Source organism: Thunnus maccoyii, chromosome 7, assembly GCF_910596095.1.
Source record: "Thunnus maccoyii chromosome 7, fThuMac1.1, whole genome shotgun sequence".
In the NCBI taxonomy this organism is placed as follows: Eukaryota; Metazoa; Chordata; class Actinopteri; order Scombriformes; family Scombridae; genus Thunnus; species Thunnus maccoyii.
The window spans coordinates 28,911,338-28,983,426 of record NC_056539.1 but is presented as its reverse complement, the minus strand read 5'-3'; the positions used below and the strand labels follow the sequence as shown (position 1 = coordinate 28,983,426).

At 38.2% G+C, this 72,089-nt stretch overlaps 2 protein-coding genes across 3 annotated transcripts; both read left to right on the top strand.

The window, feature by feature from the left end:
* Positions 1 to 32,729: 32,729 nt before the first annotated feature.
* LOC121900867 (regulator of G-protein signaling 21-like) lies at positions 32,730 to 57,714 on the top strand. Its single transcript, XM_042417442.1, has 6 exons — positions 32,730 to 32,809; positions 33,146 to 33,312; positions 53,939 to 54,034; positions 54,429 to 54,484; positions 54,678 to 54,844; positions 57,179 to 57,714. The coding sequence occupies exons 2-6, from the start codon at positions 33,299 to 33,301 to the stop codon at positions 57,362 to 57,364; spliced, it is 519 nt and encodes a 172-aa protein (XP_042273376.1). The 5' UTR covers positions 32,730 to 32,809; positions 33,146 to 33,298; the 3' UTR covers positions 57,365 to 57,714.
* Positions 57,715 to 64,097: 6,383 nt separating this feature from the next.
* LOC121900242 (regulator of G-protein signaling 13-like) lies at positions 64,098 to 66,461 on the top strand. Of its 2 annotated transcripts, none has more exons than XM_042416381.1 (5): positions 64,098 to 64,329; positions 64,701 to 64,760; positions 65,073 to 65,134; positions 65,311 to 65,477; positions 65,761 to 66,461. In XM_042416381.1, exons 1-5 carry the CDS (start codon positions 64,250 to 64,252, stop codon positions 65,947 to 65,949), a joined length of 558 nt encoding a protein of 185 aa, XP_042272315.1. In that variant the 5' UTR covers positions 64,098 to 64,249; the 3' UTR covers positions 65,950 to 66,461. The 2 variants fall into 2 exon arrangements, with proteins under 2 accessions (XP_042272315.1, XP_042272314.1); XM_042416380.1 differs by having other exon boundaries at positions 64,100 to 64,329; positions 65,070 to 65,134.
* The last annotated feature ends 5,628 nt before the right edge of the window (positions 66,462 to 72,089 follow it).

Genomic DNA, 72,089 nt, shown 5'->3' with positions numbered 1-72,089 from the left:
CCCCAAGTATCCATTTTTGACAGAAGCCGCGTCAAGCTGTACAGAACAGATCAAGCTGGGCAGGAAGACAGACACAGAAAGACAGATAGAGCATAGAGCATCCTGTCAATATAAAACACCCTGTGCAGACTACATCACCATTATGTTATAACCAGAAGTCATCTGGTCAGAGGATATTTGTTACCATGGATGACGAGAGGTTCATCTTGGAAGTGGGAAATCAGAAGATTTTATATGACACAACTGTTGCCATGACTGCCCCGGTCCCTGGGTTCCTAACCAGGTAGAGGAATTGGAGATGAGGAGGTAGAGCCAATTGTGAGGAACGTTGCAAAAATAATTTTTGGCCTAGCCTGCACCAACTGGATGTCCATTATTTTGTCGGCCTTGAGGTCCATCATAGTGTAACTGCCCATCTTAGCACAATATCCTGAATTTTAAAGACTGAAATGCGTGTAACATTTCTTTGCTACTGTTTTCTGTAAATGAGTTTGATAATAATTTCCCATAACACCATCACATTAATACTTACCTGGTGTGTCTGCTCTCATATTACAAAGAACCACATCCCTGCTGCCAATAGTGTCTTGGATCAGGCCAGTTGATGGTAGGGAGAAGCAGGTTTCTCTGAGGCTTATGATAAGTACACTGACCGATTCCTTGAAAAATGAATGTCTTCATGAACTGAAGAGAAGATGAATTATGCAGTGGACACAACACTAACTTTTCACACATTTAAAATATCATGGATATTCATAAATCCTGATTACCGTATTCATTCATTCTCTAGGTGCTGTAACAAGGAATCAATCATTTTGTTAACTTTTATTAGTCAGTATGATGAATGTTATAAGATGTGAGCAAGGTACCATGCTGTATTGTTTAGAGGGATTACAGTACTCTTTCCAGTGAAAGTGCATTTTTTTGGTTAGTAGCCTGATCAGTTTGCAGTTTCAGTCATGGAGCATGGACCTGTCTCCTTTCATTCCCGAGACACCTCTGCTTTCGCTAAACAAACATTTCGAAGTCTGATGGGCTGAGCAGAATTTAATTTCTGAAGTAAATAACGAGGCTGTCAATAAAATAATTTTTTGTAATCATACCCATTACTCACCTGTGAGACATACAGAAAAGAGTGAACATCATAGCTGCAGCAAGCTGAAGGTTTCCAGCTGGGATCCTATTCACAGAAGGCTGGCTAACCCACTGGAAAGAATATTCACAATGGGGACAGCTCTGGTCAACATGCAGCAGGGACCTTGTGCCGACAATGCAACTTCTGGTGCATACAGGACAATGCTGAAACAGCTGCTTTAGGTTGTTTAATACCTTTCACCATCAATGGTAGTTACAGTAACCTCAGGACAAACCCTTGAGTCATCTTCACACACTTCATGCCTGGGCCTTTTCACTGGGGTTGATGATACCTTCGCTTGGAATGGAGCAGCATCCAGAGAACTGGTGTCACATGCAACACTTTTGTTTCAGCTTCTGGCCTGAGTGGCTGTTACATAAGCAACACAGAAATGATAACAACACAATATATGTGTCAAATACATCAATTGCTGAGGAATTTCTATAGGCAACACAGGTGCACACAGCAACTCAATTACAGATGTTTCTTATTTTGTTTATCTGCTTTACCGCTGTGTTAACACGGTGCTGCCACGGTGGTAAAAGAGGGGGCTGCACTAGATAACTTTAGACAATAACACTAGGTGGCAGCAAAGTGCTTGAATCCTGCTGACAGGATTTTAGGATAATAGCCCCTCCAACCACAATGTAGTTGCAATGACAGAGTGGCGCTGTCCGTATTTCTGCTTGATAATTCCAACGTAAGTGAAGCTGCTGCAGAAGAAACTGAATGCATTGAGCTTTCTTTCTTGTAGCTTAGCACCGCACATGCTGTAGTTGTGTATGGCACTTTATGTTCGTCATGTCTTAATTCAAGGCTCTCATATCATGTTGTTTGTTTGGAAATGCTCCTGTTACATCTTAAAAGTTATTACGGACCATTTTGTGTACACATCTAGTAATTGTTTTAAGTAAAATAGTGTAATGCTTACTCTGCTAGCTTTGCCATTTTTCAGTGGGATTTCCCATTGTATTAATATGTTGTTAGCATCATGCTAAGCAAGGATTAGTGTCCTGTCAGCTAGTTCAGTCTGTGACTTTAAGTGTCATGCTGTGAAACAACTTCATTAAAGTAAAAGGCCTGCAGTCTTCAACTGTTTCCTACTCAGAGAAAAAAAAAACAAACATATTGTTAAATTTAAAAGAGCCAAGCTTACCAGCAAACATGTACTCCTTCTTAAAGATCAATTATGATTTCTCATAACAGACACTAACTCATTCAGGTAACATTTAACATGATTCAGTATTAATTTTAGCCCCATCTAAAGTGAATAAACATATTTCCCAGGTATTGTTTGTCTGCCTTAACGATGCACTGTACACATTTATATAACTGCTGATTTAGTAAATCAGAGTTCTACTGAGTGAAACATGACGCTGAATTTAGCAGAAGACCTGCACTAATATATAAAAAGCCTGTTTTGTCAGATAATAAAATATTATCAGTGTCTGATATCCATTAATGACCCACCGCCATTATTTATTGTTAGGCTACCTCTGTCGTCTTTTGCCCTTAATATTGTGTATTTTGCTTGTTAAAAAATAATGATGTTTTAAGGTGAGACAACGCTGTGTTTAAGGTCTGGTTAGGTTTAAGCACAAAAACCATTTGGAGAGGTTTAGGGAAAGATCATGTTCTGAGTTAAAATGATCACAAGATATCACAGGCAAAAAACTCCAGGGAGAGTGTGTATTTTCAGAGCAACAGACCTTCGGAGCAGCAGCAGCCCCCAGGACCTACAGGATGGACACAAAGCTTTGGCACTGCGTTCACAGCTGTTGCGTTCACTGTTGCTGTTGACATGAACACAAATGACATGCAGGAGGTTTTCTGTGAATGATGAAAGACACTTCATCAATGGTATTTACCCTCAATTTGGTCCGTTATAGCCCTTTAAAATGCAATGACCTTTTAAAGTATAAAAAAGAAAGAAAAAAAAAAAAACAGGAACCAAATTAAATTAAGAAACCTGAATTTTGGTTTTCCACATTTGAAATATTTGGAGCTCTTAAATGTAGAACAGGAATCACAGTTCCCATACTACTTGTGGCTGGTTTGCATTTGTATAGCTTACAGCATCATCATTCCCATGTGAAAGCCGACTTCTCTAGCTGTGATAGAGAGGGGTCATGGAGGGCTGTGGTAGTAACCCCTAAAATAGACCGGTTGGTTATTGTAAAGAGAACATGAGACTTTCATGAGACAAATCTGAGAAGTATGATTCAATTCAATTCAATACTTTATTGCCATTTCATCAAGTTGATTGGAATTTGGTGCAGTGCAGTTCAAAATACAATACGGTCCATGCATACACATATAAATTCTTCCATACTGAACAATGATAAAAAGTACACAAGTAAAAAGTAAAAGGTAAAAAGCGTAAAACATTCCCACTCCCCATCCCGACTTCAGTCATTACATGCCAACCTAATCACAGACATAGATTAAAAAGGACAGCTGTATAGTGCAAATATAAAGTGCACAGCGCATGGCAGCCTAACCATAGTCATAGACATAAAGACATGAAGTGCACAGCACATAGCAGCCTGATCACAGACATTGGATTTTACGGAATGCAGAAAAGTGCAAGTGCAAAATAAAGTGCATATTACAATTAAAGTTGCAGTGCAAAGTGCAAATATAAAGTGCACATTACACTTTAAATGGAGGACCTTGAATGGAGGGGGGCACAGGATCATTAAGAGTTTAATCCTTAAGAGATCTTATCATTGTCTCCCCCTTGTCTGATTTATTTCTCTTAAATGTCCAACTGAAGCTATATATGAGAAGGTAGCATGAGCATGAGCCATATTTGAGAAATATGAGAAACAATTAAGAATTTAATTAATTAACTGTAGTAATTAATCAAGAATCAAGAAATACTGTATTGATCCTAAGGGGAAATGGAGTTATGTTACAGTTTCTTACATTCTAGAAGATAAATATATATAAGCATAGAGAAATTATAAGAAAAATACACAGCAGAGAATGCACAAACAATGAAAACCCATCTTCCACAAGCAGCCAAAACCTGTCTGTTAAGCCATTAGCTGAGTAGTTTTGTTGGATGGCTCAGATTCAGTCGTCCCTGTGTTGAGAGCTGAGATCTTTCAGCATTTATTTAACCTGTTTATCGTCTCAAATCTTTCTATCACTGCTCTGACGCTCACTTTTTTTCTGACTGCTGAGATCCTGCAAACCTCCCAAGCCGGAAAGTGTTCTGTTACTATGACAACATGCAACCGTGAGTTGTGATGTCAGCTGTGACTACCTGCATATTAAACAGAGTTTATATGCAGATTTTGATATTTATCGTGTATTTATTCTGTTATGCTATGTTTGAAAACGTAACGTCGTAAATCGTCGGTTAGTTAATGTAAATGTTGCCCATTTTTTTGTGTGTGGTGAAAATTTATAAAAAAAACACACAATCAAAGGTGAAATCTTGATTGTCCAAACTAATCATTGATTATATTTCTGAGATGTAACTGCTGACGATGGTTTACAAGTCCATGTAATGAATTAATGATATGGACAGTATAAAGAGTCGCAAAGCTGTGCATGATGGTCTCGCGTAATAACAGTTGTTCTGCTGTTGGTGAACCTCATCAGCGCAACACAATTAGTGAAACAACACTTTTTATTTCCAGTTTGTTTCATTGACAGGTGTACAAACTGGTGGAGCAGGCATCATTTTGATATGAAAACAACTGGCTCAGGGTGTGTCTTCATCCATTTATGGCTCAGTGTGGGAGTGGAAATGAGGCTTGTGCACATGTGCCCAGTTTCACAGTGACTGAGATGTATAAAACAGAACCAGGCATATGCACAGCTTTATTAATCTGACAAAAATAATGTGTATGCATATTTCTAGCTTTTGTGCGTACACACAGTTTTAGCCATGAATCTACACAGAGTTTTATGCATCTGGTCACTGGTGTTGATAAAGTTCCCCGCTGATGTGCCACATCACTGCGCACATCACTCTCATTATCAAGACGTACTTATCATTATAAACACTTGAAACAGCTGCAGAAACTGCCCCACTCACTGTGAAAATAACTTTACTGATTTTATCATATAATAAATCCACGGTTTGTATGTGTCTTGTTACGTGCAGCACCATATTTCTCCCCCTCCCTCCGATGCTCCACAGTAAGTTCTGCTCTGTTACATTAAAATACCAGTTTTGAGGAGCAGAAATGTGTGGGCTTATGCTCAAAACATTTGGGGCTAAAGCAGTAGCAGCCAGGACCTACGGGACGGAGTCAAAGCTTTGGCACTTTGCCCACAGCTGCTTTTCACTGTTGCTGAACATGAACACAAATGAGACACGGCAGGTTATCTGTGAATAATACACATCCAGTGTGTTTTGGAGTCAGTTTAACTCTGAATATTGAGGAGAACAAATCAGCTTTCTTTCAGCTTCTGATGTCTTCTCAATTACAAATATCTGTTCCCCCGTTGGGTCTGGTGTGTCTAAAGCTATGCATATCCCTTCTTTCACACAAATGTTCAGCAGTATCAGGGAAATTTATAGACATGACCAGTACATTGACACATATACCACTTAGCCTATTAATTTGCAAAGGAGAAAATCACACCCCTAAATATAATCAAAACAGCAAGGTAGACACTCACCCTTACTTCTCCTGGATGGCTTCACATTAGCTTGTACAGTGGCATGTTGCAGACCCACTGGACAAGTTTGACATGCAGTTTCTTTCACTCCAGGGTCGCTCTTACAAGGAGTCTCACATGCAACCTCTCTTAAAACACGGGTCTAGAGACTGTTAATGAAATGGGCACAGTACTGGCATTTTGCATGTGGTAATGTTTAATGACAGTATAATAGCTAACGTCAAATCAGTGTTCCCTTATATATCATTAATTGGAGAATAAAATTATCACATTAACATTGTATGATTAAAAGAATTATGAACAAATATTGTTGTCGGCAGAGACCGCTATAAATGATCACAGTATGTGCGTTTTTCGGCACACAAATTTTGGATAGTTAGCAAGACAATAATGTTAGCTGACATTAGACTAACACCAGCATTGATGTGTCTCGACATAGTGCAGTCAGATAATTTGGTTTACAGCTCAAAAAAACATGTATAAGTATGCAGTACCTCTGAATCATTGTTGGTGGACAAAGAAGTAAGCTACTTTCATTTGTCTTTGAGAAAGTCATTTGTATTTAACTAATAGATTAGAGGACAACACACTGTATTCCCATTTATCTCAAACAGGAAATGGAATGTCAGGGACTGGAACCACAGGGACAGAGTGACCCAGTCTCACAGCAGTTTGTGAAATAGTCACCAAATTGAATCTATATTTGAAATGGAATGAAGCCCACTGACAGCGGACAACCCAAAACAGTAGTCGAAAGTTACTTCTCAGAATCAAAAGAGAAATAATTAAAATTGAACATTAACTTCAACAGTTGCATAATTAATGGTGATATCCAGATAAATGTTAATAACCCCAGATAAATGTTAATAATCACCCCATCTTTGAGCATGCTTTCCACTGTGTTTGTGTGTTGCTTGGAAACCATTATGCTAAATTATTTCCAAATTTAACACTTTTTAATTGTTTTTATGTCTTTCTACTTGTGTTGCTTTTATATTCTGTTTTGATGCCTTTTTATGCTCTATGTAAAGCACTTTGAATTGCCTTGTTGTTGAAATATGCTATACAAATAAACTTGCCTTGCCTTGCCTAAAGGTCACTGAATAACTACATTGCTTAGGAAGAAGGATTATTTGTTATCAATAAATTATTGCATTCTTTAATGCTGTGTGTTTATTTTATGAAACCTTGCCAGGTATAGGTAATCACCATTTTATAAAAGCAATAAGCCCTGAAAGGCCATAGTTTACAGTGATTTTAGAACAGCTAAGAGGAGATGTTAGGCATGATGTGGAGCCTAATTCAGTGCTTGAGTGCCTCCTGGGGCCCCTTAGCTTTTCACAGCAGACATAAGGAGCAGATGGCAGTGGAGGATTTCCTCACTGATGAGGATATCCATGGTGGACGGCAAAAAAATTACCATAAAATTGGTATATATCGACTCCAAATGGCCTGAAACAAAATGGGCTGCAGACATGGGACCAACTGTTATGGAGAGCTCTTGACCTCAGCAATCATGTTAGTATAGTCAACAACAACTACAATTCCCTGGAGCCACGCCATGCAGCTTGAAACAAATCCACACCACAGTTGTAGTTCTTCCGGTTTAGGAATGTAAATAAGGTTGTAAAAAGATATATCTACTGAATATATCAAATATTTAGCACAGCCAAACTAGTGGTTATACTGCATCTAGATGATATGTGTTAAGAAAAAGTAATGATGTTGGTTTTATTTCAGATATTTTTGCCAAAACAAGCATCGAACGTGCCAACCGGCCACAATACAGTAGATCCACACAGTGACCATTTTCCTCTGATGTCACGCTCAGGGGAACCATACAGCTCCTCCACTCCGTACATACCGTCCAGACTGCTGCTAATGCAACACCACTAATACACTGTTAGCTTAGCCTGTTAGCACTCCTATGCCAATGTTAGTGAGTTTATTAAATCTGAATCTACAGAGCTGTGTGAAAGTTAAGCTAGCTAGCCTGATTCACTCAACACTCTTCATAAACTTAATAAAAACTCAGATTCGAATCCTGCTGCTTTGGTTGTTAAACTGTCTCATTCAGTGGGTCTGTCAGGTTTTATCATGTTTTATGTGAGCAACCTGCTTTCAGAAAAGGACAGCAATATTAAATCCCAACATTTTTGAATGGAGTTCTGCAAACAACAAGTCCAGTATGCCCACCGGACTGACGCAGACCATTGACTGTACTGATAAAATAAAGAAATAAAAACACGGATAAAATCTTGTTATTAAATGTTGAGTTTTGTAGCAGTTATAGTTAAAAAAAAACAAAAATAAATGAGAAAAAACTTCTGTGGTCCTGAGTCCCCACTGACAGAAAAAAATGTGGTGCAGGAATGAAACATACTTCCAACTGAAATACATTTGTTTGAAAGTTGTGTCTTGAAAAAAAATGAAAAATTGGTGTCCATGTACACGAATCTATAGATTAAATTTCATGACTATTTCTATTTCTATTCAAACTGCCATGAGACTGGGTTGAACAGAGACAGTTAAATGCTTAGTGTAACTTTTCTGCATTAAAATATCTAAAACCTAAACTGATCTTTATTATTCTTGTACATTTTTTTTCTTGACTACTACTACTGCATACTTTCAGCTACAAAACCATTCAAATACCAAAAAGTTCAGCTCTTTAAAGCCCCGGGAAAGGCAAATTCATCATTATCACTTAATGTAATTTGGGGTCTAACCTAGTTTGCTAATAAGCTTTCTAACCAAGTAGGGTCCATTTGATAGATTTAGTAGTTAATTCCATAGCAGCAAAACATTTTAGTGATTGAATGGAAAATAAAATGGTACTTGAGATTAAAGGGAGCTGTCAATCAAGCGTGATCTGATCACGCCCCCAAAATCCTGAGAAATGGTTTGAGCAGCCAGATGAGCTGTTTTTGAACTAGGTTTTCTAATAATATGAAAGTTTATTTTCACTCAGATTTTTGTGGATGCTTAATGTGTGTCATGACCCTTGTGGTGTCATCTGCTGTGTACTGTGTTTGCTGTGCAGTTTACCTGGTTGTCTGCTTTGTTTTTGCAGGTGATTCTTAGTACAACATTTAATTCAGGGCTGCAGCACAGCTCAGTCTCTGGCTGACTCTCAGGCACTTGGCTGCTGCTCCAGCTATCCCCTCTTCCCCACAGACTCCTTTTTCAATTTGGTTATGTTCCTTTAGTTCTTTGTCTTTGCTTTTATACACCATAAAACACCCCCACACACATCCTCCACTCATGCACATTACACCACTGATTATACTGAGATCCACATCCCATATTGTAAATATTTATATTTTAAATTTGTTTAATTTGATTTAATTATCTTTTGTTACTCCTGTATCATAAAAAACTTTATTTCTATAGCAACTTTTTTAACAATGTTACAAAGTGCTGCAAATAAAACTAGACAAGTAAAAACAAACAAATAAAAAGAAAGCAGAGACAATAAAATGAAAAGGATCAAATAAATAAAAGCAAATATCAAACATTTCCAAAAGCTTTTACAAAGAGAAAAGTTTTAAGAGGTGATTTAGAAAAAGTGTGCGTCTGAGTTCAGCAGAGTGAGAGTTCCATAGTGTGGGAGCCCTAACAGCAAATGCCTGATCACCCTTAGTCACCAACCATGACTTGGGATTAACCAGCAGGGTGCCATCCGTGGATCGTAATGGCCGAGAAGGCACATACCAGGTCAATAAGTCAGAGATGTATTTAGGCAAAAAGCAGTTGAAGGCTTTAAAAATGAGCAATAACATTTTAAAATCAATGTGACATTTAACAGGGAGCCAGTGTAGGGAGGCAAGCACAGGGGTAATGTGATCATACCTCTTTGTTCCAGTAATAAGTGAAGCAGCAGCATTTTGTACCAATTGGAGACAGTGGAGGGAGCCCTGGCTGATATCCGAGTGAAGTGTGTTGCAGTAATCAAGCTGAGAATAGATAAAAGCATGTACAACTTTTTGTAAATCAGCAAATGATAAAGATGACCTAATTTTAGAGAGTGTCTTGAGCTGGAAGAAATATGACAACATTTTGAAACAAAAAAAAAAGAATGAAGTATCTTACATTGAAATATGTCTTGCTTTGTGACATGCAGTAACATATTCTCCTGCCAGTTCTACTGTAGTGCTGTCTTTTCCCAGAAGGGTTTGAATTAGTCTGTCTTTTGGGAGGGTAAGAAAGTCTGGGATTTTCTGGTTGAATTTGAGCAAGAAATCTTCTCTAATTTCTTTTATTTTGAACAACGAATGTGTGTTTGTCTCAAATGCTCTGTGTTCTTTCTAGCCATTCTCTCTTATGGAGACCAATTTCAATAGCAAGTTGATGGTCACTAAGTCTATGTCGCTATTCTCCCACAACAGGATGTCCTCCCAGATTTACAAGCCAGTAAGATTTACAAGCAGAGTTTATTGGCATAACAACAGCACTGAGCTGCCTGTGAGAGAGTAAGACAGTGTAAACAAACTTGTGTTGGTAACTGTAGTTTGCAAGTTAAGGACAGAAAGTTTAGTTGAAGAGCAGTCTTGATCATTTGAAACGGTGAATAAAAACATTTTAATAACGTAGATTAAGTTAGTAATGGAGTTGGTCATTTCGTTTTTGCTATAGGCTGTCCTCAACCTTGGCATTGATTCTACACATCTCTGGAACCCTTCTGGAGGGATGAACACCATTCTTTAAAAAGATATTCCCTCATTTGGTGTCTTGATGATGGTGGTGGAGAGCGCTGTCTAACGCGTCAGTCCAAAATCTCAAAGTCTCCAAAATCTGCCAGGTTATTCCTTGAACCTGCCATTGTTTGGAAATAGAAGAGGACCCAGCAGGTTGAGCCTCAGAGTTTGAGCTAGCAGAGCAATGTTATCATTGGAGGTGACATGCGTGCAGACTCTCCAGGTCAGTAGCAATACATACGAACGCAAAACGCTACCATTTTGAGCTGAAAATTGCTCTGAAGGATGCACAACAACACACATTTGTTTTGGTTTAACTTTCACCGCTCTTTCCAGTCAGCTGGTTTCCAAAATGGCGGAACTATTTTCTGCCCTACGGTTAATATGGGACCAGAGCACCACTGCGTGGTGACACAGTAGTACTGCTACAGCAGGAAATAGTTACACCATTTTGGAAACCACCTTGAGCATCAGCTGTCCTTGATTTTGTGTACTCCATTGTTTTAGTTGCATAAACAATGTTGCTGCGTTGTTTATGCAGGCCATTCTGCCAAATATGGAAGCTATTCTGTGATGAATCTGGAAACCAGCACTTTCATTGATATCCAGCTTGTGCAGCTGTGTGTAACTCTATTACCATAAAAAACTACTGCTAAGTAGTGCAATTGCATAGCACCCTAACATGGCATACTTGACATTACCTTGTATGACTGCACATTGGACTTAGTTTTTGCTCCAGCTATTTTATATTGTGTCCCCCCTCCCCCAAACTGTCTTCCCTGTTATTTATCAACAGAGCAATGAGGTTTGGGGCGGGGATGGCAAAATTCCCATCTCAAATTATTGTTAACATTTACAGAGGAGCAATAGAAAGCATGCTGACTGGAAACATCACAAATTGGCATGGGATGTGCACGGCCCAAGACAAGAAGGCTCTGCAGCGGGTGATTAAAACCACCCAGTGCATCATCAGCACCCATCTACTGAGCATCAGTGATATCAGTGGTGAGGAGCCTGCATAGAGCCAAAAGAATACGAAAAGACAATACCCACCCCAGCCACATCCTGTTCACCCTGCTGCCATCTGGCAAGAAATACAGAAGTATCCGCTGTCATACCACCAGACTACAGAGCAGCTTCTTTCCTCAGGCTGTGTGTGAGACTCTTCAATTCATCCTCTGCACTACAATATAAAAAATAGTTTTGTTTGTGTGGCTTGTTGTTTGTTGGTCCATTTGTTTGGTTTCTGTTTTTGTGAGTGGCATTGGGGGGCTACAGACTACATTTCATTGTGCAATCTTGTGTTGTAAAATGATAATAAAAAAGATCTTGAACAGTCACAGACTGCCACCCCCAGATTCAAAAATACCTGAGAGAAAAGGGCATCACACATTATTTTGACGTCTGGCATATTGAAAAGGCTATGACATCATATTAATCTCTCCTTATCCTTTGACCTGTCCTGTCTGAATTTCTAATTTACAGTTAGCTTTGACGTGGAATTTAAATGTTACTCACTAGAATCATTCGCAATGAAAATTGTTTTTGTACTCCAAGGGTTGTCTAAGAACATTGAAAAAAATCACCAAGGAAAAGGAGTGTGAGGTGGTAAAAAGGTGGCAACAGAGCATCAGGAACCATCTCTACTGGACTGCATCATCATCCAAGACAGGCCCCGAGAAGGTGGTGAAGTGGACTTCTGTCATTAATCACATCCACAACATTGACGCATGAATACCCCCTCTTTCTAAAGTGTAAGCACAGTGATGTCATCAGCAGAGATGAGGAGAGGAAGTGGTTGAAGCCAGGTATACATTTATTTTCATTTTATTTATTGGAAGTATAAGAATCGTGTTATTAAGGCATATTTCTCTGATGTCAAGTTGGCCATATGACACCATTACATTTTCCATCCAAAGGCATTTTCTAAATTGTTACATAATAATTTCCTAGCTCTTAGGATCAAAGGCTTCCTACAAGCTGGAGAGGGGCCTGGCAAACAAGAGGTTCATCAAGGGTGTGGGAAAACTAAGCCCTCACCACCAAACAACCTCTCTTGAGGCCTTCCACAGCGTTGTCATCTGCTTTGCACCAAAGAGTGTGGTATACCCATTCACTGGGATGCTTTGCAGGTAATGCAGATGCTATTAAGTAAGTGATAATGTACAGCCAGCCATCATTACCACAGAAAGGTTAAGTTAATAAACTGGGTCTGTTGATTACCCTGTTGGGGTCATTTTGCTAGCTTACTGCATGTCTGCCAGATTCTACAAAGTACAAAGAAATAAAGTCTACACACTGTGCTAAGCTCCCATAGCCATTAATTTTATTCTTTTTCTTGGGAAAAGTTTTGATTTGTGAGATCTTCCCCAGGCCTGAGGATGATCTCACAGATTGAAACAGAAAAAAATGGCTGGTTATTGGGAGCTTGGAGCAGTTTTCAGACTTTATTTCTTTGGACCAAATATTGCACTAATAAAAGACACACCTGTTACATTGTTTCTAAGTATGCATTGTTGTTGCAGACTCTGTCAGCATTCTACTTTGATGAGAATGCCAACCGCCTAAAGTCAACAAGTGCCTGGGGAGATCCTGCCTTTAAAGTGGCCTTCCCTAAAGCAAAGAAGGGGAGAAACAGCCTCAAGCGATGGAAGATTGAGCCAACATTCAGTATGTAAATTATCACCATTTATTACACACACAGTACAACATTATATACTTACTGTTGTGTAACTTAACAAAAATTCATATTTTTTGCAAAACTTATTCTTAAAAACAAAACTAAAATATTCCACAGACTATGTAAATGAACTCATCACCCTCATATTTGAGAGTGTTGTCCCTGACCCAGCGCCCTTCACTGAAGAGCTAAAGAAGATCCCCATTCCCTAGAATCTTTGCTCTGACTTCACCGTGCCATCCAAGGAAGAGGCCATTGTGGGATAAGTGTCATGATTCAATCCAGCACAAGTCAAAAACCAGTGCAGGTACAGTCTGGATACTCAGTCCTTATTCGAAGGACGACACATGAAGGGATAACCACCCTGACCATTCAGCCAAGAAACCCCCAGCACCAGCTGACAAGACTTCTGTATGCCAAATACCTGTAACGACTGAAAAAGAAGAAATAGAAATGGTTATTACACAGTTATGCAGGTTACATGTTTGTATTCATGTATATATAATTAAAACTGCTGTATGTAAAAATTTCATGTAAACTCTTTGTTATCTTCAGAGAGAGGAGCCAGTCAGAACTCAGCTAGATAGACAACCTCAGGCGTTCAGAGCCTTTCCCAACACCACATGCTTTGAGCTGCTGCCAGAGTTCTACAACCTGATGCAGAGGAGCTCAAAAAGGAGTAGCAGCAGAAGTACAGACTCCGTATTAATAGAAAGTCCAGTCTAAGTGTCAGAAATGTGTAATATTGTGTATATTATGTGTATAATACCTTTCAGAAACCAAGACATTTTCCAGCCATGTTGTCCAGGTAAATAAATATCTCTGATTCGCAGAGGCCCATAATCAGCCCTGTAAGTATTCAATGCATTCTGCAGTGAATATGGGTTGAGGCAGAAATGTTCCAGGCCTGGGTGGTCCACCATGCACTGTGGTGGGTCAGGTAGCTGCTCACATCTTCGTCTGACCTATATAATAATCTGCTTAGCCAATCAGAGCGTTTAGCAGCAAAATCTGACCGTGTTGGGCAGGGACAGAAAGAGGACCCCAGAAAAGCAAGGGAAAATCAAAACAGCACTTTTTTTGTTAACACCATTACATAAGTCTTTAATAGACACACATAAATGACACAAATATAACTATAAGTGTTAAAATGTGGGACCTTTAATAATGGGCCCCAAACTTCACTTCCATATAAAAAGAATGACTCAATAACTTTGGAAAATTTTAAGCCATATCTTTATTGGGGGTTTAATTTGAATACGAATTGTCTTATACCGCAATTAAGCTCTACAAGCTTTACCTGCCAGTGCACTTACAGCCTTGACAAAATGTCCTGAAGCAGTGATAGTTAAGCCTAGGTATGTATACTCCATTGTATGACTGAGTGTTGTTTCTCCCAAAATAAATTGATCTGTCTTAGTTTGTGATCTTGCTTTTTTTTTTTTTTTTTTTAAATGTAATTTTAGTATTATCTAGATTTACCCTGATTGCCCAATTTTCACAGTGATCAAGGAATATGTACAAATGGTCTTGCATTGCTCGTTCTGTTTGTGATAGCAGTAATAGGTCATCTGCATAAAAAAGACACTTCCTTTCCCTCTAAGTCAGGTCCTGGGGCTGGAAAGTTTTACAGTAGTTTTGATAATTGGTCAATGTATATGTTGAAAAATGTTGGGGACATATTGCAACCTCGACAGCACACTCATGTTCTGAGCAGTTACATTTAATTAAGTCTTATACCTTGCCTCCAGTACAATTTGAGAGTAACTGACAGAAAAGACCGTTGTGCCAAATCAAATCAAAAGCTTTCCTGAAATCAACAAAGCAAGCATACATGTTTCCTTTATTTTCGGGTGTACATGTTTTTGTATTAGAGTAAATATGTGATCTGTTGTTCTGTTTGGGTAAAAAGCCAATTTTGGATTTACTTATTATGTTGCTTTTAATCGGATAGGACAGTATTCTTGAATATACTACAAAATAGTTTCCTCACTCTAGAATTTACACAGATACCCCTGTAATTATGGGGATTTAGATTGTCTCTGTTTTTAAAAATAGGAGTAATCAGTCCCTTATTCCAAATCACAGGATATAAGCCACTTTGTAATACCAAATTTAATAATTTTAGTTACAGCATTTTTGCTGTAACTATCTTTTAACATTTCGGTCCCAATAACTTCAGTGCGGTAAGCCTTTCCATTTTTAAAATCGGCCAGTTTTTCTTGTAGCTCTTCCGTTGTGATTGGACTGTCCAAAGCATTTTAGTTGTCTTTTATAATATTTTCTAATGATTTCATTTTGTCAGCTGTGGACATCTGATGTGTGTTTAAACCACAGTGTTCTGGATTTTGATATAAATTTGAGATATCGTTTTCCCAAATATTGCCATTCTGTATTGCAATGCTATCTTTATATAGACCTGGCCAAAATTATTGGTACCCTTGCATTTTATTAAAAATAATGCACCATTCACCCTGAGCAGTGTTGAAATTAAAAGATATTTTATTATCAATGCATGTCTATGTTTGGTTTGCAGCAAAACAAAATAAAAAAAGTTGTGAAAACAACTGAATTCATGCTTATTCTACAAAGACATTCCAAAGTAGCCTGGACAAAATTATCTGTACCCTTTAGAAGTTGTAAGAAATAATTGATTTGTAGTGATACTTTAAGCAGACTCTTGTGTTTTAATTAGTATGACAGGTGTTTCCAATCTTATAATCACTCATGCAGCCAGTTTAAAAGGAGAAAATTACTCACTCTGCTGTTTTGTGTCACTGTGTGCATCACATTGAACAGAAGGAAAACTAGAGAGTGGTCTGAAGACATTAAAAAAAAGGTAATAGCCAAGCATGGTCAATGTAAATGTTACAAGACCATGCCCCAAAAGCTTGATGTTCCTGTGACCACTGCTGTCATTGTTATTATGAAGTTTAAAACCAGAAGGATTGCTCGAATGGTCGACAAAGAACCAAAGAAAACTTCAATACAGATCCAAGCTGATCAAGGCACAATAGTTTCAAGTCGTACCATCCGTCACTGTCTGAATGAAAATGGGCTCCATGGTAGAAGACCTAGGAAAACCCCACTTCTAAGAGGAAGACACAAAAAAGCCAGACTGGACATTGCCAAAAGGCATGTTGACAAGCCAAAGTCCTTCTGGGAGAATGTGCTTTGGACAGATGAAACAAAATTAGAGCTTTTTGATAAATAACACCGACCCTATGTTTGCAGAAGAAAAAATTAAGCCTTCAAAGAAAAGAACACCATGCCTACTGTAAAACATGGAAGAGGCTCAGTGATGTTTTGGGGTTACTTTTCTGCCTCAGGCACTGGGTGCCTTGAATCTGTGCAGGGCAAAATTAAATCAGAAGACTCTCAAGGCATTTTGGAGCGAAACATACAACCCAGTGTCAGAAAGCTGTGTCTTAGTCACAGGTCATGGGTCTTCCAGCAGGATAATGACCGCAAACATGCATCAAAAAGCACCCAAGAGTGGATGAGAAGAAAACGTTGGACCGTTCTGAAGTGGCCTACTATGAGTCCTGATGTGAATCCCATTCAACATCTGTGGGAAGGAGCTGAAACTTGCAGTTGGGAGACGGCAGCCATCAAACCTGAGAGAACTGGAACAGTTTGCTCAAGAAGAGTGGGCTGAACTACCAGTTGAGAAGTGTAGAAACTTTATTCAGAGCTACAAAAAGTGCTTGACTGCAGTTATTGCCTCCAAAGGCTGTGCTACAAAATATTAAGTTAAGGGTACCAATGTTTTTGGCCATGCCATTTTCATTTGTTTTATTGCATTAATATGTTAAATCAAAACCAAAGTTTCAGTTAAGAATGATGGATACTATATATTTCTGTCACTTTCAAATGAATACAAGAAAATTTAGTTTTTTAAAAAAAGGTGGAAGGGTACCAATATTTTCGGCCACATCTGTATTTGGTTGAATTAAATTTTTTCCACAGGTTCTGAAAAGTTTTGGTCTATTGCCTTTTCGATTTTGACTAAATTGTGATCATCATTTCACACTTTTTTTTAAAATATCAAGTTTTCTTTCAACAATTACAATAGAAGTGAAAAACTTTGACAATATTACAGTTTAGCTTCCAGCTTTTTTTTTTCAAGAAATGCATTTCAGTTCATACAGAACATTACTGGAAAAGCTGGAAGCTAAACTTTAATACTGTCAAAGCTGGGAGTTGAAATGAATTGCCTGAAAAGGCTGAAAAAATGCTTTGTATAAATATCACACAGATGAACTGAATTGCTCAACACTTTGGAACAGAAAAGGCATTGGCCTAAAGAGCTGAGAGATTCAAAGCATTGCTGAAAATGCAGAAATGTGAAATTAATTGCTAGAATTGAAAGCTGACTGCATTATCTAAGGAAGTTTGTGTCAATATGAAGATTCTACATGGCTCCTGCTTTGAAATAGTGACCTTTGAACCTTGACCTTGGTGCATGTTTGAAGACTTATAAGTAAGAAACAAAAGGGGATACAGACAAGAGACCAACTGTTGTATAGAACTCTTGACCTCAGCTATCAGTCAGCAACTAGGGGTGCTGTCAAATATGGATAAAATATGGTTAAAATTTAATTTTCACCCATACAACAATTAGATTTAAAATCTGATTACACAACCTTTAAACTCCTCATTGTCCTCCCAATTCAGTATTTACAACTTCCAATTCCAGAAAAAAACACTCATATTTTTTAAAAACTACAATTCCCAGGAGCCATGCTATGGAGCTTGATACAAATCTGCACCACAGTTGTAGTACTTCCAGTTTGCAAAGGGTTGTAAATAGGATTGTAAAAAGATATATCTACTAAATATATCAAATATCTAGTACACTACAAACTAGTAATTACAGTGCATCTAGATGACCTATGTAAAAAAAAAAAGTGAAGTTGTGGGTTTATTTCAGACATTTTAGCCAAAACAGGAGTCAATCTTCATAATATCTGTCAAACTAAACATCATATACATTCACTGGATGAAGATTATGATAATAAAATGCACATTTCTTCCTAAAAATGTTATCAAAATGCATTTTAATGCCGAAACTATCTTAAAATATTGCACTGGACTGCTTGCTCTCACAAACTGTGTCAGTGCAGTGGAGGCACGATTATTTTTGTGTTGCAATTCAAGTAGGTAATCAGATGAGAGTTTCCATTAATCACCCTGTGATAAAAATAAAGTAGAAAGGTACAACTGACCAGATTGATGCAGTTGCATTTGAACATTAATATGTCTCAGATTGTTTTTTTACACCTCTAGATTACTTAAATTGTAACTACTCAGTAAATGTATGTCTGCAATCTTACAATCATACAACATACAGGAAAATTACCTTATGAGGTGCATGTTTCCATCTATATGCCATAAACTGTTGAGATGAGGAACATGGCACACCATTCTGCTCCACCTGCGTGCAGCTGCAGCAGGATTTATCTGGGTCAACACATCCTGCACCCTACGCTGTGGAACCAACAGTCCCTCAGCACACAGAAATCCTCTCATCATCTAAAAAAGATGAAACCAACCAGCAAACTAACCAAAAATATTTTCAGATAATTGTATTGGTGACACAAATTAAAATTACATTTTTTTATAGTTCATGGGGAACATAAAGACTACTGCACCTCACTTCCCGTATTAGAATAAAGACCATGAAGTCTTGTAATTTGTTGGATGAGCTCTTCTTTCTGGTCTGTCACTAGCAGATGTCCTCTCTGAACAAACACTCCAAGTAGCTTTGTTTTCTTGTACTGAAACAATGAGGAGCAACCAAACATGCCAGCCATTTGCTTGCAGACTCTTGTCTTGTCTTATTCATTTATTGGGACCATGTACAGTGTACATAAATGTTACTATTTGATGTACTGTACCAGAGTTAGCTTATAGCTAATTTTCATCTGCAGTCCCTTTGGCAGGTCACAATTAAAACATATATAACGAATAATACAAAGCAAAAAACACACAGGATACATAATACAGAATACAAAGCTACACACAATATAGCACATCACATACACCCACAATATCAACTAGAAATGACTAATGTATGCTTGTCAAATTAAAAGCAAGATTATTTGCATTCATGAAAACATCATGAGATAAAATGTAGAGTCAGTGGTTACAGAGCTGAGTAGCTTTTAGCAGACTATTTAATTTGGTTTTAAATGTACTGACAGAACTGCAGGTCTTCATATTGTCAGGTAGGGCATTCCACTGATTTGTGGCTTTCACAAGAATGCTGACTTCCCAAATGCAGTGCAACAAAATGGACTCTACAGACTGGGCTCCCACGGTTCATCTTGGTTATCAGCAAGGTAAATAAATGTACAGGGCATTGTATCTACGAGATGAAAGGTTGCAGTCCAGAGAAGCAAATGAGACCTGCACCGATGCAGCAGTGCCACTACTGGACCTCAGTGAGGGCTCAGAGAGCCCAGATTCTGAATACTTCAAAGATGAATGAAATATAATGCACCTTCCATATAGCCAATATTAGATTAAGTATTTTGACAAATATGTATGTCACTCAGAAGTTGTATTTAATTTAACCTAAATAATTATCATCACCTTGATAAAAAATACCACTTGTAAATTATCGAACTAACCTATCTCTCTCCCTCTTATCCCTTTGCCAAATATAGTCTATGTAGAGGGATGCCAGACAGACCTGACTATGGACGATCTTGAGAAGATGGATGTTCTCAACAGCAGAGCTGAGTGACCTCAGGACTAAAGCATTGGACACACAATTTAGCCAAGAGGCTTTTTAGAACAACGAAGACAAGACTTCATTTTACACAGGATTGCCCATTTTCATAGTATTGATGCAAGTGTTTCACCTATGTGAGCCACAAATCACCTCTAGCACTTTGTCTACACTTTCAAAATTTGAACGATTAATTTTGGTTTTACTTCAATTGAGACTAAATCTTCCACTTCAAGATTTGGCTTTCAGGTTCAATGTTTATTGTTTCATTGTTTCTCGAATTTGGCACGAGTTAATTGGCATACTTCATGAAAGACTGGAGTTTATGATATAGTGGTCAGAGCGAGAGGTGCTGCAAGGTACAAGATTGTTGTGATAGTGGACTGTTTTTAAGTTTTCATTGAAAGGACTTCCAATTTGCTTGCTAGAGCACAAACCTGGTCCAAATATAAATACCATGACACAGGTAAATGTCTCATTGGCAACACAAGTAAATGTTGCTCCTCAAGGATATGTCACCTACATCTCTCATGCTTGAGGAGGAAGAGTTAGTGACAAGCAGATTACTCAAGATGTTGACCTGTTGATACTGTGCTTCATTAAAGATGCCCGCTTTCACAAAAGGAAAGAGCCAGCTATCTGCATATGAGGTAGAGCAAACAAGAAAATGTGCTAATGTGTATTCATGTAGAAAGGGTCATAGGATTAGTAAGAAGAAAATACCATATTCTGCAGAGTAGGGCAATGCCCATTGAACACATGGAAGTAAAAGAAGGTGATCCACTGGCATTGATTGATAAGACTGGAGTCATCTGCTGTGCATTATCAAATCTTGCTGACTCTGTTGTCCCACTGGAGTAAACAGATATTCTATACATTCATCCAAAGGACAAAAGGGACTGGAGCACCCAAATTGATTCACAGCCTTTAATTGTGCAAAGGCTTTGAATCAATCTGTGTGCTCCAGCCCCTTTTATCCTTTGGAAGTTTGTTGTCCTTGAACTGAGAAGCAACTGGTTCAGCTGCATATTGCGCAGAGAACCCTGTTTCATTCTATACTTTTACTCTCAGTATACTGAGGTGTCAACAAGAAGCCACAAATGTATTTTGTATATTGTAGTTAATCTATTAAATTTTCATAAATAATAAAAATACATATTTTAAGACACATAACAGATAAATGTCAGTTGTGTGTATGTCCTTAGTCATATGAAAATGTGAAATGAAAATGTTCTATTCATTTAATAGAAATGCAATTTTCTTGTGGAAAAATTAAGCACACCCATCTTTATGACAGGGGTGTGCTTAATAATTATGCCTTAAGTTGGTATGGGATGCATCAAATTGAGTCTAAACAAACATAATATATTAAGATATTTTGCAATATTGAAACATTTAAATATGATTGGTTTTCACTCTGTAAGTTGTGTCTGAAGAAATCCTGAACTATGAGAATGACCTTGTCCCAGAGTTCTGCATCAGGCAAAATTCTCTCTACAAAGTTGTTATTTTTGTTTCACACTGCAACTGGGGGCAAGCCGTTGGTAATGCCATCTGTCCTCATTGCCTCATCTTTCTATGATGTTGCAGTGGTTGAAACCGCCTCTGTGGTGACCCTAGAATGGGACACAGTCACAAAGCCCATGACATCCACCCCAAAAAGGCGAAAGTCGATGTCGTGGAGGTTTTAAGGGATCTGTGGGAGAAAGAGGAGAGGTATGAGCTAGAGCTCAGACAGATGGAGTCGAAGATGAAGGAAAGTAAACCAGAGCCAGAGAGGCAGCTGAGAGGGAGGAGACTACCTGAAACTGTAGAGAGGGGGGAGATGAGACACTGTGAGGCTGTGGAGAGGGAGGAACGTTTTTTTTAAAGAGATGAAGGAGAGGGAGGAGAGGAGAGACAGGGAGATTGCTGCTAGGGTGGAGCACTTCCTGGCAGTTCTCGAGAAATTACTAAACAAATGAGAAGGAGCAGTAATGAGCAGGGTCCAAGCACAAAAGGCAGAGGATTTCGAAAACATGCCACATGCATACATTGACACATGGTTGGCAAGTTTGAATTGGCCACCCTGAGACTCGAACCAGGACCATTGTTTCTGCGCCACTGGGGAGATGTGGTTTTCCACACACCTTCTTACAATTGAGGCAGTTGTATCACATCTGCCAGACTAGGTTATTTTTGTCTGTTTAAACTCTTACAATAGTCAAAATGTTGAGAAAATTTTGAAAAAAATGACACACCATTCTGCTGGTTTCAGGTGTATTGTCAAATATTTTCGTGACGTTAGATCCAACACTGAGCAAAAAGAAAATGTTGTGCATACATTACAAATTACAGTAGGATATTGAATATCACTGCGGACTCACTGTTTGACCAATCTGAAGACCATTTGAAACATTTGATATCTACCATTTAGAGAGTGTCAATTTTGGGAGCATTTGAATGAAGACTTGTGGAGATATAGATGTTAATTGATTTTGCATATTTTGAAAAATATAGAGTGACAGACTTCTGAATTGACCACAGATTGCAGTGCATAAACATTTGTCACACATCAGTGGATGTGCTGAAAAAAAATCAGCTCTCTAGGACCTATGGTGAAATTTAAATGATGTTTGGAAGTTTTGACTGTAATATTGATGAATGCATTTTACACTTAGAAGAAAAGTTATTTATTTAATCAATTAATGAACATAGTCATGATCTGGTGGATAACACAGCATTACCATCCTGTCCCTGTTGTCTGCTCCACAAATGCTGCCTGGAGGTGCTGGTTCTCGGTGGTCACCTGCTGCTCCCTCCACATAAACATCTTCTGGCTCCAACAGGTCCCCACTGCTGAGACAGATGTTGCTTTCAAGAAAATGGACCTCCAACTGGTCTTCAAGATGCCAAAAGCTCACTCCACAACACATCTCACTTTAGACATGTGACTATTACAGTGATCTTGGAATTGGTTGTGGAGAGGCTGTCTGTAAGGGGTCATGAGGATGATGGGTTATTTTTGGGGTAGCCACCATCCCCAATGGTGCAGAAGTCTGGTAGAAGATTTCTCTGTAGATAATATATTTGGCTGTGTTTTAATACCCTCACGTCATGCGCCAACCCAAGGAAACCAATGAACACATTGATGAACTTTGCTGTGTGGTCACAGACAGCCTGAAACTGAATAGAATAGAATAGTTTTCTAGTCAGGTAACAGGCTGCATTCTCTGTTGGTGGCTTCACATGGATGTGGCAGAGATCAATGCTGCCAACAACCCTGTTAAATGCTGCTGACCCGGCCAAACGTGGATTTGCCTGAGCTGGGTGCAGGTGCTTCACTCTTGTACACTGGACTGTGGGACTCTCAAGTGTTTTTTTCTCACCTGTCTTCCCTGCAATGGCATCATTTAGTGTTTGCTTTTTAGATTTTGCAGATGAAAAGTTTATCATCGATCAACTGGATTGGCAGGAATCTGAAAGTGCGCGAGGCACAGAGAACAGCAGGGCTTTAAATATAGGCCTACATACAGCTCATACTGAAACAGAAGTAAATGACATGGATTTGAATACCTTTTTGACATGCAATGGCATTAATCACTTGCACTTTTCCATAGTGCAGGACGCAGTCTCTCACTTTAACACCAGCTTCAATGGCGAACTGAGCTGCTCCAACATGTGAGCAGGATTCTTACCATCTGTATATGTTGGTAGATAGGAGGGAGAAAAGGAATTATACATTTACAGATTATTTTTGTTTTTCAAGTTGACAAGCACAATAATGCAACTATTGCAAGTAAATTTAATGTATAATGTCTTAAACATGCCTTGAGTTGGTTTTCATTAATTATAACTTACCCAGCCATACAATTACAATGTGCTGTGACAACTTCTCTGTGTTTTTAGCCACAATTCACGTTTTTAACAGTGTTTCACCAGACCTCTGGGAATGGCTAATTTAGTAGATAGAAAATAGTAATTACATTTACCTAGCTAGCTAGTAGCCTATACCAGTGGTTTATCCATGTACATATTAAGAGTTGAAATAGCAATATAAAAAGACAGTAATTTTCAAGCACACACGCACATGTGCAAAAAAAATACTGCAGTCATTCAATTCAAGGGTAGAGTAACAAACGAGTTGCAACAGCCATGTATAGTATGTATTGAGGAAGTGGATCAGTTCATTGATCGCAGAATGTTTCGTTTTCTTTTGTGATTTTTTTTTTTGTTTGTTTTTTTTTTTTTTGCTGTTGCAGCAAAGATTTTACTGGGGTAGTCTGCCACGGTAAAACATTACCAGCAGAAACACTGAGTACTTAGTTGTTTTCCACCCCTGGTTGAAGGTTTTTTGACCTGCTGATCCAGCACTTACCTGAACAAACTCAACTAAAAGAGAAGGCCACCGGGACATCTCATTGAGAATGCAAAATCATTTCTCTGATCCCCAGAATGCTGCCTCTTAATTCATTTTCCGTCTGAAGAAAGTTGGTCAGCAATGCGTGCTACGTTGGCAATCGAGGCATCTATGGTGCATAGTTCCCTCTGACTGCACTTTGTTTATATGCCAGTTCAATGGCAAAACATTTCTGTTGGATTTTAATAATCACTTGATCAGTCATGTTCAACTTCTTTCACTCTGAAACAAATTATGACGCCAGTGTTAACAAAAGAAAATAGCATGATTTTCACAAAGCATTAGCACTTGTTGAATATTCATGAAGTAGACATAGTCAATTTAAAAGTCCACCAATGGCTTTGTGGTACTTTAATGATATGATGCCCACATATCCAAAATGGTTTGTTGATATGTCAGACATTGGAAATGCAATTGTTGATATCTGAAATGGGAAATTACATTTCCACAAGTCACAATCTTTTTTCAACATGTGGACATTTAATTGTAGATATCTGTAATTGTTATTCTTACTAGTGAAAAAAGAAATACTGATTTCTACAATTAAATTAAAGATATCTTTAAATCAGTTTTGACCAATCAAAATGTAATTTCAACATATATATATATAGATAGATAGATAATATATTTGTAACTGTTTTTACAGATATCTTAAACTGATATTTTAACTAGTCAAAATTACATTTTGACATGTCAAAATGTGATTTCCACTAGTGAAAACTAAATTGCTACTAGTCAACCCTACTGGTTAAATGTTAAAGGGCTGGTCATATCTGTGCTCTATATGATGCAATGCAAAAAATGAGTGGCTGTGTTAGGATATAGCCTTTCCTCTGTTGCCTGTTCCTCTCTTACTTCTGAAGGACTTTTTGATAACACATCACTTAAAAGTACAGTTCAAAGCAGCACTGTCAAAGCTGTCAGAACTTCTGGGGATTTTCATCTTAAAATGTACTCCTTTCGTGCAATTAGTTTTTTGTTATCAACATTAGACATTAGACTTTTTCTCATGTTTTATGTAATCAATTTAGGATAGTAAGCTAAATCCCTTTTCAAAGCCAGGCAACCAGCAGACCACTGATTAACTAGTTTGAAACAACAAAATTGCAATGCTGTGATACAAACACCCCCTAAAGGTAGCATTGCTCTGCAATTATTAGTAGACACATTGGTCAGATTTAGCAGTCACACATATGACACCATGTAGGCCATCTGTAACCTTGCACACATTTTTATTTTATACAAACACTTGCACATCACAGTAGCTAGTCAGTGAATATCTTGTTCCTTCTTTCAAGGACATTCAAGCAGCACAAACCCCACCAAATTAGCAACAGAATCAGACTTCTGCTCACTAGGATTTGATGAAAAATAACTCGAAATCTGTTACAGTTTGCTTCCAATAGTAATCTTTGTAAATTCTGCTTGGGTATCTATTTAAAATCATTTAGAGATTCAGTCAGTTGGACAGCAGTCACAGCAGAGAGAACTGTGTGAAAGTCAGCAGTGTCAGTTTGGTGGACTGTGCTGCCTGGGACAGTCTTGTTCTACATGTGGTGCTGATGAGTAGCCGGTTAGGTCAGCCTGATGCTGCTGATCAACGAAAAGCCAAAAAGAAATGACAGGCCTAATACTATATACAGTATAGGCTTTCTTTTTGTGTTTGTACTGTTTCACAGCTGCTTTTGGCTTGACAGAGAGGGTTTTTTTGTTATTCATGTGACTTCTTCACATTGACAACCACAGGTTGTCAGGTCTTCGGGTCTCTTTTGCGGGGTATATATAGAGAGGTGACTTAACAACATGTTTTACTTCAGATGAGACAAAAAAGTCCAGTGCTACAGCACCATTCTCACCATGTGATAAGTATAAAATTCAACCACAAATGGTCTGTCTAGAAATATTTTAGATTCAGCAGAACTCTGTGGAGTTGCCACAACTTTGAGATAAATATAGCATACTTTTGTACTTGCAGGAGGTACCTGCCTGCATACAAAGCACATTTATATGCTGTATGTATGCGTCATGTTGTGACACCCACACTTTCACAGAAACATGATTCCATCCACCCCCCCACACTTTTTCCTGAGGTAGTCACCAATGAAACGAAACAGCCTGAAGGTAGGTGGCTGTATTGGTTGCGTAGTGTGTGTGTGGTGTCCAAAGCTATATGTTGTCATTTTGTTTTAGTCATTCTGCTGCAGTTCTTGGTCCAGTCCTATGACTTTGCTGCTCATTCTGATGATTTTGTTGAGAGGTGAATTTTACTCACAGCACCAAGCTAGATTGTTATGTTGATGGTGATGATGGACTTAATCAAGCACCTGTAGGACGCTAGTAGAACTGATTGGTAAACCTGGAGTTTACAGAGTTTCCTCAGAAAGACAAGGTGTTGCTAACATTTGGAGAAGATGATTTCACTGTTAGGTTTGAAGTTGAGTTTGTGGTCGGTCGTGGTGCCGAGGTATTTGTATGCTTCCACTATCTCTATGGCCTGGCCATTGACCTTCAGTGTAGGGATGGTGAATTGTCCATGATGGAAGTCAGTGACCAGCTCCGTGGTCTTGGAGGCATTGAGGTCAAGGCAATTCCCCCTACACCACTATGAGAATATGTCCTCAGCTTGGAGCTGCCTTTCAGAGTTAGTAGTATCCACAATGAATTTTTCATCCATGTATTTGATGTAGCTATTTCTGGGTCTGAGCTCCTGCAGTTGTTGGTGTACAGAGTGAAGGGTGCAGGTGAGATTACAGAGCCCTGTGGGGCTCCAGTGGAGATGGTTCAAGTAGAGCTGAACTGAGTGTTGATTCTGACCACTTAGTATTTCTCTGTCAGAAATGAAAGGACCCAGGGTATCAGATGTGGATTGATGTCCATTTGTAGCAGCTTTTGTCCCATCAGATGAGGTTGCATTTTGTTAAAGGCGCTTGAGAGTCCACAAAGACCATTCTAACATATTGCCTTGGGCTTCTCAAGGTGGGTGTAAGCATCATGCAGCATCATCAACCCCCCTATGTTGTTTGAAACTGGAGAGGGTCAGTTTGCATGCCCACTTCCTTCTGTGACTGGGAAAGAACAAGCCTCTCACAGCATTTCATTACCAGGGATGTTAAGGCTGTGGGTTGGTAGTCGTTATCACAGGTAGGGTTGCTTTATTTGGGTACTGGACAAATAATAGAGAATTTACATAATGTAGGGATTGAGTGTTCTGCCAGGGAGTGATTGAAGAGCTTGCAGAGAACACCAGACAGTTGGCTGCAGCAGGCCCTCAGCAGGCGAGCTTTTTGATTATATCTATAAGGTTTGTAAGGAAGTAGGATAATAATACTCTGTGATTATCTATAGTATAATAAGGATAGCTATGCTCCAGTCTAGCAATTCATACAAATAACTGGATATAGGTAGTAAACTGCTACCAGACCCTAAATAAATTCTCCTCATTATTTATAGTAAGCTGAAGCAATGGTTGCAACCATTGTAGTAGAAAAAAAAAAGTAAGAAATGCATGGCATTCCGTTTGATTTGGCATGTTGTGGAGACTGGAACAGTGGCCAAAGGTGGGGGGTAGAGACGCTCATGTCCCACCCCTAAAACCCCAACCCTTTTAAAATCACTGCTCCACCTCATATTGTGTAGTTGTTATCCCATTGACACTTCAGATAATGTAAATTGCTTTCACATCCACTTCAGCCTGCAAGTCTGTCAGTGGAGATGCCAGTTCCTTATTTATGTACTCTACTTGCATGTAGCATGTTCACTTGCTGTAATTCCTCCTATTACATGCACTGCTCTGACTTATTCTTATCTGATTCTCTGCTGCTGCAACAATCAAACTAGTTTAGCTGTTAGATGCCATGCTGACATATATATAACTCACTGCAGACAAGTTACACTGCAGCTTACTGAAAGAGGATTTCCAGTGTGTGGGTTAGTGAACCCAATCTTCACACGACACAGAGAGCAAGTGCTCAGTGGTTTCAGTAATTCCCGCTTAATATTAATTGTCAGACCATAATATTACAGTGTAGCTGAAGCTGATAAATAATTCTGCATCAGTGCAGTGGAGCAGAAATGATGCTTCTCCGAAGATAAACATAAAGTTTCTCTCTGCAAACCTACATAGTGAAGGGTGCTATAGGCAACTGTAGGTCAATGCAAACACTCTCCAAATCTCAACAGGTCCCCGCAGACCTGCAAATGATGCAAGTTCATATTGTTTAATTCAGTTCCTGTCAGAAGTGGGAGAGAGGCGAGTCAGAAGCAGAAATGAAAACAAAATGCAATGCAATTTTATTTCTCTCTCCACCAACTCCTGAGGAAATTATCTGGCTGTTTAGCTGCTAAATTCTCCACTATGTTCATGCGCTAGTCGTTAACTTTCTCTTTCTGCTGTGCTGGGCAGGCAGTGTACTGTAAGTTTATGGAAGATTTTATTCCCAAAAAGCTACCTGCTGTTGCAGGAAATGAGGTTGATGAGAGCTATGAAACTAGTATAAAACAGTAAAGTAAAACCAAAACAACAAGCTCAAAGATGTTAAAATGCTCTGTAGAGCTGAGGGCAACTACAGAGTCAGGTGATCATTTTCATCATTAGGCTTGTCACTGTAAGCGACCCCTTTTCATGTTAAATATATGATCCATTGGTGATATAAAAAATATTGATTAGTACAGCTTTAAGTAAGTAATATCTATTCTCATGTATCTGTAGTCATGAGGGAACTCTATCCATTGGACAATCTGATATCTGGTATTTAATGAAGAGCCAATATCAGCTAAGATGTGACTTGTCATTAATTTCATCCTCCTCTGGGATTGGACATATGCCAAAAAGTGGTGGACTTCCAATTCTTTAATAGAATTACAATATATGATTGATTTATATCAGTTATTTTAAAAAATGCATTTCATTTTTAGACATAAACCATTCATCATCAATTAATGATGTAATAAGCAGAGGATTTTATAAATAACTCACTAAGTTAACATTGACAGGGATGCGCCTCTATCATTCATACAATATTGTATGTGTGTCTCCTGTTTGACAAGACATAAACTTTGCTTCTTTTCTTCTTTTTTTTTGCTCTGCAGGGCTCCTGTGGGGGATGTTTTGGCATGGGAAGAGTCCCTCGACCATTTCTGGAGTGTAAAAGTAAGCCCACTTATGGTTTTACTCCTTTCACTCTCTTCAAATGCTGCTCTCTCAATTCTCTGTCCTCTCTTTTCACCCTTGCAATTCTCTACAGTGGCCCCCTATATCACTTTGAATTGCCCTCAGGCTCATTTAGGAGGATCGAGGATATATTCTTCCTTCAAGTTCATCAAATCCATTTGGAGATACATTTAAGGAGGATGACACTGGCAGAGATAAGAGGTCTAATCTGAGCTGATTCCAGCCAGCTCTTATTAATTTATAAAGCCGGCACTTGCTGATGGCTTTCACCTGACCATATTCCAGGCCTCTATTTGAAAATGACTAAAGGGGCAGATGGGTTCATTCTCTCTCTTTCTCTGCTGTCTTTTCTCTCTCCCATTACTTTACTGAAATAAATTCAGCTGATATGTAATATTTTAGCCTGGTGTCTCGTCCATCAAGATTAACTGTCCTCCACAAGATAAATTTTGTCTTGCATCCTAGTTGCTCCATTTCCCTTTGAAGAAATGCAATGACACTAGCGATGCAACTTCTTCAGGATTAAATTTTGCATTTGTAAGGAATCGGGGCACCATCCTTCAATAGAAGGGAACTAAAAGAATCCAAATTAAACAGTCTCATAACCAGAAGTTGTGATTCTTTCTGATACAGGGACCTCTGTCTTCTGCTTTAAAGAAAACCCACAGTCAACATCTTGCTGATAAATCAGGACATTTATTTATAGCCATTTACAGCTATAGCTATCAATAACTGAATAAATGAGACATTAATAAGGAGTACATTATGGAAGAGAAGAATCAAACAAATGCATAGAAGATTTTTAAATGGTGAGATAAACTAATCACTGAGTTGGTGATAGTGAGCTCAAGTATGTGGCTCAGAGTTATCAAAGAACAGCAGGAGGGGAAATAATCAACTTCAACAGCAATGTGGCTTATGTTGATTCCTGGTGATTTGTGGCTGAATGTCAGATAGAGCTTTCTTGAGAGCAAATCTGAGAGTGAATCTGTTGGCCGGATGACATAAAAAAAAAGACAAGACTTATTGCGGTACAAAAATATGACAAAAAAAAACAAAAAAAAACTTCCTTCCTTTGTTTAGAAAAAAATTAAATTGTGTGCATCCTTTAGGCAAGGAGGAAAGATGAATAGATAAGACATCTAGAAAAAAAGAAAACTAAGATAAACTAGAACAGAGTCTTGGTGAGTTAAGATGAGGACCAGCCTGACAAAAGAAGGCGGTCAGTTTCTTTTATCAACTAGCAAAAGCAGGCAGGGTTTTGGGCATGGAGACGACACTTCGCGCCCAAACCTCTGATGAATATTCATTCCTTTGTTCTTAGGAGAAAACGTGGCGTGGAACTTTCCTAACTAAAATGGCTGCTCATAATACTTGATTCTAGGGATATTAATTCAAGTGAGTTTTACCTGGAAAATTCACATACTTCAGCTCATCGCTATGGTCAATCAACCGTGATTCTAAACATAAAATTGTATATATTTGTGTATCACAAAAAACATTCAGAAAACACATGGTCTAACAGCAGTGCTTGTTTCAGTGTATCATTTAATCATTCAGCATGAATAACTAATTAACTGCTAAGATCATTTCTAATACTGCCAATAAAAGAGGTTAACACAACAATCAAGTGATCACAATATGTAAAAGAAAGAGTGCAGTCTTATATATCACCAACTTTTATTATTTGTTCAAAGATCCCATTATCTATGGTCACTAGATGGCAGTGTTGCCACACAGTGATGACTGTATTAAATCTGAATTTAAGTAAATCATTTTGTTTTAGATCGTACAGATATCAGAATTGAACCACCTCACAGGAAAACATGTGCTGAGTAATATTATCTGGATTACTGAATGATTAGACCATTAATTCACATTAAATCCGACTTGGCTAGAAGAAAGAGAATAACTATAACTCAAACGTATGTCTTATCTTAGCCACATCAGGGCTGAGAAAGAGAAAGAAAAAGTGTGACAGAGAGAGAGAACCGAGAGGTCATTTGAGTTTCTTCACATCCTGCTGTTAATTTCCTTATCTTGTCAGACATCTGTCTCTCAGGAGGTTGAGAGCACTGATGCTTGGTCTGGCCAGTGTACTCTGTCATCCCTACTGTGGGAAATGAAAGGCCCGTTCTGCAGGTCCGAATGTTTGTGAGACGCCCACCTCCATGTGTGTTGGTTGTTCAGTGGAATTAAAAAACAAAACAAAGTTGTCCCCACTACATATCACATGTGATAAATAAGTAAACGTTGGCATAAAATAAATAGCGGTGCATGTGGCAGTTGCAATCTCATAACATTCATTTACCTTTACAACTTGTGTGATTTCAAAGAGTCGACTCCGTTATGATTGAAGGCTCGGATATGGACCGGGAGTGATTTGTAGATGGGAACACGCAGCCTCTGGACATATTTTGTTTCCTGTCAATTACTGTCAGAGCACCAGCTGTGATTTATGTAAAGCAATTTGTATGAATAACACTGGTGCTGGCAGTTAGCTGTTTGTTTGTGTTCCCAGAAGACGTGCTAAGTATTTTACACCTGCGTTAGAATCACAGTTCCATGAATTCTCTCATAACAAAGGTAACGGGTGTGAGAAGAAGACAACAAGAAATATAGCTGTGTGCAATTATATGATGCTCAGGCTGTGCACAACGGGATGCAGGGTTTGGTTTTGAAGTTATAAAGGCCTCCAGACATCCACCACAATACCTGTCAGTATGCTATACTGTCTCTTTGTTCACTGATTTCTTTGAGCTAACAAGGACTGTGCTGAGGAAGAGAGAATTTGAGTGAAAGATAACAGAATGAGCTGAGGCTCATTGCTCTTTCACCTAAAATACCTAGTGTTTTTACCAGGCTGGTTTTAATCCTACAGTATTACAATATTTTCACCCGATTTTGTGTCCCCCTGGTTTCAAAAGTATTTGTGTTTGCTGCTGCAATAAGACACTGACCAGTAGTTTACAGTATTTTGTATTTTAATTATTGCCCCAATATTTGTATAATTGATTTTTATTGTAATTCATCCATTTTTCACATGAAAATAAGAGACTAGCTCACGACTCTAAGGTTGTCCTTATACAGCTTTGCTTGAATCTAGCGGTGAGGTTGCAGATTGCAACCAACTGAATAGCTATCCCCTTCCCCCTCCCACTCCCCTTCCCCTTCCAAACATGTCAGAAAACCTATGGTGGCCACACAACTCACGAAAAATGCAAAAGGCCCTCTCTATGGCCAGTGTTTAGTTTGTCCGATCTGGGCTACTGTAGAAACATGACAGTGCAACATGGCAGGCTCCATGGAAGAAGTCCCACTTCCCATGTAGATATGAAGGCTCATTCTAAGGTAACAAAAACACAACAATTCTTAGTTCCAGTTCCAAGTAATTATACACTAATTAAAACATACTTATGAATATTACAATACACCAGAATATATATATATATATATTTTCTTTGTACTATAATGCTGAGGAAACCAGTTCCAGCCTGTCTTTCCCTGTATTTGTAATTACTGTTTGCAGCAGACTAGACGCCCTGTAATTATGTAAAGAAGGGAGGATTTTAACAGACTAGCCAGGTCCTTAAATACTTGAAGTCATTGATATGCCTTGGTTGAATTCAACTTATGTTTGAAATTGATCTGTCGTGGTTTCAAAGTGGCTCCGCTCCCTCTGTGCAGCAGGCCAGCTGGTGTTTGAGGACTTCTTGAGGACAGAATCCAATGAGGAGAACTTTCTATTTTGGCTGGCCTGTGAGGACTACATGAAAATTACCACTGAGACAAAAATGACGGTTGCTGCCAAAGGGATCTACACAAAGTCTGCCCAAGTTGATGCGCCTAGACAGGTATGGCTTTGTGAGTGAATGAAGTTAGACTTGTATAAGTTTAAATCAGCCTCAATTGCTGGTTTGTTTTTTGTCACTGTCACTCCTCCAGAGTTTCACTTACTTTTATTGTGAAATACATTGATGTTTGTAGGTCATCTTTTCTGTCTTTGTTGCTCAGTGCTCCACATTTTTTATTTTAATGTTTTAACAAACAGTATTCTCTCTGTGAACAGACATGATAATGTAAATATATCCTCAAACAGGAAGAATGCATGAGTGAAATAAAAGTTGTTTTCTGAACACAGACAAAAATTGACTGTGTGACGGGGAAAGAAATCATTAAAATATCTCCCAGCTGGGGCCAAATTGCTTCGACAGGGCACAGACTGATATACAGTCTGATAGAAAACAACTGTTATCAACGATTTCTGAAATCAGAAATCTACCAAGCTCTCCTGGAACAGGCTGAACAGCAATGAAAGCAACAGGAAGAAAGAAAGCATGTCTTATGCCTCTCTGAATGATTGATTCTGCACTTCAGCCTGTTCTCCTTGGAATCTCAGTTTAAACAAAAAAGACTTGTCTGTCAGAGAAAGCAGAAGTGAAAGGAGACACAGAGCTGCTGGTATGAGGACTGACAAGATCTAAAGGCCAAACATGATTTAAATAATGTATTAAGCAGCTTTTTGAAGTACATTCTTCTTTGGATTACATATAGAGTATGCCACAAAAAAGGCTCGTAAGTCAGATATTATGTTTTGAAAGACTGACATTTGTTTGGAAAGGAAAATATCAAGGACACATGTTTTGATAATTTGTACACACAAATAAGTAATTTCAATTTGAATAAGTTAATTAATTAGAAGTTGGTTTCAGAAGAGTTCATTTTCAGAACACTGTGTACTGCATGACCAGCACAAAAAATAACAAAAATGAAAACTGTCAACTGCCAGTGAGGGAGTATGAACCTTCTTGTGTTTCTTGTGTTTTTATACCCTGATTACTCTTCTTTGTTGAAATTTGGTACGATTACATTAGATGACAGATCACCTGCTAATACAGAATTGGTGATTATGTTTGTTGCATTTCTGGATAATCAGTTTCCAGCAAAATTAACTTTGTGATCCACCGCCCATGCAGATTTGTTTTCGTTTGATGTACATCACATGAAAGTATACAACGGCAACTTAAAAGCATCGCATGCTCCCTGCACTGTAAGTTATTTTTGACAGTAAATATTGTGGTACAATTAACTGTGCCATGTTTTTCTTGTCGGACTAGCCCTGCAACTGCTGATGCTGATTATGATGGTTGTATGTGTGAGCATGTGTGTATGCAAATGCTTTGTGTGTGTGTGTGTGTGTGTATGTGCACTTTCTTATTTAATGTATGAGCACCAAATGTCCATGCAAGGATAGACAAATGTAGTAAAAACACCAGAACATTTTGCTGGCTCTCACTTTTTCAGGCCTTACTCGTAGAAGTCCACAAGCAAGTGTTGTGTATTTGAACACCTGTGTTAGGTGGAGCGGAGCAGGTGGACCCAATCACAGGAGACTGCAGGCTGAGCAAGGCTGAAGAATAACTTTTTTTTTATTTAAGGCTCATGCAGGAAAAAACAAAGTTGGCTGGTCAAAACAAAACTGAACAATACAAAGCAGAACACAGGATCCAACAAAGACTGAACTGAAAACAGGACTTAAATACTAACTGAACTAACGAAGATATGAGGTACAGGTAGTTTGATGGGTGGAGGAACTCAATACTGGTGCAGCTTAGCTAAAAAATCCATAACAATAGTGCATTTTGTGATAAAAACATATACTTTGGTACACTTATAGCCAAAGGCCATTTAATTCCAGTGCGATCTGTACACCATCTGGGTAATTATATGAAAGTCATGAAAAGCCTTATTACCCCAGGCCCAGCTCTCCCACACTGGAACATTCTGTCAATTCAGGTGCAGCTATCTAACTACATCTTAATATGGACAATATTAACTAGATATGGGGCTAACATTATTACATTGGAATTAAATTTTGTATGCCAGTCATGGCCACCATCTTGAAAAAAATGGTAGTCATCTTGAATTGTGAGAAAGAAGAAAGCTTCTTGGCAATTGTAAAGTTCCAAATTTGAATCCTGCATCATAAAAAATAAAATTATGATTTGACAGTAAGATGATCCATATCACACTAGTCTGCACAACTTTATTGCAGGTACAATTTTCTTTCGCCATCTTGAAAAATGATGGCCGACTTGAATTTTCAATGATTTGTGTGTATTATCCAAATGGCACCTCTCAAGAACTATGTATACTAAATAAATTCAACTAATTATGTCCTCATCATATCATATCATCATATCATATTATATCCATTGCTAATAAGAAAATTGATCTGAAAACAGTTGCCACTGGTGACTATTTTGAAAAATGGCTGCCATGGGCGGCATATTAAAAATTCACGGTGGCCCAATATCAAGACTTTTTTTGAATGCCTTTGGCTATAAATGTACCAAATAATTTGCTTTTATCACAAAATGCACAATTGTTATGGTTATCTACACCACTGCAAGTGTGGGGAATGAGGAGATAAAACAGGAGAATGGGAAAGAAGCTGATAGGCTGGGGAAAACACTGGGAAAAGGGCAGAGCTAACAAAGCTGAATGCAGGGCAAGTGTGGAGGGAAAAACAGGCTGGGGACACAGGAGGAAAAACACAGGGCAAACAGAAAACCAAAAACCCAGAAACACAATGAACACAGTCTAACTAATAAAGGCAACTTAAATGATAACATGCCACAAGTCTTTAAAGATACAACTCAAAACAGTCTACTCCAACTCAGCCCAGTCTTAACGTAAAAAGGAGAAAAGACTGAGAGTGTAGCTTGGGGCCAGACCCAGAAGTGCTTTAAAAGTGATCAGTAAAATCTTAAAATCAATTCTAAATCAAATAGGGACCCAATGAAGATAAGCCAGGACTGGGGTGATGTGAGGTCGTCTGTTAAAACCAGTGAGTAGTGTAGCTGCTGCATTTTAGTTGGCGAGAGAGTGACTGTTGGTTTATACCAGAAAAGAGAGAGTTATAGTAGTCAAATCTAGGGAAAATAAGTCCATGAGTAACTTTTTCCAGCTGAGAGCAATAGTTTAATTCTGGAGGAAGCAGGGCTGGAAAACTTTTTTGATCTGTGGCTCAAAGCTTAAATCTGAATCAATTACTCCCACATTTCTGGCATCAGGTTTTACATTAGCAGTCAAGGGACCAAGGCCACTCTCAATGAGACTGATAGGGTTTGGGGGACTTAACAATATGATTTCAGATTTTGAGTTATTGAGTTGAAGAAAATGTTGTGCCATCCAACAGTGGACATCTATAACAGCACCTAGGCTTTTGGGTCACCAGGTCTCAGGGGAAGGTGTATCTTTGTGTCGTATGCATACCAATGAAAAGAGACATTATTACATTGGATGATTTGGCCAAGTGGAAGCATGTAGATAGAAAATGATATTGGACCTAAAATTTAACCTCGCTGTACTCCACAGGTAATGTGGTTTGTAGAAGATGAGTAATTAACTTAGTGACAGAGTAGGATCTTTCTAAAAGGTAAGAATAAAACCAACTGTGTGCAGTGCGCTTACACATCTCTTGTGAGGCATCAGTAAAATGACCAAGGCTATAACCTTGACTAAAAGTCTGGAGTGATTTGTTAAAATTACTTTAAAGAAGAAGGGCGCTCTTGCTTCTTTAACCACTTTTTGATCATTCATCATTGCGTCATTACTGATCTCATAAAATACATGTAAATCAATTTTTTTTTCATTTTCATTCCTTTCTCCTACAGTGTCTCTTTAATCCCTGGTTGGATTTGTTTAGCTAGGGCTGCAGTGTTCTATTTGACTTTTTGTCTTTGTAGGGGGCAACAGAGTCTGGGACAGTCTGACAGGTGTGATTAAAAAGGGAGACCAGCTCCACTGTGTTAGAATGTAGATCAAAGGAAGTTAAAGAAGCAGCAGTAAAAAGCTTAGAAAACTTGCTTGCTGGTTAGCCCCATGATCTGTGAGAAGATAAATGATCTCTTCACAGAAAAAAGGCAGTTTGTACAGATGTGTCCCTGAAGAGAAAATGATGACACTGTGTACCTTCCTACTTGTCCTTCAAACTTATTAATAAATTAACTTCTTAAGAAGTTTTTAATTTGCATCAAAATAGAAATGACAATCAATATGTTAATTGTGCAAAAGTTGAACTTAAAGTTGGCAACTGAAAGTAAATTTTTTTTGCTGAAACACCAGGCAAAATGCCATCAAATTTTGCAGGATTCAGATAAGTTGACACAGTTCACATGGGACTGGATGCTGATTGAGTCACGGCAAGTCTAACAGTGAAATAAAAATGGGTGGGTGACTATTAAACAAAGTATGGCTTCAAGCAAACAAAAAAGAAATGGGAAATATCTCATAAAAATGAAATATGAACAGTGAAAGTTGCTGCACTTTTCATCTCTGCCAGCCACTAACCTCTGTTATTTCAGAACCTGGCATTCCCTCCCTGTGTGGCAGTTATCCCAGTGTTTTACAGCTGTTACCATAACTTCACACCAGATCCCTATTCCCTCATTAGCTCCCCACAGTATCTATGCATGCTCTCTAGTGCCAATACTTTGCCAATTTGTCAGTTGGATTTTTAAATAACACAGCAGGCATTTTGACTTGTCAAAATGGGAAAAGCACAGGTGTTACCAAACATTAATGATTGCATTAATGCAATCATTAATGTTTGACTGTGAGCCAGCTTGCAAAATACCAGGACCAAGCAGCTGAACGGAATTATTAATTCATTATTTCCACCTTTGCTTTTCCTATTGTGACATGTGACAAAATGTCTTCCTTAAAAAAGCCTTATGGTGTCTTTGTGCTGCATTATTGTATTCCATTCAAGTTGAAAATTTCCAAGTTGAAAATTCTGAATTCTGAGCTTGAAGCATTCCACGACTCACAGTGCCAAATGCAAACAATCAACATGGCAGACTGCAAAGAAACACATCTTCTCCATATGGTTAACTAGCTTTCAACATTTACGATTAATTGTGAGATCACTCCACATAGATAGATGGGCGAAATGCATCTGCTTCTCGGTGAAGTCGGGGTGCATGACATGGCAGAGTTTCCCAGTCAGAGCTCCAACTTTGAGAGCCATTCCATCATACTTTTTCCAAGTAGGAAATTTTCAAGGTCTGAGTTGTCTGTAAGGTAACATTAGGCTGTGTCTGAAATCCCTTCCTATTTACTATATAGTGCACTATTCTTACTGTGTGCCATTTTATTTGAGTGCCTTAATTTATCCACTATATTGTGTCCATGACCTGTACACTACTTTCTGCCAACAATCTCACAATGAAATGCACCACATTTTATGAATGCGAACATTACATCAGTGATGACACAAAATGGCAATGGTTAGTAAGTGTCCATATTCTGGATGAGGGAGTGACTTCAAACACAGCCTTTGTTTTGATCCTTGCTTGCCCTTTGTGGACTTCTTGGCCTATTCTTACTACTGCCTGCCTGTTAACAAAGCTTGCCTTGAACACTGACATATTAAAGATGTGAAGGCATTGAGTCAAGGACAACTGGACTACTTGTTGTAGATTCTTCTCATCCAAAAGGCTTCTTTTGTTCTGAGTGACTGGTGGGGAATCCTGGGTATTTAACCTCTGTAGGGTCTTTTACACCTTCAGGGTCACATGAGTCTAGGTGTGAATGGGTGTTAAACTGCCTGGTAAGGGAAGAGAGGATGGCATTGTAAGTAAGTGATAAGTGGTGTCCATCTCCCCTACTGAGTGATGGTTTTTCCACTATGACATAGTCTATGTCCACACTAATATGTTTTTATTTTAAAACAGCGTTTTAAAACAAAAATGATCTCAGTCCACACAAGCGTTTTAGCACCATTTCAGAAATAACCTCCGTCCATATACACACCTGAAAATGGTGTTTATTATTGTTATTTTTGCTATATTATTATATTTATTTATTGTTGTTATTTGATATTTGCACATGCATACAAAGTTGTGTTGTATTTATTATTATCTCACTTGCCTTATTCTCACTTGTTTTCGTATTTCTATATAGTTGTTTTTGTTTTCTATTATATTTTACAGGTACCAGGCCTAATACCCAGGCAACAGATTAATTTTTTTTGAAAACAGGACAAAAATGATGAGGCAGGGAAATGTGACTTGACTGCTCTTCACAGAATTCTCCTGGATAATGCTATTCTTATTAAAACATTGTCAATAGCATTGGTTTTTTTTTTGTCTTTCTCTTCCATCATTGTATTTTCAATGTCCTTGTATGGCTTTCTAAATATAGACAATATAACATCAGTTCACATTTGCCAATGATGCTTAATGCCTACATACTCATGTTCTCTTTTAGTTTGGCTGTTCTTTTAACTGCATTTGAATTGTATTTGATTTATGGCAGAATCACCTTTTCTCTTTAATGTGTTATTACTATACCGATTTACATACTTTAAGTACATTTAGCTGATAATACTTACATACAATTCAATTCAGTAAGGCATGAATGTCAGATGAACAATATTGCCAAAGCGTCAAGGGTAATACAATTCATTAAATAAAATAAAATCAATGAATAAATAAAAAGAACAAGAAAATGGCAGAAGACATTTGTTTTTGTTAGGGGTGGTGGTGTGTATGCATGCTTGTTTGTGTGTGTTTGTGAAAGCTTGTTAGATGACAATGAAGATTAGGCTAATCTAACTTTACAATTAGTCCTTAGACCACTGTGTGTGTACTTTTAATTAAGTAAAGTTTTCAATGCAGGACTTTTACTTGCAGTGGAGTATTTTCATAGTGTGGTATTAGTACTTTTACTTAAGTAAAGGATCTGAAAACTTCTTCCACCCCTGCAAAATGGCTGAACACATGAACAACAGGCTAACCAAAGCTATCATATACTAGCAAACTTTTGAATATTACTGCGTCAAAACAAATCCATTGTCTACACACACACACACACACACTCTGTTTACTTTCTTACAGTCACACAAAACTGATTTGTGCATCATTCTAGAGAAATAAAAAGATGCTCAAATCAGTTTTGTGTGACTGTAAGAAAGGTAACAGTGTGTGTATGGTGTGTGTGTGTAAATAATGGATTGGTTTTGATGGATCAATGTTTAGAAGTTTTCTAGTATATGGTTATTTTTACTTCCTATTCTACTTCCTATAATAAAAGGTCTCGTTTGATACGTAACCTAAGATCTACCTCTATCTTTTCCACATATGCACTGTCACACAGAGACAAATTTAGTGTAAAAAAAAAACAAATTTTATTTTTCAAACGCAGTTACAAAAAGTGATTTTATTTACAGGAGCCACCAACAAAGATACTGCAATTCTATTAGGTTGCTACTAGGTTACTATAGCCTAGGTCTTGCTCTATCTCTCTCTCACACACAATAACGTCAATAAAATAGTACTTGTTGACACACAATGCTTGTACATTAAAAGAATGTTTCCCCTTCCTATTGATGTGGTCTATGGATTTAGATAGGGGTTGTTTTACTTCAATGTGTGTGCAGTCAGTTGCTCCCAAGCATTGTGGCATATCGTGTGTTTGATAGGTTAACAACAAGATCCTTCACTTTGAGCTCTGTGCTTGGTGTTTTGATGTAGTTTGGACCCAAGAAGATGGTGATGGCCTTACACACTTGTCACATTATGACTGAAACAACTTGTCGACATAGTCCAAATGCATTAGTGGTTTTCCAGAGTCTTCTCTCATCACTAAGGTAATACAACATGCAAGCTACCTTTGTAAGTACATCCACTGGCAACCTCATTTTTGTTGTTGCTCCTTCCACATGCGAACGTAGTCTTTCGCTGAGGTTGATTAGGGTCGATCTGGACATTCGAAAGTTTTCTCGCCTTTCCTCAGGAATCACAACTTCCCAGCCTCACCCAAAACCGGCACTCCATGTGGGGCTGATAACACTGCTGGACACAAGAATCGTTGCAAATTGCTTGACTAATAGCTTGCCTCCTGTGCATGTAGGCAGTAGTAACATTGTAAAAAGCAGAATTTAACCTTACAACAGCTGCTAGCATAGACAACAAGGCCAGTAACGCCTGTAATTCGTTATCCATGTTAAATTAACCACTGGTAGTCAAGGCTAATGTAATTTGTTTTCTTCTGGAAAAGGTTTACGAGATAGGGGTGTGACAAATCAAGGAAGGACACGTCATGACTGATGAGACCCAATCTGGGGGTGAATGTGGGTGTCTGCGTCATCGTTTCCAAAAGTCTCCATCTCTACCCGTCCAGACTAAAATGCAACCCCGAGTTTTCAAACTAAAAAGGGATCAACAGCATTTTCAAATGCCGGAGTAGTGTGGACACCAGGCATTAACGTAGCAAAAGTAATGAGTTTTAAAACAAAAAAGTGTTAGTGTGGATTTGGTCATAAATGGCCTCCGTCACTCCTCTTTCAAACCACTTTTCTTCTCTATCCAATATGCGTTCTTTGCTGTCCTAAAAGGAGTGCCACTTATCCTCCAGATGTAGATAGACTGTTGAATCTCAACCTGAGGAGTTGTGATAGGCCATGCACTCATTTCGCAGTTGTTTTATTTCCCCAATGTATAGGTCTGTGCATTCCTTGCTACATTGGACTGTGTACACTGACCTGGGTAAGTTCACACCTTACTTAACCCAGTCTTTACACTTTCAGCCTCTGTTCAACACTGAGAAGGTATTTGATCATTCAAAATTACACCAATTGTTGTTAAGGACAAAAAAATAAAAAATAAAACAAATCTAGACAAACGCACCTGTCACCGCCTTAAATGAGTAAACGGCTTGAACACTTGAGCTGTGAAGAGAAAATGTTGAAAAAGTCAACATAAATAGGAGGCTGATAAACTGCAAGTGTCCCACAGTATCATAAAGGACTTAATGCTAAAATATTGGAATGAGGTTTAGGAGGCAAGCCTGTTCCAAAGGGAAGAAGCACGTACTAAGATGTCAATGATTCAGCTGTCTACCCCACTTCTAATCACTACACAAGTCTGCATGAAAAGTAAGGATATTCTTTTGTGTTATTTACAGAAAATAGAGCATAAGACTCCAGGGGCTGTTACTCCAAAAAAATAAGATTTGTTACTCTGCCTTACAATTTCCAACAAAGGGTCCCAGATTACAAGTGGTTTTTATTATATATATATATATATATATATATATACAAATTATGATATGTTTTATCACGAGGTGGTGAAATGGATCGAAACAAATTAGCATGATTCCATGATTTGTTATATCGGCAAACCTTTAGAGTTCTCTGAACAAGAGCAAATGGCATATGTGACCCCAAAAACACTGACAAGTCAGTCATACAGTTTTGTTGGCTCACAAAGTGCAAATATCTGGTGAGAATTAACAAAGAAAAGGTTATCATGCAGCAATGTTGACATAGTGATGAGATCAAGATCAATAATGAACATCACCCCGTCATCGTCTAATCTGAGCAATTTAAAATTTTCTGTTATTTAACATGTAGGGAACATTTCTTCGCTGTGTTTCTTGATGCCATTTTTAATTTTAATGCCAATGGATGACTGTAGGCACATTGAGAATCTCTATTTTCTTTTGATTTCACTGTATTCTTAAGGGGAAATTCTCTAGTTCCCCAGTCACCCAGCACATATTTTCATCACAGTTTTGATCAACAATCCAACTTCACCCAGTCCTCATTCTTTTCTCATTCTATTACATCCATTGTAAGCTGGAATAGAGGATCTCAGATGAGAAACAGGGTGATTGCATTGTGAAAATATATGAACATATACAGTTCCAGTGAAAAGTTTGGAGACACCCTCCCATTCACTTGAATGAGAAACTGTGTTCAAACCTGGTACTGTAGCTTTTTGCAACTGTGGAAAAGTCAAAATATCTGTTTTTCTATCCACAAAGAAACAGTAGCATGATGTGGCATTTACATAAAACCTCCCTGAAAGCTAAGGGTGATATGGGAATTAAGAGTATTCATACATTGCTACTTCAGAGGGAGATGTAACAATTCAAAAACATTCCTACCTACAAAAATGTACACTTCGTCCATCCACGTAGTTTTTCTCTACTAGCAACATCTCAATTATGATGTTTTTATAGTAAAAGACTAAACAAAAATGAGGTGGAAGAAATTCATGTTTGTTTGTTTTTTAGGTTTATGAAACATGGGATTATGACATTTGTTTGCCAAGATTCTTCAGCATATATATCCTTGTTATATACTTATCTTAGTTGACCTTGTGTGTGGGTGTTCCTTGGACCTTACACATAGTGTGTTTGTGAGTGCATCTGCAGAATGTAGTCACTCTGGGCAAGCAATTCTGCAGGGAACTTCTGCCAGTCTAATTGGAGGTCCAATATTATCTGATTGCATTTCTGGCCCTGCTGGAAGTCAGCATGGGCTTAATAGGATAGGACGGTGTAGGATAGGATGGGTTCAGCGGGGAAGGTCAAAAAGTGGGAAGAGAAGACGGAAAGTGAGTAAGGAAACTGTAATTAGAAAAAGGACAGCACAGGCTGGATGGAGAGAACAGGAAAGAGGGGGTGGGGACAAATAAAAGAAAGGGAGGTAAGAGTATCATGAGTGGGGAGAAGAAGGAAAGAAAGGAGTCAGTAATGAGAAAAAAAGAAGGATTTGTAGAGAGGGACAATGAGATGGAACAAGATGAGGGGCGAGGGAGGTGAGAGTATTAGGAGAGGCAGGAAGGAAAGGACAGAGAGTTAGGAGGAAAGAAGGAAATTAAGTCAGAGCACAAACATTGGATAAAAGGTTGGAAAGGACAAGGCGGAGGCAGGGAAGCGGGAAGTGATTGAAGGAAACGACAGAAGTGCGGCAGGGTGAGGGAAGGGAGGAAGGATGGATGGACGGGGGGGGGACTAAAGAAGGACTCGGAAGCAGCAAAGCCCTAGCAGGTCAACGTAATGTGAGCAGCAGAGGTAGAGATAATACCCCAGGAGTTTGGGCACAGGGAAACGCGAGTGGCAGAGTTCGCAGTGGGTGGGAGATAAGGCAACCGAATCTCTGCTGACTGCCACAAACTGTTCTTTCTTCCCTACTGGGCAGGAGGAAACTTTACACTGTCTCAACGCAGAAACTCCTAAAGATTAACTCCTCCTGTGGCAGACTTACAGTGCTGTAATACAAGGCTTTAAAGATATAGGAAGAGTGATGAAAGAGTGTTTTTTTCCCCCCTCTACTATCTTATAATCTAAGGACCCATCTGTGTCCAGTTTCTTCCTAGCCAGTGTGTGCTGGGAGTGTGCTTGTGTGACAAACAAAGAGACCATGCAGCCTTGCGGTATCATTTTCATTATTTAAGTCAAATAATAACACTGTACATTAATAATCTACAACAATTTTGATAATTAAGAAATTAAATACAAAACATTTGCTGGTTCTCAATTGTGACAACTTGCTGCTTTTCTTATGTCTTTCTCTGTTTCATTGTAAACTGAATATGTTTGGGTTCTATGCTGTTGGTTGGACAAACCATGTCATTTGAGGATATGACACTGTTTGAAATGTGTTTCATTATTTTCTGACATTTTATAGATTAAATTATTAGTTGATTAAGCAAAAAAAAAAAAAGAATTGATACAGTAAAATCATTTTTAGTTGCAGCCCTAATCATGTACATTATCTTCAGCCTTTTATGTATGTATGTCTGAAATCTACTTTGCAAAAATTCCCAGAGTAAGGTCAGTTAGTGGCCTTGGATGTCATCTCAGCAATCTCACTCACTTTTTTTTTTATGAAGAACATGCACAATATCAAATAAAAGACCTATAATCTGACACAGGCACTATGCATGTTAGAGGGCTTTAAGAGTAGATAATAATTCCAGGCTCTTCTATGATCCCCTTCGCTTTATTTGCAAGCAACACCGAAACAAATGGGCCTGTGGGTTAGTTTCCCTTTTTATCCACTTTCCCAGGTCAGTTATTCAGCCATGTCTCACACCTAACCTGCAGTAACGTCACCCATGTATACATAATGTTTATCAGTGTGTAAATATGACCACTAGATGGCGACAAATGTCTGGTTTTTATCAAATGTACATCACCAGCATCATCACATTTCATTTTCACATTAGAAAAGCACCACTACTGTAAATGTTATATACAGTACACATTTTACATGTTTTTATTTCAGTTTTTGTATTTTGTTTGTACCTTTTCACTGTCTGTATGAACTCACTGGACCCACGCCTTACTCTGACTTACAATGACTTGTAGTGTAATTGCTGTAATTATTGCAGAATAAAACAGCTAATTATGTATGGTGAATTATAATTAGTCATCAAAAAGAATCTACAAGAACTGCAAGAATGAGATGAGCACTGGATATTTGGAAAGCTCAGGCTTTTTATCTGAAGACTTATTTGTATTCATTGTATTTCATGATTGGCAGAATCAGCATATCACATTTTGAGTGATTTAATCATTTATTACAGTGTAAAAACAGGAAAAAGGAGGCAGTGAAACGTGATAAAGATTCCTGCTGACCAGTCAAACAGATCAGGAATTGAAGTGTGACGCTCTAAGCAGGGACTTCTGTCTGGGGACAGTGGACGGCATAATAGGAACCTGTCAGTCTGACTTCCCCCAAATCTGCCTCAGCCTCGTGTCCCTCGGCTACCGAAAGCTGTTTCACTTCCACTCAGTCTTCTGGTGAAACACTTGCAACACTGATTCCCCATCCTGCCAGGCAGTGCGGAGAAAAGAAATGAAAACTTGTTCAAAAGCATTAATGATTAGTGATCAGTGAAGACAGTGCTATGTTAATAATAACATGCAGCAGTTGATAATATCTATAAGTTTTCAGTTTTCAGAACATAAATGTAATCCTTCATAGTGTATTTATGAGCATTTATCTGACTTTTATCTGGGTCGCTGGACATAAACCATGTAACATTGATATGCTCAACACTGTAACACAGCCATCTCTCATCATCCGTGAGAAACAAAAACCTAGAAAAGGACTTCCTTTGACATGATTCATCTAACCATATGACATTTTCCTACCAGTCACTTGTTTTTTGGGGGTTTTTTTGCACCGTATCAAACAAACACCTTCATTTTTTCGATGTAAGAAGGATATTAAGAGCTATATAATAAAAATACAACAGAATTCTTCTCTGTAACCTTTGAAACTGAATGCCTTGATGTAAAAAAAAGTGTGTACTAGAAGTCCTCACTTCCTCCCCCTCAGCTGTTCACTCACTCACACTTGTCACTCACTGGATGACATGTCTAACTTAGCCAGCATGATGGAAAAGCTCATTTTAGGCAACAGAGGGATTCAGGCATGACCGCAAAGGGTCAGATAGACACTGACTAGCTAGCTTGTATTGCTCATGAAACCACAGGAAGATTAACATATATTGCAATGCGTTCCCACTTTTCACTGTAACCTCAGCACTTTCATGCGTGACCCTGTGCATGATGGGATGTCAATTGCTTAATTATTCCAGGGACCTCATTTGCTCTGGGTTATTAGTATTCATTAGGGTTGCAGAGACAATTTTCATAAGCAACCACAGACTCACTTACAACAGTTTTATGCCTTCATACCATGGGATATCTCTACAAAGAAAATATGTGGCTTTAAAACATGTCATCCTGATGAGAAGATTGTCTGTATGATGACTCAGATAGATTAATGTCTTATCTAGATTGATCTGAGTTACACATACAACCCTGGGTGCAAAAGCTTTCCGTTTAGTCGGCGCTTGGTTTGATAACACATCAGATACACAACCACACTGCCTAGACAAGTAAGTACAGAGCACAGTGTACAATACTTGGTGGGAAGTAAGTTTTACTTAGGCCTTGCAGAATGTTAACACACTGCCCATAAGGGGTTTCTATGATGTAGCAATATAAGCAGCATACTAGTTCACAAATCAAGTGAAAGTGCCATGCTTCTCTATATAGTCTCCATGCAGTATATTATTGCCGCCATTAGCATTCACATCGCAGTAAGCGCACTTCCTCTCAATCAGTCAGGCATACTCTGATGAAATATTTCATGATTTTCCATTATTACGTAACCCCAATGTCACAATAGCACCTCTGAATACATCCAGAAGTTGGTGTTATACAGTAGCCTGATGAAAGAAGGCTATTGTTGACAATTAAGGGAAATTCTAGTGTTGTGACCACAATGCAAAATCATGTAAATGATTTTAAAATTTTTAAAAAATGGTGGGTCAAACAGAAGACAACTGGAACACTGGATTTTAACACTGAAATAAGTGGTTTGGATAGTCTGCCATTCATCTTTGTTATCAAAAGAGAGTGAGGAGTTACTTAGTTGAGCTTGTTCATTCATGACCTTTCTTGCAACAGCCATTGACCAAAAAATCTCCACTCAAGGTCCAATTAGAACATCAAGTCGAAAGCAAGTTAAAGTTAGGCAAGATAGTTGAAATTAAGTTCATCTGTATACGTGCAGAACACAGATGGGATGTGTGTGAGGTAATGTTAGGATGCTAAAGAGTATTTCTGTTGTCACTTTCATCTATACAAGCTGATGAATTGAGGTAGGTAATAGGTCATTTAGACATTAGCTCTCTTGCTACCCTCACTGAAGTTAACCCCAACAACAATTAGTTTAATTAAAACAGATCAAAAGAAACAATTAAAAACTGAGCTGGCTAGCAATATAAAAAAGTCAAGAAAAAGCTATTTAAAAAGCCATTTAAAGCTTAAAAAGCCCTCTGACAGAAATGTGTTTTCAGAGGCAATTTAAAAGAAGAACATGCTTCATGTATGAATCATGTATGAATTTGTAGATCATTCAATCAACAAGTCACATATATAATGATAAACCCATTATACACTGAACAGGCCTATAATAAGCCCTTGATAGTGCACTGTTACTGGAACATACCATTAAAAAACAGGAAAACACTAAAGCCAGTAAGTGTATAGATCCTCCTTTTGGTGTAAACACAATGTGCAACAATGCAAGTTTAGTAGTCCAGAGGAGCAAGGAAGAGGGTGTAGAATTTAATACCAAAATCTATGAAAAGTTAAGAAATGTTAAGAGGTTTAGTTAATGTCTTTTCATCAACTTGTGCGTGTCAGATTACTGTCTTTTTTCTTTTACCACAATGTGTCAGTGGAACGTTTTATCTAAGTTGTTACCACTGAAATGACTCATTTGGTTTTGTCCTCTTCATCACCACTGAACAGAGTTTAGCATTGATACCGTAAATAGATCTTTTATGAGTTGCGCTGGACTGAGACGAAGCTGTTAACTGTGGTCAGTGCACTTCTCCAACGCCATCTGAAATAAACTGGAAGTGGAATGTGGGATGGGAATTTAAATTTTGAATAAAAGAAACCCTCTGATGCAGGAAAGCACTGTAGTGTCCCTCTCAGTTCCTAAAAAAACTATTCATATGAATCAGTTTTCCTCTAATTCATTTGGTACAGAGGCAGTAGAGTAAGTCATAGATGTTTACAGTAACTTGGGTCATTTGTTGTTTTCATGTTATAAGTTACGGCTCCTATGTTGAGGTCATAATGTTGACTCAATTGCAGTTTTTATGTCAAATCTGTCCCTAAACAAGTCAGAAAGTTGTTTAAGTATGAAATGGTTCTGGTATTTTTGTTCATACTAGTTTTGTTAAGTTGACATGCAAGTGCTTGGGGTTACATTAGCGGTCACTAGCATAACACATCTGAACATCCTACTGAATTGTTGGAGGTCGGGCTGCATTGTGGGTAATGTAGGCACCAGGTTTTAAGGAATAAGAAAGTGTGGACTAAATGAAAGTGATTGATGCTGATTCGGATACCTTTTTAACAGTCCATTATGAGTCTGAAAATGTCAACGAGTACTCTAACATTACTCTGTAATGTTGACAGGTACTAATAGAAAATGGTAGTTAGTGAACAGGATGTCACTAGAGTTATAAAATAAGGAAGAAATAACAATTAGGAGAAATGTTATAAAATGATAAAATGCCACAAAACTGTTAATAATTACTAGGCATCACATGTAGCGTTCCAACTGAACCATGACAATGAAAACGTTGCAATTTACGATGTGCCAAATTCACTTGAGTATCACATGAGAAAATGATCTGTTAAGTGACGCTTGCTCTGCTTTGAGTGATCTGCTATCAGTGGTAGTCATCAACTATTTTCCACTACTGAGCCACAGAGGAACTCAGCCCACGATGTGATGAGAGGTGATGACTCAGCCATTCATCTTTGATACAAGTGTCAGTCCGTTTAGCTAAAGTATCCTCACAGGCTAAAAAAGGCTAGGTTGTTGAGCTACAGGGACTTGTGAGTGTCACTTGCAGACCTTGAAGTGGTTGTGCCCAATCCTGCACTTTCACTGTTATAAGCACTACCGCAGCTATAATCAATGATTCACCTCTCCTGGTGTCAAGCTTGATTTTGGAAACTCCACCCTAGTGGATACTGGAGATGCAGCCATAAGGCTCATTCTTTTCTATTCTATACCATAAAATTTTAAAGATCATTCTTTTGGTGGAACTTCTTTGTAGGCCAACATCTACATATTAGGTGCTAAAGGTAAATGTCAAACACCATAACGCAATAAAATAAAGCTGAAGTAGTGGCGTTGAACCTTGGGGTCAGGCTCCCTTACAGGGTCACATGATAAATCTGAGGGGTCACAAAGTGATTAATAAGATAGGAAACTAGAAGAAAACATATTTCAGATTATTTTTTGTCAAATCCTTGCTTTTTTGTGAAATGAAGAGTTTTGCCTCTTCAGATCTCTTACTAAAATGATGGAAAAACAAACAAAAACTATAGGTTGGTCAATCGTAAAATGCTTGTTGGGAACATTGGTGCTATTTCTAACAAGGATGCCAGTACACTTTACTGCAGCTTAATCTAATTTTTGCCCACTGCGATTGGGTTAACGTTAATCAGAAACTGTCTCAGAACGACAGCAGGTTCATTCAAAACTTTTGAAAACAATAGGTGGAAATACAAGCACAAAAAACTCAAATGCAACTTGTCTTTTTAGAAAGAGCTTTCCAGATATTGAAGATGATCAAAATTACTCACTGTGAGCATTTTCCACAAGAAATACATTCTGCTTAAGAAATATTCCCAAGTGAGACAATGTATTTTGTTGCTTGTTTGGAGGTGTTTTCTGCCATAAGCAAAAGTTAAAAAGAGTGAAAAATCCAACTTGTTTTTGCCCTGTTTTCAGTCTTTGTGCTAAGCTACGCTAACTGGCTGCTGCCGGTTGCTTCATATGTATTGACATAGTCTATAACTTATAGATTTCTTAGCAAGAAAGTGAAGCAAGAAAATAAATGCATATTAAGTGACACTAGAGACATGCAGCAACATCTTTTTTTGTGAGCAGAAGTACCAGGGTTTATAGGACATGTGGTCCTATTATTCACAGCCAAAGAGGCTATAAATAAGCCAAACTACAGTTCATATGGGTTACTTTATCATGGTATCAGCTAATTTAACAATAGATATGTTAGAAGTATTGCACAACTCACATATGACATGTTGTTACAACACTAGTAAAAATTAAAAGTTATTTTTTACTATGAAAAAGTCAAGACATAGAGTTTTAAAACATAAACATTGTGAATATGTAATCAGCCACAAATCACATTCTTTGTAAATTTATGAATACGTTAAACAACGCTGTCATTTCTTATGTCATGTTGCAATGTGATGTGAGTTTCCCAAGCTACACTTTGCATTCTCTGAACTTCATGTCCCAAATGAATGGCCTGCTCAATCAAGCATGTGATATTAAGGGTGTCGACCACCTAGTAGTAGTCACCTCCCTGTCCTCGCACGTGCATCTGCTGCAGCCCCTACATTGCAATGTGGAAAGTTTGAAATTTACTCACTTCACCATTCTACTGACCGCAAACACACCACTATACAGAATGGTGAGACCCTGAGGGAATCCTCAAAAGCACCACACACACACCCATACAAACCCCTCCACCCATTCACACAGACACACACATACAAGCACTGGCTTTATGTGTTGTAGAATTTCCATTATTATTTCAATCTGTGTCACAGGGCAAAGCATAAGAGGAACTATTTCATGCTGATTTGCGTACATAATTAAGCGTGACAGAAACCGTGTGCACGTACAAATGTATTAATGCAGTATCAAAGACAGAGTGACAGTCATTATGGGAGTTCTGAGAACTGGCTGGGTCAGTTGCTTGGTTTCAGTATATAGAAACCTCTGACTTCCTGTCTCTGTTAATGCTTTTTCATGCACTGCTCTTATATGACTCAGTGTATGTTGCATTTTCTCTAAGCATGTCTTTTTATAATAAATTTTTGTACATGAGTTTTTCTTTTTCAATCACTCTCCTTTAACCTTGTGACACTGTATTACAATCCGACTCTTGAGCTGTCTTTATGATGTTAAGAGGTGAATGGCACAGACTTGTCTGCAAATGAATCAATGCATATCTGAACTAATTTTATTTGGCACCCCTTCCCTTGACATTTTCTCTGCAAAACCACTTGGTTGTCTATTATCCAATATGAAGAAGTCTGGTCATAATTGCAGGGTTATATTTGACTCTATGGAAAATAGCTTTTAATCGTTTTAACAGTTTTAGAACTTGAGAATCTGTGATTTGATTTAGAAAAAGAAATGTTTTTTCTTTGGTTGATGATCAATTTTAGCTGTTTTCAAAGCCATCTCTCCCTTTTCAATTGGGGAATAATAAGACAAATAAGTCAGAATTTATAAAAACGTGAATTAAAATAAAGTATATTTAAAGTATAAATAGTCCCACTTGGACTACTGTAATTCTCTTAACTCTCCCTGAAGCCATCAATTACTTGCCTTAAATGCATCCAAAAGACTGACTTTTAACAAGCTCAAGGAAAATCACATCACTCTCATTCTAGCCGAATCTGTAGCGTAAGGCTGGCGATATTCTATATTTTTGTTATTGGCAACACATCCCACAAAAACATTGAAACCAACAATGTGTTAGTTCATCTGTCAATTAAATTCCCTACCCTGTTTATGACTCTCAGCCCCAAACCCATTCGTTTGATGTAAATCTTTAAAAAACAAGTCACAAATATATAGATTCTTTTTTTAAAATAATTTCCTGAAACTGCTGGGCACTGTAGTTTTTTTAGCAAACATTACTCAAACAGGAGTAAATAGTGAACAGTGTACCTGGAATTGACTCAAAATAAATCACAGTGGCTATTTTCACCCAGTGAAACAATGTGACTCATCTTAATAGTTTAATGGTTTAGTTTGGATCTCTTAAAGAGTACAGTCTAGACTTGCTCTATGTGAAAAGTGCCCAGAGATGACTTTTTGTTGTGATATGGTGCTATCTAAATAAAAAATTGAATTGAATTGAATCTCTGTGGCACAGATTACAGTAACATTGTATTGTCTGTTTTAGATAAACAATCAATACTTGGTAGTAAGTATACTTGGTTTTGGTCTCTGACAATAACAAAAATATAGAATATCATCCTCTAAATCAATTCTCTGTCTACTATTTTTTTATGTAAGTGAGATGAGTGACATGTGTCTCCAATGAATTTAAAAGTCGAGCAAACATCCTCATCCTTAAATAATAGAACCAGACATATTAAAGTGATAGCTAACTCAGTAGAAATGGTATGTGGTAAGTGTTTTAACCAGTAGGTTTTCCTAGATAGCAAAATCTTAGACAGTTGAGAAATGTCTATGTTGTCACAGTATAGTAGTCATATCCCCCAACCTTAATATATGTCCTGTTCCAAGCCTCCTGCCCAGATCTGGTACTCTTGAGTCATTCAGATTCTTTATCCCTATTCAGTGTCTCTGAAGTCTCTATATACAGACATATGGCATAATACAATGTGTTTACACTATGCCCATATGTATGCATGCATAACAAAGAATCAAGAAGAGTGAAATTTATTTTTCCAGTAATCAGAGTCAAACAAATCCCACCCAACTGGAATTTTACAGCTATGAGTCAGTGGCACCAGTAACCGAGCCTAGGCAGTAGCCGACTGTATGCTTATCCAAATGGTATTCAGAAACCTGTACCAGCAGGCCCTCAGCGTCATAGGTATTGCACCTTTCCTGCCAGGTTAGACAAGCACAGAAGGGCTCTGTACTGTTTGAAGACAATACAACAGACGATTGGATCTCCTCAGAGGACAGTACCAGAGATGTTAAAATGCCGAAACATTTGTTTTCAAAGATTAGGTTCTATGAGATCAAGGATCTAATGCAAAATGTAAAGCGGCCCAGAAGGTAAGCCAGACAGTATAATGATATTTAGAGAGATTTGAGTAAAGTGGCTTATGTTTGGTGCGCTGTTAAAACTGTGCTCATTAATGCTGTGTTTCATGAATGTTTTCTGATTGTGTCTGAAAGATAAAACAATAGTATATTTAGGTGTGCATTACTCAATAAGTGCTGTGTGACGTCTGCTTTAATATATGTTGTATTAGGGTTGTTCCGTAACCTTCCTAGATGGTTAAATTTACATCATAAGTATTCACATTTAAATTTCATCTGTTTTGCAGGATTGATATTGTTCTTAATCGATACAGGCGTAAAAATGACATCCACTGCATCAGGGTTCATAAAACAAACGATGAGACATATCCTGAAAAAGTCAGGTACTGTATGTAGTACTGGTGGAGGTATCTCAGTGTCCCCTTTGTTTTATTTGATATTTATTGCCTGTATTTTCGTTTATTATTTTAACTGTTCTCTTACCATTTACTCATCTTTTTATTGTTGTCTTATTCAGTTAATTATTTTAAAGTAGGTTTTATTAAATATTTTCTTTACATTTCACAAGTCACCTTGTTTTAATTTTCGGGATTTTACTTGTATCTTGGTCTGCATTAGTCTCCAAATCCATATTCGATGTCGATCACTTACAAAGCACTTTGAATTGCATTTGACTTGCATGAAAGGTGGATGGATGGATGGATGGATGGATGGATGGATGGATTGACTGAACATATCTTAAAGTGAAAATTAATTTGAAATCGCTCTTTATTACAGTTGGCAGTCTGACCATAAACTCCACCCGACTCTGGAAAAATTGCTGCGAGATAAAAGTAAGACATGTTTTTAAAAAGGAGGGGCCAATTTTCAGTTCACAAAGGATCACAAAATGAATAAAAAACAGTAATGTCTATGGGAATTTAAAATATTAATTGTGAAAGTGAACAGAATTTATCCTTACGGCCTTTCTAATGAGATTTTAATAATTAATACATACTTGCATTTGAAATCTACCCCTCTGTACAGACTATTTAGCAGCGTTCCACTCCTTTCTGCAGTCTGAGTTCAGTGAAGAAAACATTGAGTTCTGGCTTGCATGTGAAGACTTCAGGGCGACCGCCTCACCAGACGACCTCCGCTGGAAAGCACAGCAGATCTACCAGGAGTTCATCCAGCCTACAGCCTGCAGAGAGGTCAGTCTGACGGTCTGGGTTGATGGTTCATGGTGCAAAGAGATAGAGCTGGACAAACAGCCAGCAGACAGAAGATATATATTTACTTTGTGTTTCTTTACCCTTTAGCACACTTAAAGGCCCTGCAAAACCTATTTCTCAATGAGATAGTCCTACATGAACACAACATTTTCTACCAAAGTTAGTAGAAAATGGTTTTGGTTCATTCAAATGAAAAATGTTGTGTTTCTGTGCTCGTTTCAATAGTTTTAAGAGGGCAGGACTCCTTTTGAAATAAGGGATGTCATATGTCTCCCAGCTGGGGTTTAGCAATATTTGAGTCAAAATATGATGACAGATGTTGGGCTGTTTGCAAATTGAATCAAATCACACCCACACAGCCCTTATGAAACAGGTTGGCTAAGTTTTTGACAAACAGGATGTTGTACTCCGGACTGGATTGTTGTCACCGATATTTAATGTTGGAAATACTTCATATTTGAAACCAAATTTTCAGGGGATTTAACAGGGGAAAGATTTACCACAACAGCTCAACAAAGAACATTTCATATCAGCAAGGAAAATTAGTAAGAATTTCACAAAATACACAAAACAATAGGGATTACGACTAAAAGTCTCTCATTTCTCGTTTTTTAAGGTTCTTTAAGGCAGCTAGTTGTTGCAGCTCAGGAACGTCAAAGCTCTGTATTTTGAATTGGCGTCAGTCCACATACTGTACAGTAATCTCATTATGCAGCTAAATGATGATATGAAATGATTAACATAGCACTGTTTATTGCAGACCAGATGATCAAACTTTAAAGCTGATGTTGCACCAATATTGTTTCTCTTCATTGACCCGTCTGTTCTCCTTTCTGTTGATGAGGTGTATAATTCAGGGAACTTAAATACCAGTAAAATTAGCTCCTGTATTGTTTCCCACTGTGGTTTCTGTGGTTGCCATGGGGACGTGGTGAGCCGTGATGGCAGGCTGAAAAAGTTGAACCCAAGTCTGCAATGTGTTGTTTTTACATTTTGGTTTTTGTACAGATTAAACAAATGAGGCATAATGTGTTTATTAGTGAGCTTTAGATTTGCTGGTAGGCAAATTTTGTTTCATTTGGACATTGCCAGGCGAGCTGATTTCTTTTGTTTCCAGTCTTTGCCTGGACTGGCCACGGACCACCCCTATAACCACAGTTTTCCATGAGTGAGTGAGTGAGTGAGTGAGTGAGTGAGTGAGTGAGTGAGTGAGTGAGTGATGAAGTTACAGCATTGGTCGGCCAGCAGCCAGCAGGAGAGACGCTCCGCAGTGTGTTTGGAATTTATGACTGAGCTAATACCAGGGCGCAAACTTTTTATTTCTTTTGACATTTTCACATGTCAGGGGATAAACAACAGCATTAAAACATGAGTCTTGCAGTAAAAACATGCGACTCATAGCTGTTATGTCAGTTTAGTGTAGGGCGGCTGCTCTGAAGGTGCGCTTGATTTGACTGTAACTGTGGTAACTGGGCGGAGATAAGCTTCCTGAATTTGCACTAAAATGCTGTCAAAACTTTCATTTACAATTTCCACTGCAGCCTCCATGATCATCAGCTGGGAAAGAGGCAGAAAAAAGGCCAATAGAGGCATGAGAGAGAGCGCAGAGAGTTGAAACAACCCAAATAACCATCACTCTGACAAAACACTCAATGTAGAGTGAAAAATGAGAGACATCTGTAGAGTGAAACAGATGAAAGGGCAGAGGGAGTTAACAGATAATAAGAATAGTTAGAATTAGAATTAAAATTTCAAGAGTGGAAAGTATTGTTCTTGCAATTGCATTTATACCCTTTTTTTGACTCAAACGTTGCTTAACCATGTCATGTGATATTCAGTACACATTTAACATCCAGAAATTTACATTATAGATACTACCACTGAATATCCCTGCAACAAATTGGCCACAATTTCACACACTGACCATACACGGTCCAGCCATATACTAGGTAACTTAGTTAATCTAAGCAAACTGTCGGTACTTACTGTATAGCCATAGTTTCCTCATCTAACTCTCAGCGAGAATATGAATAAGCAAATCTCCCGAAACGTCGAACTGTTCCTTTAAGTTTCCACATACAATAAATAAGCTCAATATGAACCCCTGATACCAGATGCAAACATCTGCCTCCTTACACCTAAAGGGTCATGTTTTCTAGTTTTAGAGCACAGCACAGTTTCATGGGAGAAGTGAGAGCTTCATTTTCATGTGTCCCATTGCAGTTATTTGCTACACAAATGAACAGGTGATCATACAAATAATATACTTCTACATTATATACAGAGTGTTTTCTATTTTATATCCCCCCTCAGATCAATGTAGACCACCAAATTAGAGAGAAGATCAAGGAGTCCTTGGAGAAACCAAGCCCGTCCTGCTTCAATGAGGCCCAGAAACATGTTTACCTTCTGATGGAAAGAGACTCTTGCCCCAGATTCCTGCACTCAGATGCCTACCTGAGTGTAAAGCACAAGTCTAGGACTCTGTGGTACATTTAGACTATTGTTCCTGTCAAAGCACTGTATCAACACTGCTTTAAAAAAAAAAAAAATCCCCACTTTCTGTCTTTTTGAGAAGTTATTTCACACCGTATGAAAGGGGAAGCTTAGATATCAAAACTGTTTGCTTTTAACGGCAGAGCATCTCAAATCCAAACTGCAACAATGTTTTCAAGCATGTGCAACAGCGAACTCTGTTTTTATGATGGTTGTAATGTACTGAGGAAATGTTGTGGGGAATGATTAAGCAGAACAAACACCATAAGAGAAAAGTAATGTGTGTGGAATGAAGAAACTGACATGAGGATATTTTACGTGGGTAAAAGAAAGAGGGCTGTTGGTACTGTATGTGTGAGTTTGGAAATACTGTATGTGTTAACTGAAAGTTTTAGTAAGTTGTGCAGTGTACAGAATGATAAATAAATGGTTTTTGATATATAAAAAGGAAATGAACTGGTTTTGATTCATGTGCATAACATTCAGAACTTTACGAAATTATGACTTCCAGACTTTAGATAAATAAGATTTTTGTGGTCGTTCTCCTCATCTATGACTATTCTTAGACTATTTCCAAATATGAAGGCGTAAGCTGAAACGTCGGGCTTGATTCAACACAATGCTATTTGAATAAAGAAGAAGCTGATGAGGGAATGTGGGAACGTCGGGTCTCTGTAAATTAAAGAGTACTGTCTAGACCTGCTCTATGCGAAAAGTGCCCTGAGATAACTTCTGTTGTGATTTGGCGCTATATAAATAAAATGGACTTGACTTGATGAAACAAGCAAGTCTGTGTGCGGTCCTCCTCCTTCAAGCAGTTAAATGTTCCAAGGCTACCAGTACCAGCATAAATTTGTTGGGGTTGAGGTGCTTCCTCATTTGACAATTTCCATATAGTCATGATTTTGAGACAGATTTATATTTATCTGACTGACTGACTAACTTGAAGCGTGGTGATGGACATGAATATATATATATACATATATATATATATATATATAAAAAGAGAAGTTTCCACAGCTTACCCAGCAGGGATATTCTGTTTTTGGTCACATGTCTAATATATCCTCTAATTAGGTGCAGAGATGACTCCACACACCAGCAACAGGGTTTATCAAAGTGGAAAAAAGTAACCCCGCAGTAACCCTTGATCCCGCTCTGTTCTGTAAATGGCCTTATTCCTAAGAATTGCGCCTAAAAAGGAGTACTGAAGCAGCTAATAATAACTCCAGGGCTTTCACGACAACACCGGAGTCATCAGACAACCTGATGCGTAACAGATTGGCCTGAATGTGCTGCCTTGTTAGGGGAATAATCTCATCACCCACAGACAATGATGGGAGAGACATACAAGTGCTTTACTTAGTGAAATAACCCGAAGGAGTTACCCTTTAGTAAAATATTATAATGTCTATTCAATGATCTGTTCAAATAAATGTACTGGAGAATATTTGACTTTAAAAAAGATGTTATGTTAAAGGTTGTTGGTCCGCTCATCTTGTTGAAACTCTGGAAGCTTATTTCAATTCTTGCAAACACTGTTTCCAGGTATAATTAATGCCGTGGTGCAAAAAGAAAAATATGAAATACGAAGGAAAATTAGGTAGAGACATCCAAATGCCAAAAAGTACGATTTACATATTAGTAGAAATGTTTTTTTGAACCTTATCTGATGATGAGGAGTAAGTGGAAATCCTAGTTTTTGTTACATTTTATTTTACTACACTTCACACTACATCTATCTATCTATCATCTTTTCTCCCTGTTTACCTCAAACCAGAGCCCAAAGTCAACTCTATATCACTAGACTAGAATGTTTTCAGTGCCAATGTTCTACCAGAATTTTCATTTTTCTGCAATAAGTATGGTCGAGGTCAGGAAAATATTGTGTTTATGGCAAATAAACTGTGGTTACTGTACGGTTAGGATTAGAAAATGAAACATTTGATTAAGGTTTTAGAAGATTAGGGAACTATAATGGTTAATAAAAACACCAAAGTTAATTGAAAGTCTGTGATGGGACACAAACTCCGGCCTTCTTCATGAGAGTTGGACTTGTTACACAAGGTCAACCACCTTGACCTACTCACTCCTCTGTTCTGCCTTGCTATATATACACACACATAAACACGCTACTTCCTGTTGTTGGCATTAGATGCAAATCGTGAGGTGAAGAATCGCCAGATATGGACATAATTCCTAGAAATGCTTTGCTGCCCATAGTACATGTATCGTACATGTAAACAATGTACTGTTCAGAAACTGAAATGCATTGATGTTTCTAATCTTATAAGCAGTTCAGGCCTGAGACATCATCAGCCTAATTGATGCAGCTTAGTAATCACCTGTCACACATCTCTGCCTACTCCTGATGGTAAAACACAAAGGTTGGAACTGCCACAATGGCTGTGCCCTTATTGTGGAATAACTCACGTCTTAATATGTTGAAAATTTCCATGAGAGATCCATCAGAAATACATAAAACAACATAACACAGACATTAATTTTGGTTTGTCAGACCCTGATCAGAAATAACTGATGAATTTAGCTATGTGTTGTCCACAATGACAACAGCAACCAGAAACAAACAAACAAAAAAAAAAAAACATGACCTTAACTCATTCACTCATTTCTGGCAGCAAAAAACATTTTAAAAAGTCTTTCATGGTGCCTAAATGCCTATTTTTTTATCTTCATCTGTGTTTCTAAAATTCTACATTTAAGGCACATACAAATATAAGGCACTGGCCACAAGCTGCAACTACTTCTTTTCAAGTATCAATAAATAAACAGCTTTATGAGCTTTGATTATGCCAAGCACCGCAGTTATTTCAATGGCAAATGTCAGTAACTCTGAGTACACTGGGGATTGTTCCTCTTAGGTCTTACGTCTCTGGCATCACATGGTGCGCCATTCTTCACACACAATCTGTCACTGTTTTCTCATAGCTCAGCACAGTTACCATGGAAGCGAAAAGGAAGTGAGTACTGTCAAGACAGTCACACTTGGGGAACTTTACTAGCAGATTTGGATGCTAAAGGCTAATGTATTGTATGTGTATAGTGCTGTGTTCCTCCTTGTTGTAACTTTACACGCGATAACACATAAAAGTAGCTTCAGGAACACACTAATGTGAAGCATGAGGGACAGCTTTCAGTTGAGAGTGTTTGGTGTTCCTTCGTAATGCCTCAGTACTTATAACCGTGTTTGGGCAAAAGAGGGAGAGCTGCATCAGTGAAGCCAAGCCGAAGGCCAGATTGTAACAAGGACAGCCTGTGGCAATTAATTAAATGTAACAGAAGTGGAGTTGGTATTGCTTACATTTACTCTTCACGTAACTTTTTTTTTTTTTTTTTTTCCAGAACATATTCTAAAATAAATATTTTACTATCAGATCCACAACAAAGTAGACCTCTATGAGCATGGCCTAGACACCAGCTGAGCGTAAATTACATTTGCATAGGACCTGAACAGTTCTCACGTCACATTTTCAAATGTGTTCATAATACCAGACATTAACCACGGAATCCAAGCAGTGACAGCATTCTTGCCTACATTTGTTTATCTACCTTTTTTTTTTTACCTATTTGTTCCCTGTATTACCAACATTTATATGGGAAAATGACAATAACCTGCTGTGTTAAGTGGCAAGTCTGTGCTTAGTAAAAAGCCAGAAACCCATCTTCAGAGATAGATTTCCTGTCACACAAATCCTGGAGTGGAGTAATGTGGTAACACTGTGCAGGGATTTCATGTCTTTCCTAAACATACCAGCAGCAACTTTAAAAAATTTCACATAGAGCAACTAGTTTCTATTGTGGAATGGCATGATGGGGGACCCAAAAATTTCCAAATCGTTAAAAAAAAGAACAAACTGTCATGATAAGATTACCTTTAGAATCCCCCTCAAAGTACTTCTCCTGTTCCTGGAAATATTTCCTGTTGTCATCTTTTGTTACCATGTCCTTTCAGTCACAATTTCACTTTCACCAAGCTGGCAAATCCAGTAACTACACCCTACTCTGATGCTATCAGTGGCTTCTGGTAATTCTGTGGTCCTCCCACGAATGATGTACTATTTATTTTTGTGTTATTGCACTTGTTATTGCTTATATTCAACACCTAACCCCAAGACTTAACCTTTACCCTCGATATATGTTATGATTGTCTGCCTTGGCCTCTTCTGTCAATGTCTATTACCTGGACGAGCTAGCTATCACGGTTGAGTGCATTTAGTGTTGCGAGGATGCAAAATTTTACTGCCCCTTTTGCAACAAAAAACAGACAAAAAACTGATCCCTGTGGCTCTAATTTTAGGCTAGACAACTGTGTTTCTGGTTTAAGGTATGATATGACTTCAGGATTTGAAAATCCGTCCCTTAAATTCACACAGCTTATATCTCAGTTCCAATCATCAGCAGCAGCCTCTACTCCAATGCCAGCAAAAATATTTGTCATAGAGCAGCACTGATTTGTAGGAAACATGAAAAGTCAGGGGTCAGTGCTACTAACGCTAATTTCAGCTAACTCTATAGTCACTTGCCAAGACACTGTCCAGTTCACTGCACGTTCTCACACTACAACTCAGTATCTAACCAAGCTCGGTTATTTCCCTTCACCCCCGCCTTTTCCCAGTCCCTTGAACAACTGATAGGTTTATACTAAGAAGGCTGTTGTCTGTCAAATGTATGTTTATCAGAGTTGCCATTGGCATTGAGATCCATATTCATTATTGTAGTACTTGACCTTGTTGGCCACCTCTCACTCATAGGATCTGATGTTACAATTTCTTCATTTTGAGGTGAATCAGCTTCTAAAAATAATTGTGACTGTATATGCAGCAGCTCGTCCCCACAAGAAAAACGACAGTATAGGTCTAAAATTCAGCCGGGAAAAACGACCTGTAGTTATGTTTACGCCCTCTAGCGGCTGTAGTAATTATGACTTGGGGAAGTGACACAGCTCAGATGACATCAATATACGGTGACAATTTGCCTTATTAGGAGGAAGCAGGTTGAGTGGATGACTAGATAGTTAGATAGCAAAAAGTGGACTTAGCTGTAAGAGACCGCTGTTAGCTCCCGCTTCCAACCGTGAGTGTCATGTTTCCAACCGTCATTTTTTAAAAAACCATAACAATAACAGTCATGGTGTCTACTGTTGCCATGATGATGAAGGTTGCACAACTTTAAACCCGCAGTGCGGAACTTTTACATATAAATGAACGTCTGTTTCATCCAAGCCTTTGCCAAATGAGATCACACAATGTGATTTAGCCTATCACCGACAGATAAATCTCTCTATATTTCACAGTATACAGAGTTTTTAAATCTCACAGCGGGCACGACATTCCCGCGCTGCCCGTTTGGATGTTAATTGTGTGGCTCCTCTAGACTTTCCAAATGTTATCGGACCGAATGGATTGAATTTTAATGGTGAACCAAGTCATTTTGCAGGGGTTGTGTGATGCTCAAAACAATTTATCCACCGCCTCAGTGGTGTACTGGCAAATCCCGGTGGACCATCAAAAAAAAAAAAAACGTTTTTGGGCCGGTCAACTGTCAAAACATATCCATTTTTCTCTCTGTGTGCCTGTCATTTGGGGTGCACATGAGAGGATGCTGCATGCCTGTGTCAGGCAATCACAGTGGAGCACCCCCCTTTACTTTCACTACCAGAAGGGGGAGGCAAAAATCCCGCACTCAAGCTTTAAGGAGGTAGAAACCACGTGTCAAGTGATCATTTTAACTCAAACAATGATCTTTTCCTTACCCTAACCAAGTGATTTTTGTACCTATAAAACACAATTATTTTTAACAGTTAAAACAGGTATGGGACATTCTGGAGCGCAGGTACAGTTGACCTATGTGGTTGTTTTCAACACATTAACTCACCGGTGTTGTCAAAGGATGAGAGGGTTGGTAAACTGTCCAAACCTTTTGAGGATTTCCTCCTTGTTTTACACTTGTGACATTAGTGATAAGAATGTAAATACAATAACACATAACACATAGATTTGCATATTCTACCCTCCATATAAGGACTTCATTCTACAGTTGGACCATGTTGAAAAGTTTTGACAATTAGGTAATAATTTTGTGGCTGAAACAAGAGGGTGGTCATGATATGAAGTTCTGACATTCTTTCTAACTTCCTGTGGCCTCGCTGAGTCTCAGTGTTGCAATAAATTTGTTTCCTCTTTCTCTCACATTGCACAAATTGTCGCCAAACTTTGATGAATTTTCCATCGTGGGATCACTATATGTTAAAGTTGATCTTTTCTCACAGAGACAGAAACCATAAAACAACAGAAAAAAACAGAAATAGAAGAGTAATCTCTCCATATGTCTTCAACAGGCTTCACTTTTCAGTCTCATTTCAGAGGGCTACCAAAACGCACAGCGAGCGAAGGTCATTATTTGCCTATCACAGTCACTGTTACTGTCATTTGCATCTGTGCTGCTAGACTAAAAATAATGTGAACACAGCATGCTTTCAGCCACAGAGAGTGCTGTCTGTTTGGCTCGTCCAGTTAGGAGGAGGGAAGGAGTGAGGATCTGCGAAAGGACAGGAAAAGAAAGGAAAGGAAACACAGAGACCTACTGGGGAGTAAGTCATCAAGAGGAGGGAGGCATACATGCAGTACACTGTCAGTATGTGTTGTTTCTAACAGTGAGGTAGGAGGAGAGGAGAAACAGGAGGGGGAGGAGGAAGGGGTGCTTCCTCTTCAGTCTGGGCTGAGCTGCTGATGTCTCCCAGCAGCCCCAGTCCATAGCAACAGGAAACCTTGGTATAAAAAGCCTCGTCGGAGGGGGAACCCTCCTAAGTGTCTCTCAGTCGCAGCATGACCAGGACCGAGAGCCTGAGAGTGTGGACTTAACAAAACAATGCCCAGCCTAATCGTCGAACCACTCAACACACAGCACTTCATCATGGACAGAGATGACAGGAAGAGAAACAAGAACATGTGAGTGACACTTTTTTACTTTAAGCCAGGGGTTGCTGCGTAAATATGCTGACTTGCTGATTGATGAAAAGTTGTTTTCAGTTTATGTATCTGTTAAATGTTAGATGGTGTAATTGCAATATAGCTTTTTTGGTTCTCACAACAAACCTTTAACAGTTAAACACAAGAGCATACCCAGGAATATCATGGATGCTTCATGGTATCTCCTTAAAATAGTTTAAAGTTAATAATGTCATCTAACTGTGCGATGCCACATGCTCTCTTTTATAATTACCAACATGCCTGACATTCTTTGACAGATTCACTTGAAACTAATTATAAAGCAGTAAATCCAGCAGGGATATATTCATGCGTTTCTTATCTCTACACAGTGGAAAGAACTTTATGTGCCGACTCCAGTGCATGTTCTCACACTCGTCAAGCTCTGAGAGGTAAGGAGACTTATTGAGTGTTTTGCATACATTTCAGTTTTAAAATAGCCAGCCTGCTCCTATCATTTCCATCTATGGCATTATGAAAGGATTCAAATGAACTACAGACACCATGTTTGCTTTGGCACAGCACGCATGCACGCCAACATATCCCATGGTTTGACATTTTTGTATGAATTTGATTTGAAGCACATCTGCTTTGCTTTCTTGATTAGACCGCTTATGTGTCCTTGCAGCACTCAGTTTGCCCGGCTTTATTTTACCCAAATTTGATTCTGGTTAAGTAATCCAACTTGCATTTTCTCCCAGCAGGCTAAGTTTAGAAGATACCCAACAATGGTCACAGTCACTGGAAAGGCTTCTGGAGTCTAAATGTAGGTTGCTTTTCCCCTGAGGTTGAGAATACTGCTAGAACAGTAAATTATGTTTGTGAGAATAAAGAGTTTAAGGAGAATAACTGTTTTGTTTTGTTTTTTGTTTTGTTTTTTTAAAGCTGAAAAGGGATATTATCTGTGCCTAATGCTTGGCATGTTTTCTGTACTTTCCTCAGATGGGTTGGCCACTTTTCGTAACTTTCTGAAATCTGAGTACAGCGATGAGAATATTGAGTTCTGGCTCACCTGTGAGGACTACAAGAAGATCAAGTCTTCGTTCAGAATGTCCTCAAGGGCCAAGAAGATTTATGAGCAGTTCATCAAAGCAGAATCTCCTAAAGAGGTAAATCCAACTCAGAAAAGTCTTTATATTCATGCACAAAACCTCATGAGCACTTCCACGCTACTTTAGTTAAACACACACACACACACAAACACACACACACACAATCTCTGTATCTCTCTTACATATACTGAATGTACTACTATATCAGATTAAATAATGAAGATACCTATCAAAGACTGACAGAGTATCAAAGAGGAAAAGTGCCTGCTCAAATGTTCAATCTCATATCTCTCACTCTTGGCTCAAATCCCCTCATTCCTATCTATCTGCCTCATTCCAGATCAACATTGACTATCACACTCGAGAGCAGATCAAAAGGAACGTCAAGACTCCCAACATGCACTGCTTTGACGATGCTCAAAAGATAGTTTACGGGCTGATGGAAAGAGACTCGTACCCGCGGTTCCTCCGTTCTGACATTTATAGAACTCTCCTGGAAAACCTCACCTCTGACGCTACGAAGGGATGAAAACACGGCCGACGGGAGAGAGAAAGGACATAAAACCCATAACTGGAATGTTTGAGCTCCTTCAGGAGGAAGGACTGGCCAACAAAGAAGGAAGGAGCGTCAATCAGTGCGCCACATAGACAAAAACAGAGGCCTCGCGCCTTGGTGTCGTCACTAGATCCAGAAGCAAACTGCGCCTCATTCCCGCTAAGGGAGGATCCCCACACTGAGCATCGCACACCTGTGCAACAAAAAGAAGAAGAAACATGACCAGCCACAATGATAATAACCCTGTAGCATGTGTTTGCACTGGATGATAAGTCTGTGTACGTAGGCAAATTGACTGATTCTGACAATGAATGAATCAGCGGGTGACTGACGCCTGCTCTGATCGTGGGTTTGCGTAAGCAAACCATGCAACGGACCTCCCTTTCCCTTCTTTGCAGAGGTGTTTCCTGTGCAGATAGGATGTAAGATGCAACAGTCACACTCCATTAGTTCTGTGTGTGTGTGTGTGTGTGTGTGTGTGTGTGTATCTGAGAGAGACAGTATTTAGTTGTAGCATTTAACTGCCACTGACACAGAATAAGCTGTCACAAAAAGAGTTGGCCAATTATCTGGTGACAGCGCTAAGGAAGACAATAAATCCATAGCGGACAGAAGACTCGATAGTGATATGTCGTCCTCAGTAAAGGGTTGCAGAAGGCCACTTAGTTCTGCAAGAGGCTTTCTGGAACACTTTGAGAGGAGAATTTTCTATCTGTCTTTTTTTTTTTCTTTTTTTTAATAGATTGGATCGATATGGGGTTTTGAAAACTGATGCTGATATGTTTTAGATTTAGGCTGCCTATAGAGGATATTTTGTCCCAATATTCAATATCTTTATGGTCAGTGTCTGGTCTTAATTCCATTCCTCACCACCGACTCCTGGCCATATAAGTCTAAACGAAAAACCTTACGGCACTGAAATGTCAAGAGTTGTGATTTTATGTAATAAACCATTTGAGTGGAATTATTATAGAGATAGGATGTTTCACATTGCATGACAGGATGTTAAAACTCCATGTATACCCTGAGAATAGGCCTTATTACTGCTTTCCAAAGCACGTTGTTTGAATGTATTCTTTGGGAGTTCATAGTTAACTTAAAAAGTTAAACAATGTATTATTTATTGTTAATTGTCACCATTTGAGTACAACGTTTGTTGCAGTGTTGAAGTGCTTGTTAAAATGTTAGTGATTTGAATGACATTAAATTATTTAAATTGCCTACTTGGAAGAAAGTGAACTTTTTTAGTGATACACACACTGAACCTTTAGTTTCTTCTTCATACCACAGTTTTTTATGTGTGTGTGTGTGCTCTGAAATTCAGTCTAGTGGTCTGTTTATAGAAGATAGCAACACACTTCCAGTGAAATAGATCTTAAAACACAGCGTTAGAAAATGAATGTTCTATTGCGTAATGATTGTCTGTTATATGTATAAAGCAATACTCCATCGCATAAGCATGGAAACATAAAGGCTGTGCCAAGTTCTGGTGGGGCGAAGACTTATGGTCATTGCTATGGAGAAGCAACTACAGTGGCTTGCTGGCAAGACTTTGCAATCCATCCTGCTTAGTGACAAAGTATATATACAGTATATTTTTATAAATGGGACCCCTCGTCTCAAAACGAGACATTCAAACATTTTTTATATATTAATTAAGAAACGTCTCTTGCAACCATCAAAAAGGTGGACATTCAGAGTCATAAATGGAGTACAGATTTACAGCAAATATCATAATAACCCACTAATAATAACAAAATATGCAAAACAAAAATAATCCAGAACGAGCTTTAGCTCGGCGGCTTTCTGGAGTTTCGATTTCTGGTTTCAAACTTTACGGGAAATTACATCAAAGTAAAAAAAAATATATCTGCGTCATATGTGACAAAACACACTGGGTACTTGCAGTATCCTGTTTTCCTTCTTTTTTTTTTATCACTGAAAGGCGTCTGTTGACTTGAAAATTAAGTACAAGTGACATGTGCTGTTGTAGAAACAGGAAGGCCTGCACTTCCAGTTTCTTATGAAATCAGTCATTGTGAGAAATGAGATTTTCTGAAATGTACCCACATAGCATAAGGAAATACTGTACTATTCAACAGACATAATAAGATTTGCTTTTGGATAGCTTAAAGTCATTTGAATGTAAATAGTGTAAATGTTACTCATTAATTATGGCCAGTTTGCCAGCAGTATAGAGCAAAAACATTAGTAGAAACTGAAACTAGTTAAAACTGTTAAAATCAAAATTTCCATAATACACTATGGTCCCACACTGGTTCCAGACAAGATGTGAATCTACATTCTGCTCGAGCAAATGATACACGCAGACACTACTAAATACTATAATACAATAAAAGGGCTTGACCCAGACACTACTGGATTTTCTGTAATTAGAAGCACTGTTTCATTTATTCACCCCAACAGCAAAATCAACTATTTATATTTTTCTGAAATTTGTACGTAACCTCTCTTTGATGGCAAGTTATTCAACATCTCTGTAGATAAAGTGCTGCCTGGTACATGCAACATCAAGGGCCATCACTACTATCAGTAAACCATGGCTTGTTAGTAATATCTAGTGGTACGTGAGAAGAACTACAGCAACTTGTGTTCCCCTTTACAACCCCCAGTGTGTGTTTATTTACTTATTAATTTATTTTTGAAAACTTCATAGTTATATTCTCCTTGCAAATTAAGTTATTCACGTTGGGTAAGTGATACGGTAAGTTGCATATCATAAAAATGTTAGTAGAGTTGTCTGCTCAAAGATTCTAAATTTTAGTGAGAGATTTCAATACATCTAGAGGATACAAACTGCCTCAAGCAAAGTGGTGACAAACTGAACCAGCAGCAAAAGCTAAAGCTGCACATTAAGTTTCATATCTGTATTTAATTATTATATATTATATTCTCTCTGACAAACAGTTAGCAAGACAATGCACAGTGAGAGTACTGATGGATGCACGTAAGCTGAATCAGCATAAGCTTATCTGACTAACAACTACATCATTGGTTGCTTACATGTCACACAAATTTAATTCCAACTCTGCAAAACTATTGAATTTTTTTCAGAATTTGCATCTGTCTACACTTTTCAAATGCACAAATATTGTCACCAGATTTGTGGAAATACAAGTGCATAGTGCACCATGGGTAGTTCAGGACATCTGGGACATCAGAGTATTCTCAAGAAAAAGAGCCATTTTGCACTTGCAAACCATCACTCATAAATTAAGTTAATTTTGTGCAAAAAGTCTGTAAATATTACAGACTGCACTTTTAAATAAATACAACAAAATGTTTGGTTGACTTTTCCATTGATCACCTCACCATTAGGTACTTTCCATACTTGGAAAGCTGTAGTAAAAACAATAGGTAAGCATGCAGGTATTTGGCACCATCACAGGAACAATAAATACTTTTTTTTCCTCCTTTGATACGTGTCTGTATGCTCAAACACATGAGATGGAGTTTGCATAATTAGGGACTTGGGACGTGCAGTTTGTCAACACTGCTGCAGGTGATTTACTGAAGTATGATCTGTGATTGATTAAATTGCTGCCCCATCAATATTGTGTCAGCGTAATTATATGCTTGACTTATAAATATACTGTTGGATGGCGCTCAGTTGGCAAAGTGCAACTTCATGTGGATATCAAAACTGGGACACCTCACATGTGAGTGGAAAAACTTTGTCAAGCCAAAATGTTGCAAAAACATCCTTGTCATGCGGTGTATTTTTTAATTCCCTAGGTTTAAATTTGTGAGTCTACATTATCGGTGGGGTGTAGCCCAGACTTTTAGGGATAAACCTGTCCTAATATGTTTTAATCTTTCTATCTGCTACAGTACATGCCGTGTAGATTCATTAATGTCAGCTGCTGTTAAATGGGAATTTTCCTTAGTGGTTTGTGCATGACTTCTAAGTACAGTACACACATTCACCCATACTGGGCTGGAATTTATTTATTCATCATGCAATTTTGGCCCCACCTTACATTTCATGCCAAAACCACTAGATGTTGGTTGCAGTGCTGAAAATGAAACTAGAACAACTCTAAAAAAAAGTAAAAAGACTGGTGTTTTTAAAACTAAGTGACAAAAGAAAGTAAGTACTAATAAAGTCAATCATAATTGACTAATGGAAGCTGGCACTTCCATGTGTTCACCTCCTTTAGAATGATTTTTAGCTGTTAACAGTCACCTTTTACACATCACCTCCACCCATGAACACCCTATGCTATTTTAAAATCATATTTATTCTTCATTTTACTCTTCTCCAAGCAGTAAATCTAGTATTTTAACATTAGAGATGCCTCAAAATCTTATTTTGTCTCATTTGAATATAATACGAGTGGCCTATCACTCAGCAATTTGTTAGAACGAAACTTTGCATCATGTTTATCTTCAAAGAAGCCATTAAACAAAACATTTCATAGGAAATTTGATAGCTTAGCTGGAACGTTTTTGTTTTTTTTTGCGATGACTACCTATCAAGTTTCAGGATCTCCTGGAACACACTTCAGCTTAGCAGTAATATAAACAGTTTTTACTGTGGATGTGTTCACAAGAGGCTTGTCATTGTTTGCTGTTTGGGAGAGGACAAAGAAATTGACCGTTCTATCTATTATACATCTTTCTGTTTCGAGTGAACAAGAAAGTATGACTAATGCAGCCTGTTTAGAAAATGCCCATCCAATTAATGTTACTGTTGCAGCTGATGGTTTTGTATGTGAGGAGGATGGCTAATTGTTGCTTTGACTCTGGCTCGAGAGAGAGAAGAAGCCGGAGAGAAGCCAAAAAACAGGCCAAAAATGACTTGGTAGCTCTGGGAATGTTTTCAACTAAATGAGCAACTGTTTTCAGCACATGATAAGTGCCTTGTGGCAAGAAGTTGATGCTGCTGTGTAAACCACATGATGTCACTCCCAAAGCTTACAGCAGCGTGACAGCCTATAACACGTGTCCACCATTTGATATAGACAATAATTGAACTGAATTGTCAACACGTTGCCAGAAGAAATTGGAAGATGTTTAAGCCACTGATGATTCTGGGACCAATATATTAAGACTGTATTAATTAATCATTAAATATACTTGCTGTGTGAGTCTTGCAGTTTTCACTTCCTTCTTCTTGAACCTGCTGTCTTTCTTTTCAATCCCATAATACAGTTTACATGCAAGCTGGATGCTGATTGGCAGAATAAGAGAGAAATTGGGTTTTTTTTTTAAATAGAATAATTAGTCAACTAATAATGATAACCTTTAGATGCAGAACCAGAAGGGAAGACGAAAGGTGAGGAACAAAAGAGGAGGAGGAATCATCTGTGGCATATGCATTAAAAGGTCACACATGGTGGCAAAAAGCCCAGAAGATGATAACAATATTGAGGACAATAAAGTTGGAATGAGTGTTATGTAAAGAGATACAAAATGTAAAGAGATACAAAGCATAGTTTTATTGTTTATAAAGAATAAACTACGTAACGCAGGTTAGCATGCTAACACGCTAAGATGGTGAACATGGTTAAATTATAGCTGCTTATTATCAACATGTACTGTTCTGTTGTTGTGCATATGTTTTAATTGTGACTTGCCGAGAGAGCGCAGATGAAAATTAGCTGTAAGCTAAATCTGGTACAGTACATCAAATGGTAACAAAATGTTACCAAACACTGTACATGGTTCCTTACAATAAATAAAAAAAAATTAAAATGTCAGTGCTGACAATAATGACGTGTACAGTGGTTATGTACTGTAACCACAGGATGGACAACGACGTTCCTCTATAAAGCAACATGCTGAAATTCCTATTCAGCCAGCCAGGAAAAGTCTTTTTCCTAGTTGAACCTTCATACAAGAGATGCCATGACCCGATTCTGCATTCAACGAGTCAGAGATTATGGTGACAAGGTTAGAGGGCTCTGTTTGAACGAAACTATCGTCATATTTCAACGGGCTCAATGTGCTCAAAAAAGGGTAAAAGCCAGATACCTAAACTGCCTACTATGACACCAACAAAACAGAACATGCAGCAGTCACCATGTTGTCATCCCTAAACCTAGCATGGCCTGGGGCAGAAAGATATCTACTATTCCTGTTTGAGCCTG

Excerpts from the sequence above, each read along its gene's own strand:
- LOC121900867 (XM_042417442.1), top strand. Across the intron at positions 54,485-54,677 it reads AAAATTGCTGCGAGATAAAA|ACTATTTAGCAGCGTTCCAC; the intron begins GTAAGACATGTT and ends CCCTCTGTACAG. Across the intron at positions 54,845-57,178 it reads AGCCTACAGCCTGCAGAGAG|ATCAATGTAGACCACCAAAT; the intron begins GTCAGTCTGACG and ends ATCCCCCCTCAG.
- LOC121900242 (XM_042416380.1), top strand. The coding sequence starts at position 64,250 with ATGCCCAGCCTAATCGTCGAACCACTCAACACACAGCACTTCATCATG. Across the intron at positions 64,330-64,700 it reads AGGAAGAGAAACAAGAACAT|TGGAAAGAACTTTATGTGCC; the intron begins GTGAGTGACACT and ends ATCTCTACACAG. Across the intron at positions 65,478-65,760 it reads AAGCAGAATCTCCTAAAGAG|ATCAACATTGACTATCACAC; the intron begins GTAAATCCAACT and ends GCCTCATTCCAG.